This window comes from Meleagris gallopavo, chromosome 1, assembly GCF_905368555.1.
Source record: "Meleagris gallopavo chromosome 1, MGAL_WU_HG_1.1, whole genome shotgun sequence".
Lineage (NCBI taxonomy): Eukaryota > Metazoa > Chordata > Aves > Galliformes > Phasianidae > Meleagris > Meleagris gallopavo.
In genome coordinates this window covers 154,995,900-155,067,988 of record NC_139404.1, presented here as the reverse complement: position 1 = coordinate 155,067,988, position 72,089 = coordinate 154,995,900, and the positions used below count along the sequence as shown (strand labels likewise).

The 72,089-nt window shown below is 36.9% G+C and overlaps 1 long non-coding RNA gene across 1 annotated transcript; it reads left to right on the top strand.

Annotated features, from left to right (window-relative positions):
• The first annotated feature begins 29,001 nt into the window (after window positions 1-29,001).
• Window positions 29,002-68,148, top strand: LOC146545727 (uncharacterized). Its single transcript, XR_014880955.1, has 4 exons — window positions 29,002-29,125; window positions 62,607-62,889; window positions 65,285-65,462; window positions 67,693-68,148. It is a non-coding gene; the product is annotated as an uncharacterized LOC146545727 (long non-coding RNA).
• Window positions 68,149-72,089: the final 3,941 nt, after the last annotated feature.

The following is a 72,089-nucleotide window of genomic DNA, read 5'->3' as shown; positions in this document are numbered from 1 at the left end:
ACAGAGCAGCCTGGCAGCTCTCATGAGAGTGGCTGATATGAAGTGAGTGTTGCCAGGGCAACGTCTCTGCATCCATGTCCCCTGCCTAGAAAAAGCCTCAGGGACAGAGAGGAGGAGTCGGGGTGCATGAATCATATGGACCATTCAAACGCGGAGAAATGGTAAGCCACCCATTCACATGACTACATAGTGAGGAGGGTTGTTATCATTGCAAAAAGAGTGATAAATTCGAGTGCACCTGTTAAAGATCTAGTAACAAGGCGAGGCCAGTGCCAGGACTACCAGCAGCAGGACAGGGCTGATCAGTCACACTCCATTAAGGCTACCCAAAAAGCACTGGTGAGTCTGCTGGTTTGCCATAGCTGCCCCTCAGTGGAAGGCTACTGCCAGGAAAAATGTGGAGACTCAGACTGAGGTCCCACAACAAGATGCCAGTGCACAGGTCTCTGGCTGTGTCTCACTCTGTATCTGAGTGAGTTCCAGAGCCTGGCCTTTGCAGTGCTAAATGAGGGAGACAGCACTTGTGTAAGATGTGACCAGCTAAATGACTTACTCAGCCTTGTGGTTGACCTGAAGGAGGAGGTGGAGAGGCTGAGGAGCATAAAGGAATGTGAGAGGGAGATTGACTGGTAGAGCCAAACCCCATTGGCCCCGAGATCTTGGCTGCCAGCTGAGGCTCTACATGGAGCACGTTACCCCCTACCACCTTGCAAACAGGAGACAGAGGGGAACCAGCAGAGAGACAGTGTTCCTGCTGCAGTGAGCCCCCTATCCTTTATTCCTCCTAGCAACAACGGTGAAGAACTGGGGGGTGTGGGGTAGTGGGAAAGTTCTCTGCTCGGTGATGCAGTTGCATCCTCCCAGAGATTCCCCCGCCTCCCCAGCTGCCCTTGTGGAACAAGTACAGTGCTCTGCAGGGACAACCAGACAATGGAGGTGATGATGGTTCTTCCCACTTGGTGATGTCATCAAAGTCTAACCAGACCTCAGCATTAAAACCTTATCGGCAAAGAAAAAACGATGGGTCATTGTCATTGGTGACGCTCTGCTGAAGGGAGCAGAAGGGCCAATATGTAGACCATACTGTTGCCTCCTGAGAGCCCAGATTAAACATGTAAGGAAGAAACATCCTTCCCTAGTTTGGCCCACAGATTACTATCCCCTATTGTTGTTTCAGGTAGGCAGCGATGATACAGGAAGAAGTTCCCTTAGGACTGTGAAAAAGGACTTCAGAGCCGTGGGGTGACAGGTAGAGGGTTTGGTATCCCTCCAGTTATAGGGGATGATGAGGGACTAAATATAAATATGGTGGGCCAGTGGATTAATACCTGGCTCCAAGCCTGGTATGCACAGCAGAGTTTTGGGTTTTTTGACCTCTGCTCTATTTGCATGAGACCAGGCCTGCTGGCAACCAATAGGAATAGCTTCTCCCACAGATGGAAAGGGGTCTTACAATGGGAGTTGGGAAGGTTCATAGATAGAGCTTTATACTAGGTATGAAAGGAGTTGGGGTGTAACTGGGGTCATTAGAATGGAGCCTATAGGTAACGTGCCACTGCTTGTAGGAGAGGGATGTGCTAGTAAGATTCCACAGTCTTATGTCTTGGTGAAGGAGGAGAACGACTCACCCTTTTGTAGGAAGAACACAAGGGTTGGTGTGAAACACCTGAGTATGGTCATGAGGGTTTTAGGACTGCTGCCACTCAAAAGGAGGCCCAGCTCAGGTGCTTTTCCACTAATGCACGCAGCATGGATAATAAACAGGAGGAGCTGGAGGCCATTGTGTGGTCGGAAAGCTATGATATAGTCACCATCATGGAAACATGGTGGAATGACTCACACAGTTGGAGTGCTGTAATGGATGGATACCAACTTTTCAAAAGACATGGGCAAGGCAGGAAAGGTGGTGGTGTAGCCCTCTCTGATAAGAAAGACTGCATGTACAGAAATTAATGATGATGATGATAGGGTTGAGAGCTTATGGATTGTTTTTGTGGGGGACTTCAACTTCCCAGACATCTGCTGGATTTACAATACAGCAGATGGGGAACAGTCTTAGAGTGTGTGGGAGATAACTTCCTGACATAGCTGGTGAAGGAGCCAACGAGGGGAAGCAAAATCCTGGACCTGCTGTTTGTTAACAGAGAAGGTCTTGTGGGGGACGTAATGGTTGGAGGCCACCTGGGACATGGTGATCATGAGATGCTAGATTTCTCAGTGCTTGCTGAACCGTGGAGGGGAATCAGCACAACTGCCACTTTGGACTTCGGGAAGGCAGACTTTAACCTCTTTAGGACAATGGTTGAGAGGGTCACTTAGGAGGTAGTTTTGGAGAGCATGGGAGCCTAGGAAGGCTGGGAATACTTTAAGGAAGTAATTTTAAAGGTACAGCTGATGGGCAAGGAGGTCAGACTGGCTGAACAGAGACCTTTGGCTGGAACTCAAGAGCAAAAGGAAAGTTTATGTTCTTTGGAAGAGAGGGCAAGCTGCTTATGATGATTACAGGTATATAGTGAAGCTGTACAGGGAGAGCATTAGAAAAGCTAAAGCCCACCTAGAACTGAACTTGGCCACTACAGTAAAGGACGACAATAAATATTTCTATAAACTCATCAACAGTAAGAGGAGGGCTAGGGAGAATCTCCATCCCTTGTTGGACACTGAGGGCAACTTGGTGACTAAGGATCAGGATAAGGCTGAGGTACTTAATGCTTTTTTTGCCTCAGTCTTTAATAGTAAGACTTGTTACTTCCTGGGAACACAGCCCCCTGTGCTGTTAGATAGGGATGGGGAACAGAATAGGCCCTCCATAATCCATGATGAGATGGTTTTGGATCTGCTCTGAAAGCTGGATGGTCACAAGTCCATGGGGACGGATAGATAGCACCCTAGAGTGCTGAGGGAGTTGGCGGATGTGGTTGCCAAGCCACTCTCCATCATTCTTTGGCAGTCCTGGCTAACTGAAAATGTCCTGGCAAACTGGAGACTGGCAAATGTGATGCCCATCTTCAAAAAGGACTGGAAAGATGATCCTGGTAGCTACAGACCTATCAGTCTCACCTCGGTGTCAGGGAAGGTTATGGAATGGATAATCTCGGGAGCCATCATGGATCAATTAAAGGTCAACCAGGCGATCAGGCCCAGTCAGCATGGGTTCATGAATGGTAGATCCTGTTTGACAAACCTGATTTCATTCTATGACAAGATGACCCGCTTAGTGGATGAAGGTAAGGCTGTTGATGTGGTCTACCTGGACTTCAGTAAAGCCTTTGACACTGTCCCCCACAACATTTTTGTGGAGAAGCTGGCTGCCCACTGCTTGGATGGGTGTATGCTCCACTGGGTGAAACACTGGCTGGATGGCTGGGCCCGAAGAGCTTTGGTCAATGGAGTTAAATCCAGTTGGCAGCCGGTCAGAAGCAGTGTCCCCAAGGGCTTGTTACTGGGTCCACTTCTATTTAACATCTTTATTAATGAGCTTGATGAGGGGATTGAGTGCACCCTCAGTAAGTTTGCAGTCAACACCAAGTTGGGAGGGAGTGTTGATCTGCCTGAGGTGAGGGACCTGGATAAACTGGATCAATGGGCCAAATGTTGGGTCCTGCATTTTGATCACAAGAAAACCAGGCAACCCTACAGCCTTAGGGAGGAGTGGCTAGAAAGCTGCCTGATGGAAAGGGACTTTGGTGTACAGTCGGCTGAATATGAGGTAGTAGTGTGCCCAGGCGGCCAAGAAGGTCAATGGCTTGTATCAGGAAGAATGGTGTGGAATAGGTTCCCCAGGGAGGTGGTTGAGTCACGAAGGTGCTTAAAAACAGTTTGGATGTGGTGCTCAGGGACATGATTTAGTGGAGGGTTGTTAGAGTTAGGTAGTATGGTTAGTTTGTGGTTGTACTCGATGATCTTGAAGGTCTTTTGCAACCTAAACGATTTTTCAACTTGAAGGTAATTAGAACTGAAGATAATAAATCAAATAAAATGAGAGAGAGTGTGTCCAAAAAAATGAAAAGCCTTACTCTAATGCTGAAGACACCATGTCTAGCCATGATGAGCAGAAAGGGAAAAGAGTGAGAGTCTCATGATCTGCAAACAGTTTTATCTTCCCTCTGAACAGAAAATGGAAACACAAAGTTCCCTGATGTATGTAGTTCTTCTCTTCTCCGAACTCAGGTACCCAAAACTATTCACGATCCATGGAACTGGAGCATTAACTCTTTAACTCCCAGTACCACATGATGTTATGATGTGGAATACCAATAACAAAAAATCATAAAACCATGACAACAGGATACTAGGGGTTGAGCTAGCACAGCTGGCCTGAGAGTACACCATAACATGTGGCATCATGCGAAAGCTGTGGAGGTTTGTTGAGGGGTGGCCACTGCTCAGGAAATGGATGAGCATTGGTCAGCAGGTAACATGATGTTGTGTTGTCATCATTGCTTTTCTTTCTTTTCTTAGTAAGTAATTTTTATCTCAACTCACAGGTTCAATTTTGTTTTCAATTCTCTCCCTCATCTCATTTGGAGGAGGAGAATAAGTGAACCACACCATCCATCCCAATCACCAGGAAAAAAAGATCTTTTAAGGACATTGTTAAATAGGTGAGTCACATAGCTACCACAGTTGCACACCCTATGAACATACTTGATCTTAGCAACAGCTACAAGAATATTTTAGTTACCACATTTTACACTGAAATCTTGTACTTCAGAGAGTTGATTTCTATTACAGTGTTCCAGTGAGGATACTATTTTTTTGGTAACTGAAGAATAGAGTTCTGCTTTCAGTATGTTATTATAGAATCATAGAATCATAAAATGGCCTGGGTTGAAAGAGACCTCAAAGAGTATCTAGTTTCAACACCTCTGCCATGTACGAGGCCACCAACCACTAGACCAGGCTGCCCAGAGCCACATTCAGCCTGGCTTCCAGGGATGGGGTATCCACAGCCTCCTTGGGCAACCTGTTCCAGTGCATCACCACCCTCTGAGTGAAAAACTTCCTCCTAATATCTAACCTAAATCTCCCCTGTCTTAGTTTAAAACCATTTCCCCTCTTGTCCTATCACTGTCAACCCTTGTAAACAATCCTTTCCCTTTCTGTTTATAAGCTTTCTTCAAGTACTGGAAGACCACAATGAGGTCTCCCTGGAGCCTGCTCTTTTCCAGGCTAATTAAGCCCAGTTCCCTCAACCTTTCTTCACAGGAGATGTGCTCCAGCCCTCAGATCATCTTAGTGGCCCTCCTCTGGACCCGTTCCAAGAGCCCTGCATCCTTAATGGTATGGGGACCCCAGGCCTGGATGCAGTACTCCAGATGGGGCCTCACAAGAGCTGAGTAGAGGAGAACAATCACCTCCTTCTCTCTCCTGGCCACCCCTTTTCTAATGCAGCCTAGGATATATTTGGTCTTCTGGGCTGCAAGTGTGCACTGCTGGCTCATGTCCAGCTTCTTGTCCCCTAGGGTCTCGAAGTCCTTCTCCACAGGAGCTGGATAAATAAAAAAGTCTGTATAAATACCTGGGATTGCCCTGGCCCAAGTGCTACACCTCATTAAGTTCACATGGGCCCACTTCTTCAGCCTGTCCAGGTCCCTCAGGGTGGCTTCCATTCCCTCCAATGTATCAACCACACCACTCTGTATAATTACTTTCATCCTGAGTGTAAGCAGGACCTTGCTAGGTGCATTTTAAAAACTACCAACTGGCTTGATAGGGAACTAGATCTTCCTTGTTTTTATACATTTCTATCCATCATATAGGTAAAAATCGAAAACAGTGGAAATAAATCCCAGATATATGCATGTGTGTATATCTGTGTGTGTATCTGTGTGGATGTATATGCTTTAATAATTCAAAGTCCTTTATTCCATACGTAGATGATAAAGAATAAAAGCACAAAAGGCAAAAACAAAGCAAAACAAAACAAAACAAAAAAAACACTGTACCAAACTTTAATTTTATTAGAGCAGCAGCAATAATAATGCTGGAGTAAATTACAGCCACACGCCAGAACAGGCTGTCCAGTGATGCATCCAATCTGGTCTTGAATGCCTCCAGGGATGGAATGTACACAATTTCTCTGGGCCACTTGTTCTGGTGCTTCATCACCCTCCGAGTAAAAAAAAAATTCTTTCTAACATCTAACTTAAGTTTGCCTCTTCTATTTTGAAACTGTTCCCGCTTGTACTATCACTATCAGAACTATGTAAAAAGTTAATCCCTATCTTGTCTATGATATCCCTTTAAATACTGAAAATCTGCACTTACGTCTCCCTGGATCCTTCTCCAGACTGAACAAGACCAGCTCACAGACTTTATTTGTAGGAGAGGTGCTTCAGGCCTCTGGTCATCTTCATGGCTTTCCTCTGGACCCACTCCAACAGCTCCACATCTTTCTAGTGCTGGGAGCACCAGATCTGGACACAGTACTTCAGAGGGGGCCTCACAAGGGCAGAGTAGAGTGGGACAATCTTCCATCTTGCTCTGCTTTTTAAAAACATCACCCACTTAGAAACTGTTTCCTGTTTCTGGACTATGCTACTCTTGTGTATTCCGTTTCTTATTTTCTTGAGTATCTCATCAGTATCATCATTCTACCTTGAGTTTGAAAAGGATATGTCAGGAATTATAAGAATAATTCCCTCAGGAACTTCTCCCTACCTTATCTCACTTAGAGGGTTTTATCAGATCAGAAGATATTGTAGAACAGGTCTTCTTCTTCATTTTCTTTCTGTTTGCTGCCTGAATGATAATAATCATTTTCATAATTTCATTTTTAGCCCTTTTCCTTTTTCATCTTCCTGTTAACCACTGTGTGGCCAACATTTTGGCTTGCCTGGACTACATTAAGTGAAGAGGAATTGTCTTGGGCTGCACAAAAAATATATAATATAGTTAATGTATATAAGAAAATAAAACTTTTTATAATTTTTAATTAAAACATAAAAAAGAAAGAAACAAATCATAAAGCTGGTGGGATATCTGTCCTTGTTTTTGTGAAACTAATGCGTGCCCAAAGCTGGACTGGAAAGGGAAGATCCTCTGCCATGTCATGGGACAGAAGGAGGGCTTCAGTATGAGCTGTGCTGGGCTGCATGTGGCCTGCAGGCCACAGTTTGTATATATTTACTATTAACTATTTCCCACCACACCACTGCAACCAACACTCCCCTGAAGATGAATATAAATCTGAGATTTCCTAGAATATCATTCCTCATCAATAACTGCTGTTCCAAGACAGCATATTGGCCAGCCTCAAATGAAGAACTCAGTTATCTTTAGACTGTTTTCAATGATTATAAATTCATTTGCTTAGGCACCCACTCTTTACTCAAAAGCAGCCTTCCTCAAGGCTCCTGTTAATATTATCTTAAAAGTTTAACACAAACTTCTAAAAAAACTAGAAAAAAATTGATAAGTCTGAATGAAGGATACAGAATTTGGTCTGCCATTCTGCGTTACTCACAGAATAACTCTTATTTCAATGGAAATGTCTAGAGTTGTTGTGCTTGTATTCAATATCTTTAATTTCATCTTGATTTTCTCTCACACATACGCAACCCACCAGTGTAAGCATTCAGCCTTTTGATTTCCTTTCAGAATTCATGGAATACCTACTATCCCTGGCATGTGGCTTGCATCTTCAGAAGCAGTTCTTTTTTGAGATAAATGTGAGATAAATTTGAGATAAATTAAAAATAAAAATAAAAGTCTTAAATTTAAAGAATTAGATTAGAATTAAATTAGAATCAAATTCTTAAATTTTGAGATAAACTTGTCAAAAATGAAAAAGATGCTAGCTGCATGTATGTCATTTTACATTTACCAAATAATAATGGAAACAGCTATTTTTCTAACACAATAAAGATGTAAATTCAGAAGCTCCAGTTCCTTGGCTGACATTGGCATTCTTTAAGCTTTTATTACCCTATAGATGCTTTGAAACTTGTTCTCTCTCACAGCTGTAGGTATTGTTGTCCTATTTTTACCTTAACGTAGTTCTTGCTTTTGAATATATTCCCAGTTAGTACTCTTGTCTTATCAGTATACCTTTTTTTGCACCATAGTACTACGCAAATCCTTTTCAAGCTTCCTAAGTTAGACAGGAGTTAAATATCCTAATACTTTTTCATTAACCACTGTACTAGGTGTTCTTATGTACTCTAGCACATTCCATTAATGACTTATCAATTACTCACAACCAGTTTTTGTTTATTTTGCAAAATTTCTGGAAAATGCTATAACCACAGGCCTTTTCTGTAGAAGCAAGCCACAAGAAAGGGGTTATATGCTTCCTGTTAAAGCATTAGATTTCAGTTAATAGGACAAATCAGCTCCTATCAGTGTACCAAGTGTGAATTTTCCTCTTAATTGTTCATACAGCAAATTCAACCCTACAATAGAACCTACGAATAGGTAGCCTTAAATCTAAAGTTAAACACTGTGGATAATTTTGTGGATGTACTGTTGCAAACCCTACAATTAGCTACTTGCATAAGAAGATACTCAGATAAAGGTTGTTTTTGTTTTTTTTTTTGAGAAGAGCAGTTCATGTTATGGTTTCCAGATACCATTTTTCTTGCCTAAAAACTACAGACATCCCTGTAAGTAAGGATGTATTTTGCAAAAGCAGCACATTACTTTGGAGTAATGTGGATCACTATATAGGAAAGAGGGAAAAAAAGACTATGTGACTCCAAATGCTCAAATATAAAACAGTCTTATATAAATACTTTTATCTTTGTGACAGTAATCTTTTGTTTTCATTTTGTAACTGTGAAACTATCATTCAACAGTTTTCTCCTCTAATGTGAATAGAAATTGCTTTGAGGAGGCATCTGTGAGACTGAAAAGCAATAAGAAAATAGAAACAGTATTGTTGAAAAGGAAAGCTTTTTTAATATGATGTATTTTACAGGTTTTTGATTCCTTAGGGATATTTACTTATAGTTTTATATTGATGTATATTTCTGTCTGTGAAATATGATTATTTAGGTATTATAGTGAGTATGACTCTTGAAGTTTTGAAGCTGGGATGAAAGGAAGGAAGGAAAGAAAGGAAAGGAAGGGAGGAGGAGGAAGGGGAAGGGAAGGGAAGGGAAGGGAAGGAAGGGAAGGGAAGGAAGGGAAGGGAAGGGAAGGGAAGGGAAGGGAAGGGAAGGGAAGGAAGGGAAGGGAAGGGAAGGGAAGGAGGAAGGGAAGGGAAGGGAAGGGAAGGGAAGGGAAGGGAAGGGAAGGGAAGGGAAGGGAAGGGAAGGGAAGGGAAGGGAAGGGAAGGGAAGGGAAGGGAAGGGAAGGGAAGGGAAGGGAAGGGAAGGGAAGGAGGGAAGGGAAGGGAAGGGAAGGGAAGGGAAGGGAAGGGAAGGGAAGGAGGAAGGGAAGGGAAGGGAAGGGAAGGGAAGGGAAGGGAAGGGAAGGGGAAGGGAAGGGAAGGGAAGGGGAAGGGAAGGGAAGGGAAGGGAAGGGAAGGGAAGGGAAGGGAAGGGAAGGGAAGGGAAGGGAAGGGAAGGGAAGGGAAGGGAAGGAAGGGAAGGGAAGGGAAGGGAAGGGAAGGGAAGGGAAGGGAAGGAGGGAAGGGAAGGGGAAGGGAAGGGAAGGGAAGGGAAGGGAGGGAAGGGAAGGGAAGGGAGGGAAGGGAGGGAAGGGAAGGGAAGGGAAGGGAAGGGAAGGGAAGGGGAAGGGAAGGGAAGGGAGGAAGGGAAGGAAGGGAAGGGAAGGGAAGGAGGAAGGGAAGGGAAGGGAAGGGAAGGGAAGGGAAGGGAAGGGAAGGGAAGGGAAGGGAAGGGAAGGGAAGGGAAGGAAGGGAGGGGGGAAGGGAAGGGAGGGGAGGGGAAGGGTGGGGAGGGGAAGGGAAGGGAAGGGAGGAAGGGAGGGAAGGGAAGGGAAGGGAGGGAAGGGAAGGGAAGGGAAGGGAAGGGAAGGGAAGGGAAGGGAAAGGGAAGGGAAGGGAAGGGAAGGGAAGGGAAGGAAGGGAAGGGAAGGGAAGGGAGGAAGGGAAGGAAGGAAGGAAGGAAGGAAGGAAGGAAGGAAGGAAGGAAGGAAAGGGAAAAGAAAAAGAAAGAATGGAAGAGAAAAAGAAAAGGAAAGAAATAGAATGGAAAAGAAAAAGAAAGAAATAGAAAGAATGGAAAAGAAAAAAAAGAGGAAGAAAAAAAGAATCTCTTAGGTAGATTATGGCTCATATCTATATAGTATTCACTAACGTTCAACTGACTTTCTTTCCTTTGATGTTTCAGTGTTGTTAACATCCTTTATTTTTTATAACAGCTACTTTTTTTTTTTTTGGTCATAAATGTGTAAAATGTATGCCATAAGAAATCCCGAGATAAATCTTCTATTTAAATGAAAGTAGGAATGTTTGCCTACATGGAAGTGGAATGAAGAAATTTTATCTTCTGCAGTACCTCCTTTATTTTGAACACACCTAGATGCCTTCATAATGTCTTTGCAAGATATAATATTGTCATAGATATTTTCATAAAATTTCATGATACTAAAACATGTAACTGAGTGAAACATTTTCCAGGTTGGCTGCTCAAACAGGACCCTCATCTGAGTTAAGGATGAGGCTTAAGGATATCTCCACAGAACGGAAATATCAAGCTTCTGTTTTAGGTTTTAATTTAAAGATTCAATGGGTTTTACTAAGTTCACTTTTGTGCAATAGAATCATAGTCACCATTCAATTTTATTTTTGGGGCTCTGGTAAAATGGGGCATCCTAATGTAGCTGAAGAAACAAGTTCTGCAGAGAAAGTTAAGTAGTAGAAACATTGTGCTGATTACCCTGGAAATTCCAGATGCATTTTCTGTATTACTGACATCAACTCTCAAGATTTACAAGCAGTACAAAAACGATCATCCCAAGCTTTTTACTCTTCAAACTAGTCTGAACTGGTTAAAGGGATTTGACATTTCATATGTAATTTGGCCTGCTATCAGACAGTCCTCGAATGTCAGAGAACAGTGTGATTTGTACCATACGGGCTTGCAAACTGAAAGTTACTGCAGCATCTTAATGGATATGGAAAACTGACTTAACACAAACATTCCTCAATATTGTATCTTAAATGAAGATACAGTATTACACAAGTTAGCTGCATTTCTTAACACACACACACAAAAAAAAAAAAAAAAGAGAAAAATGTGTTAGAGTCAGTGAAATTCCATACATTTAGTGAAATTCATTAGTACTCTTTGAAAAAGACGGACTTATCTAAGACTAAGGAAAGGCCTTTCGAAACACTGCTAAAATGTCTCATGCTTGTATAGTCTTCATATGTCATGGCACACACACCCTGGAAAATGAATATTAGTTTGCAATTAAGATTAGACAGTGACCATTAGAAATTAATAAAGTAAGCTCAGGAAGATTTTATTGTGTTGTATTTTATGTTTTTACTATGTTTTCTTAGAATATAAATAAGCAGCAAGAATGTTAATTGAAAGAATTTGAGGATGCTAAATTATGTGGGAGACAGGACATTATCACTCATCTATTCACTGTTTCTAAATTACATAGAATTTTGATATTCCTGTTGCTGAGATTAGCTGGTTTCACTGGCAGAATTTTGGGTTTTTCAATCATGTGATGGTTGACACAATAGTTGACCTGATAGTGTTTGATGGGATGCGCCTTTATGAGAGGGTTATAGGAGATACTAGGGCTGATTGATAGAACTTTAAACTAAATTTGAAGTGGGAAAGAAATAAAACCAGACTTGCCAGTGATAAACTATGGAGTGGCACACCAAAATTTGAGGGGCTGTGTGTTAGTAATATTCTGCAGTCTGCTCCATGAGGTGCCAGGTACAATGAAGCAAATTTAAAATGTTTCTATGCCAATGCACACAGCATGGGGTATAAGCAAGATGAGCCAGAACCCTTGGCTTAGTCCCAGAGCTGTAACGTCATTGGCATAAATGAAACTTGGTGGGAAAAGTGTTGTGACTGATGTGTTTGTGTTACAGTGGACAGTTATAGGCTCTTCAGAAGAGATACACAGGGCAGAAAAGGTAGGGACATGGCATTCCATATAATGGAGGGACTGGACTGTGTGGAATTTGCAGTCAGTTTTTACTGATTGAAAATATCTGGTTTGATTTTGGGGTAGTCCTGTGTGGAGAATATTCTATGCTCCTAACTGCAAAAGCCTCTAGAGAAAGTAGTTTGTTGCATATTAATCATGAGCTAGCATTTGATTTATCTGGAGTTACCAATGTTATGAAACACTTCCATATTTAGAAAAAAAAAGGGACAAAATAGTTCAAATAATATTTTTTTTTCTTCCCCAAACTTCATTTGTATAATTTACATGTATTTATGTAGGTATGAATTAACATATTTGTACATGAGTAATTCTCACTACTATGAAAGAGATATTTCATAGGAGAGATAATCTTGGGAAAAATCACCACTGAAGTTGAAGTTGCTAACCTGGATTTTTGTTTGATATTTGTTCAGATTTTATCCTGGTCATTCATTTCTGTAGATTCTGTAGGTCTATCTGACTAAGAAGATATTTACATTTATATATATAATAATAAACAAGTCTGTCTATAACAACATAAAAAATATATAATTTTCAAATATTTTTATAATGGAGAACAGAGTAATCATCTACACATGATTCAGGCATCAGAAATGTAATCTACTTGCATTACATCTTAAATCAACCTTTGACAAATAGAATTTTCTGTGTGTGCAAGCTGAATATTTTATTTTTAAAACTAGTTATAGTTATATTTTATTTAAACTTACACATAGCTATGTGAATGAGAAAACAAGAATGATTTTCCACTGTATTAAAATGAACTATGTATTAGAAATCAAAGTACATTAGTTGTAAGTTATTCAAGGATACAAGAGCCTGTCATGATCTCTTAGCAGAGTAACTACATTTCTATTTGTTAAATATCTTAGTTATTTTTAAATGCATAAAGATATTGTTTATACTAAAAAGCAATTAAAGAAATAGCAATTATAGAAAACAATGACTCAGTCTTTCTTGAGAAAAATTGCTAAATAGCAGAAAGAAAAAAAAGTTGTTTTTAAATCAAGACTTTTGGCTTGCTGATTCAAATAATGAATAAAACTTTTCATTTAAATCAGTGAATTTAAATCAAACTAATCTATTCTACTTTAAAGTAATTATCAGATGAAAGATTCTTTGTACCAATTACATTAAATAGTATTAGATAAAAGGCAAGTTGTTCTATGAATGTCTTCCCAAACTATTTATCAAAAAGTCTTCTAGACAGAAATGATGTAAGTTTCTATGAACGAAGGCTTTTGTTGTTACTCTCTTAGGAATTGTCTATAAATTACATTAAAAGCTGATTTTATTTCTTTACACCTTTATTTATTTATTTACCATAAACTTCATTTGACTTTTATCAGCATTATGTTATTATTGTCTTTTATTGTACCTCTTAAACTAAACGTCAGGAGACCTATGATCTCAGAATGCACTCAGCAGAAGTTAAAGACCCTAAAAAGAATTTAAGAATTTTAACAATGCATACTAAGCGAATAATCAATAGCTCATTAGATTTTTTCCTAATTCAAGTAAAATTAATTAATGCAATGCTCTTCTTCCTCCTTCACTGTAGGGATGCTATTAACTCGCAGCCAAGAGAATCGACTGATAAAGGCTTGAAACAAGAGGGGGGAAGTTGTGGCTCCAGAACTAGAATCAGGCTTTTCCTAGGTATATAGAGAAACTAAGAGGGAAGAAAGGACTCAGACTTTTACCCCATCTAGAGACCATAGGGTCCATGGAAATGACTGACTAATAAATCTTTGAAGAGATGTGATTAATTTCAGAAGTCACACGAAGACCCTGTAGGTTTCCCATAGCTTTTTGCTTAGAGTATGTTAGGGATAGAATTTATGAAGCAAAATTCAGCCAAAATCATGGGACACTCAAGAATTTGAATACAACATAAAATCTAGTGACCTACCCTTTGACTTTAAGATTCTTGCTAAAATTCTGCAAATTAGGGTGGTATTAATTGGAAAAGAAAATAAATTTTCTTCCTAGACTACTTTTCTATGAATAGCATTATGGAATTCTCTATAGAAAACAAAGATCTGATTAGATACCCATATCTGCATAGCAACTGGTCAAATACCTGTGTGGAACAAGATTTAAAAGATAAGCTTTGCAGAAGCTCAGAAATAACTGATTTACCGAACAACTAATTTCACACACACCCCTACTTTAATTTAGTGGTAAGTAACATATAATTATTGTATCTTTGAAGTGGATTTAATTTAGACATGCTTTAGGAAAGGGTTATAAAACGTGAAGAAGGTCATCAAGGATGTTCTAACATGAAAGGAGAAGAAATTAATATCTGTTAAGTCAACTTAAAAACTGTACCATGTAGTTAGGGACAGTGTTTTCTTTTACATAAAACAGACATTTGTGGGTACAAGAAAAAAAAGTTTTGAGAGTCAAAGTTGTATAGGAAATGAGACGTAGGAAATTGCTTTACTAATGCTGAAGGCAGAAACTGGAATGGAAGATGGCTGAATTTTTTTTCTTTTTTCTTTCTTTTTTTATCAGTAATGTAACTCAGATATTCACGTTGTGCAAATATCTTTCAGCTGGTAAAGACTTGATACAATAAATATTCAGAGTGAGCAAACAATCTGTACTTGAACAAAACGAACTATTCACAGCAAAAGCTATAACATCAAAAATTCTGGGGAAATATAGGAACAAATTCATCAAATTTGTAACAAAAATGTGTATTTCATTAAATACATTGTTTTGTAAATGTAATCTAAACTGTTATAAAACAAGATTGAGCCAATTTAAATAAATGATTGGATACAACTTTTGTGTGACCAATATTATTTCTATGGATTAGAAAAATATTTATCTTTTATTTTTAGAATACAAAGAGGGTGATAAAGGTATGAAAATCATCTTACTTTTCCTTGTTGTCTGGAATATGCATTAAAAGATGGAATGCAAAAAAAAGTTAGATGCAAAGAAAATAAACCCATTCCTTGACTCAGTGAGATACTTTAATTCAGGAAAAAAAAAAAAAATGAACTAGTACAATTCTAAGGGAATGGGAATGTGGAAAGGAGGGAAGGAAAAGAGAAGAGATTATGTCACAAGTAAATTGTAAGAAGACTAATAGCTTGAAGTTATTCCAGATTAAGAGTTTGAGAGAGATTTACAGTCAGGTCACTGAAAGCTAATTCTTGCTGGAATTCATCAGGAATTGCCTAGTACAGTGTTCATCACTGGAAATGTGTTTTTTTTTTCCTAAAACATTTCAAGTATATCCTTGGGAGTACCTCTACCGAAGGCAATTAAGTTACAACAGTGACATAATGGTGTAAAACAGATAAGACCTGAAGGTTGCATACTCCAAATCCAAGGTGAATCACTGCATTTACGAGTTCTACCCTAGCAAAAATATCAAGAAATCCATTGAGCAAAGAGCACAGTGTTTCATCACTTTACTATTGATTGCAAGTAATTTAAAACATGCTGGGTTAAAGAATTATAAGCCTTGTTAGTAACAGAAGTTCAAACATCTCTCAGATTAAAAGACTTACCTAGAAAATAAAAGTGAACTTAATTCAAACAGTATGTCTGAACTGGGAGAAAACAAATTGATGATTGCGAGAGAAGAGAGTTTCATATAAAGGAGGGGGAAAAAGTAGTATCTGTTTTGAGAATTCAAGCACATTGATCAGGTAGAAATCCGAAAAGCTTTAGCAGCTTTCAGACATTAAATTATTTGTACAACTGTAGACAATGTTTCCGGTTCTTAATTTCATTATTCCTGTGAATGAGTTGCAGATAGACAGTACTTATCAAGAGGGCTCAGTTCATCTCTTTTTCAAAATGTTTGCTATCAAAAGCATTAAAAATAGAGTATGTGGTTGTGCAATTTTGGAAATAAGAACAGTTCAGAAGCATGAATTCAATGTGATAGATCATAAGAAATTCCCTAGATTTGGCACATTATTAATATGCAGAAAATGCAGAAGTGAATCAAAAATAATATGTACAGAAATAATAATGTTAGAAGAGAGATGAAGAGAATGATTTATTTTAGATCACTTCTGAAGCCATTTGTCATCCACTCATTTAAGGAGTTATTTTGTCAAACAGTAAACTCTTCTAGTGTATTTAATTTTTTTTTTTTTTTTCCTGTGGGAAAGGATTCAGCTCCATAGATTCTATAGGTATTATTAAAATGATAAAATTGAATTGCATAGCATAAAAACAAGAAGTATTGAGAGGAAATATTTATCAAGAGGAAACATATCTGAAACAAAGACTGAATAAACTGTATCAGTGAGATGTTCATACCGTTTAGTGAAAATGTAGCAAACTATTTTGTCCTGATCAACACTACTGTTATCATTCCATTCCTAGTGTTCAAATGATATAGTACTTCTTGCTTAAGTGATGGCACAGAACAATAGCTAAATCAGAAATAAAATAAAAATATCTGTTCAGCTACAACGGTCATCTCTATATGTATCTTAGCCTAGATCTATGAACAATATTTATAATACCAATGGATAACTCATATGTACATTAGACATAAATCTCTGACCTCAAAGGAAAACAGAGCTCAATTTATTTACTGAACATATATACCATCGTATTGCATAAATGAGAAAAATAATGTGTTGTTTTTTTTTCTGCATACACATGAAATACCGTCTAAAGATCGAATCCAGAAGCATACTTTCATTGTACACCGTATTTCTTTGTTAACTCATGCTCTTCTAAACTTTTCTCTAGATTTCTCTTACTAAAAAATGAAAGTATTTCAAAGCTACAAAGCTTCTGGGTTCTTTCAGTGATTGATAGTAAAATAACAGTCCTGAGTCTGTTCCACTTACTCACATGGAATAGTAATCTATTCAGGCAGTAATTTCAGCAATAACAACATATTAGTCAGCAAGCAAGCCTACTTCATTTGTAGAAGGTTAGCGCAGATTTAGGTACTGATGAAATCTTTCTTACTTTCAGCATAAAGCATAGACATACAGCCCTTATACGAATCTTTTCCTGATCTTTCAAAAATACTGCAAAAAAAGTGTGAATACTAGAAAGCAAGACTTGAACTCTGAACTCTGATTTTATTTTCTTTCCTATATCCACTAGTACGCCACATCTTGAGGAAGCTGAGTTTGAATTGAGAGTAGCTGCCCTAAGAACCCGCTCCTGCTCACATACTTCTTTATCCTCACCTGTAACTTGGCCTTATGGCTTTTTAACTCATAAAACAGATCTTTGTGTGGAAAATAAGAATACTCACAGATATAAACACAAAATTCATGTAATTTATCTGACTTATTGGCTTAGCAAGTTCAACTAAATGCAACTATTTTTTGATAGTTCTCTTGGTATTTAGTTTCTTCAACCAAAACACTAAATTTTATTCTTAAGGAGAGCCTGAAAACATCTGTTTCAAAATGTTTTAGAAAAAATTCCACCAATGTCACTGTTTTTTTGTTGATGGTGTTTTTCTTAATGAGCTATTTATAAGAGAATCAACTTGGTACCATTGTGTAAATATACTGGAGCTGAGGTGATGCTGCTTAAGCCTCCCCCTGGGATTTTTACGTTGAAGTCTTTGAATCGTTATTACTGCTCATGAGAGACATTGAGGATGGAGATTTGCAGGGGACAACTAAGCAGATAGTCTTGTAGATCCATTATTTATGACACTGACTAGAATAACGTGAGCAGCTCCCATCCTTTCACTGTTGTATCTCTTTGGCATCCCTTGTCTCCTGGAGCCCAGGAAAGGTAGCATCGGCTGAACAACAGAGGCACCTAACAAAGGCAGGCTCTTTTCCATTTAACAGCTATGAAAAGTACAAAAAAATACATTAACAAGTAAGAGCACTGACACTGTTTCTTTTCTTTATTGCTATTCTTTGGTGCGTTGAATGGTTTGGCTAGATTTTTATCTGACTCAGAGTTATTTTATATCAAAACTCTTAGTTGTTCTATTTCTCATCACTTAGGAATGGTTAACAGGTAGCAACAAATGAAGATCTCCTCAACCCACACAATTTATCCATTACATATTAGTCACTTCCTTTCTTATATGGGGAAGTATAGGAAGGACAGAGAAGACAGTAAATCCCAGGGAAATCATGAATATTTGTGGAATGCTTATAGGGCCTTGTAGAATATGGACATTGAGCAGACAAAAAGAAGGAAAGAATAGTGACCAAAATCTCTTCCTCGGTCCTGATTTTATCTTGTTTAAGATGAAAAAGCTAGTCAGCATTGTGAACACTGTCAATCATAGCACTTTTGGGTTAAGGAGAAATTTTCATATACAGCACAAAACTAGAAATATGGTTAAAGCTTCCACATTTCCAAGCTCCTGAAATTTCAAAAACTATCCCTCAGAAATAGATAGGAATAGTGAAGCTCTACTGTTTATGTAATAGTGTAATATTTTCCAATTCTTGCAATCCTTACTCTGGTAAGTTGGAGAGGGATTGGTCTCTTCTCACTGGTGACAGGAGACAGGACAAGGGGAAATGGCCTCAGGTAACAACCCTTCAGAAAGGGTTGTTAAGCACTGGAATAGGCTCCCCAGGGAGGTGGTTGAGTTACCATCCCTGGGTGTGTTTAAAAACCGTTTGGATACGGTGCTCAGAGACATGCTTTAGCAGAGGGATGCTAGAGTTGGGGTAGTTTGGTTCGGTTGCAGTTGGATTTGATGATCTTTAAGGTCCTTTCCAACCTAAGCAATTTTATGATTCTATGATTCTATTATTTCCATATTTCATTTTGGTTCTGAAACTAAAGATAAAAATAATTTTATAGTGGAAAAATTATTCCTCTCTAAGAAATAGCAAGTATGAAAGTGGGAGCTGACAGTGGATTAAAATGTGTGAAGATACAAAATGAGACACATATACCCCATTTAATAGAACAACTTTTCAAATCTTCATAAACCTTTTTTTTTCTTTTTTCTTTCTTTTTTATCATAATGCAGTTCACAGTATTATTGTTTAACAACTTGCAATTTACACAACAAAACAATTGTTAGCAACCATGTCAGTATCCCATAATCACGTTTTCACATGAAGTGAGATTATACAGATGTGTGGTTTGAATAATTAAATATATTTTCTTAAACAAACATAAAATAGTTTTTTGAGGGATGAAAAGGACAGCTGTAATGTCAGTGTATCAAAATAAAATGAGATCATTACCACCATATTCAGTAGGAGAAGAGGAGGATGAAAACCAACTGTTCATCCATAATGATTTCATTAGGATATATACGTAGAAAGATGAAAGGAAGAGATCACTAACAGATTGCTAGTGAAACAGAAAGAGTGTGAAAGCAGCTGAATGTGGTAATACATAGAGAAATGAAAGTAGAAAAGCTTCAGAAAATAAACTAAATCTTTTTCTCTCTCTAAGACAGGTCACAAGCAAAAATAAAAGACATTGTTTGTCGATTCTCCTCAGAGTCACTGATCTCTTAAGCATTGAGCCTAATGAGGCAAGTAGGAGAAATTATAATGAGTCTTGCATCTGTTTATTGTTGGGCTTGAATTATAGTTCGAAACTAAAATCATATCCTTTAAGTTATGTCAAGATTGTATCACAAATAAAATTACAAATATTATTTTGTAATGAAGAATTCCCAAACTTCACTGTATCATCTTCCCCCCAAGCACACACAGCTTTTGAGGGTGCCAGATATTTTGTTTGAGTATCAGTTCAGATGGGTCACTTTTTTCTAGCCATGTGTTAAATAGATAATAAAATTAAACCATAGACTTTTCTGTCTTGTAAGTAACTGCTTTCTGCTTACTTCAGTGTTCTGAATATCTTTGTGAGATCTATTTTAATGGTGGCTAAAATATTTACATATGGACTTATAATTTCATACCATGAGTCTTTACAAGGCACTTGGAAATCATCTGTAATGTAACTGTCACATGTAAAGTGATTTGTGTTTGTAATATGTTTTTTAATTTCAAATTCCAAACTTTGCAGCTTTTGCGTGCATTTGTGGACAAATCGTTAGATTATACAAATTGAGCAATGGTGTTCTTCATGGTGTGCTTAAGATGTCTCTTAAAAAGCAAACCAGAAAGCACATTACTATGTGGATGTCACCAATAGAGTATTGCCAAGGTGCTTAAGTATAGAAATGTTTCTGAGCTGTCTGATTTCTGAAGATTGTGCTGTTTTTTTTTCTGTTAGAGACAATTTTTTCCTTAAACAGGAAATAGTCTAACTGTCCAGTATTTACTATCTGCATCTAAGCTGTTAGATAGAAGAAGACTGATGTTAGTCACTGGCCTACAGACTGGGTGTTAAGGTCTGGCTTAGATCCCTGACATAGCTATCTGCTTCTGTATAAGTTTCATCTTGGGGACAGCTGCGACTGCATGTTCTTCCCTCTTTCATTAGCACTGTGGATGCATTTGTTGGTTGTTCATTTACCAAACTCTCATAAAATCATTCATGCTTTTTGACTGCTAGTATTCTTCCCAGAATACTTGTACTCAAACTTTTGCCCAGTTACTAACAAGGACGTAATAGGAGTTGGCATTATTTCCAGAAGAAAGTATGAACTGGGCCATCATTTTAAGAAGGCAGAGAATTGAACTATGTGAACAAAAAGCTTGAAGAACTACGCAAAGGACAACATCTTTCACGGCCTCATACCAGTTTCAAAACACAGTATGTACAAATAAATATGTAAATCAAGTATTGCTGGTAAAAGTTTCTTTTTGTGTAGTCCCATATCTTATTCTTTTCAGGATATATTAACTGGGATTATTAGTTAGAGCTTGAAAATATCTCAGGGAACTTTTAAAGGCTTTTGTGCATATGTAGCTGTAGCTGCATGAATATTCATGTCCAGGATGCCATGATAGTACTGTACTGTGTGAACACTGCTAACAATCTCAGTTCCCTTGATATTTCAGTAGCCTATTGTTTCATTTTCTTCAGTTATACTTCTCCAACTATAGCTTAGTGCCAATAAAAATTATTCAGATGCCTTTAGTGTTAACCTTGACAGACCTTTCTTTGGAAGTAGAAAATTAGAAAGTTTTTGTTTATCAGACTTACCTCATACCCAGAAGACTTTTTTTTTTTTTTTTTTTTTAAAGCAGTACAATGGTAATGCAGTTAGTCATGCCACTGGGTACATGCAGAATCTCCAAACTGCTTTTTTTGCACATCTTGTTTGTTCAAATCCCTTTTTTTCCACCTACATTTTCCCTGGCCACTTTGTCATTATGTCAATTACTAACTGACAGAGTGATACATGTGAGATAAATCTAGAACTATGTGCACTTCATCGGCTATATTATTTTAATGTCAAAATACATGTATAAGAAAAACAGCAGAATAAAAGGTAGATTTTTATTCCCCCATAGTTAAAAGGTAAAAAATACATAAGCAACTGCAAAAATTACTTATCTTTTCAGATTATTTTTCCAATATGCATAGATAATTTCATTCAATTGCAAAGAAAATGTGTTTGACATATTTCTGGTGTGACTCTGTAGTGTCTGTAATTCCTTTATAATTTTACAGTTAATTAAGAGGGAAACAGACACAACAGACTTCCTGTTGAAGACTTTTATTATATTAATTGCACTGCTTTGTCTGATTGCTCAGAACTTTTGCCTTATGTACACATTCTATAAAAAGCAACTGACTTTAGATGTGCTAGATGTGCATGGGTTTACAATCTACACTGATTAGGTAACAAATGTGCAGCTACCCTTACAAATGAATGGAAAAAAGTCAATAATTCTATAATTCAGTGGCTATTGAAATATACTAGCTTCAGTGAATAGTAGATTAGTAACATCAGATATCATCAAAATTGATTTGAATATATTGATAAAACTAATCTTTTCACTTGCTTTTGTCCAATACAAAGCTCCGTTTCAGTCTGGAAGTGCTTTCAGGAATTAGTATGTGTGAAATTAAGAGAATTCTTGCTTTCTTTGTATAGTTTAGTGGTCAAAAGAGCAAAATAAAGGTGTTCTGGCATTGCCTACTTAACAAAAGAAATAAAGAGAGCCACATAGTTCAGCATATAGAAGCAATCTGAATAACGGAATACACAGCCCAAGGATCCAGAATTTCAGCCGGCAGTAGATGTTAGGACTTGAGCACAGTGACTGAAACGATATTATCAGGTTGAGAAAACAGGGATTTACTAAATATGCTACAATTGTCTTCATTTTCCTACATCAATGTACATTATAACGTGGTGTGAAAAGTGTCTAGTAAGGTTTGAAGTACTCTAAATTAACAAAGATCCCTATCCAAATTGGGAGATGCATCCAGAATTGTGGCAATATCTAAAGAAAACCAATAGAAGCCCACAGAGTTTCAGTTCAGAATCCAGCTAATCCAGGAAAATTTACATATGTCACAAACCAAAGATTATGTCAATATAGATGTTAGAATTATAGTTTTACTCTGTTAATAACCTGTGGACAGGTCCCTCTTTCAGCAACAAGTATAGAAATATGGAGCTGGAAAGACAGAATTAAAATGAAGAGTTAAGAACTCTTCTGGCACAAATCACTAAGGCATATTCCTGCATTGGAAAATTTAGTATTTCTGTCTATAATATACAGTGCATCTATGCATTACTACTCTAAGTTATGATAGTAACAATAATTCTTAGATGTGACTACCATTTGCCTCTTCTCAATAAGAAGACAGTCCCCTGCAGCACCCTTGACTAATTGTAATTTGCACATCTTATTGCTTTGGAGGCAGGGAAAACTCCCCACTGTTCTAAATAAAAACAAACAGAAAAAGAAAAAAAAAAAAAAAAGAAAAGAAAATGTCATGGTTTCATGATTTTTCATTATCGGTATTCCACATCATAACATCATGCAATGCACTGGGGGTTTGACTGCTGATGCTCAAGTTCCGGGTGCCTGTCCAGAGGAGAAGAGCAGCTACGTTTCCCCAGGGGGCTTTGCGGTCAGCGAGGAGATATAACTCCCGGCAAGGTCACCTGATGCTCTCTTCTTTGCCTGCACTGCTTCGCTTGCGCTTCTCTGCCTGCGCTTCTCTGCCTGCGCTTCTCGCCTGCGCTCCTCTGCCTGCGCTTCTCATCTCAGCGTTGTGGTAAGGCCGATCCACCATCAATTTCACATTCTCTCTCCTTATAAAATTCTGTTGATACCATATTTAGTAAATTACTTTGTTTTACCTCAGATTGTTGCCACTGTTTTCAATTATTTCGGGGTCCCTTATTTTCTTTTTTTTTTCCGGGGGCGCGGATCCGCGGATCCCTCCGCCCTTCTAGTCACGGAACCGGGCCGAACCAGCCCGTAAACCGTTGACAGAAAAGAAAAAAGAAAAAGCAGTAACTGGGACTATTGTTCTTCAGTATAGAATCTTGGAGATCATGTTCAGATTTTCTACACTATATTACCGTAATATGCCCTGCCATCAGCTGTAAATCAATTTTGAAGAAATTTTTCTATGGAAAACAAAAAGGAGAAAAGAAAAAACAGAGAGTTCAATATTAATGTATGTAACATTTTTAAGGGCATGTAACAAAACTGGTTTTCAGTTTCTTTCCTGGAGATCCTAATGATACTGCTCGTGAATTCTAAAGCTACAAATGGCTTTAAGCAAGAGTCAAGAATTCCAGATCCCATAACAAGACAAAAGAGGATGCTGAAATCTCATTTTCCTTAATGCTCTTGTAGTTCTCTCCCTTCTTGCTCAACAATAATCCTTTTTTTTTTTTTGCCCTTCTCAAGAGAAAGTAGAATCTTGTTTAGGATGGGATTTCTTCTGGGGACCTGAAAGGACTGACAGTTTCAATTTGCAATAGATGTTTGGGGATTTATTGTTATACTCCAACTTAATTTTTTTGTTCTATGGTTAGGAATTACAGTTTCCTATTACCTGATGGCAGAATATTAGTTATCTTATATATACTTTGAAAGATCATTTCTGCCCTGTAAGTATAGAAATAATGCCTGCTCCTCACACTTGAGCTCTGAACGAGTGCTTATACCAAAGGGTAGAAAATTCACACGTGAACTGCGACTAAAAGAGATCATTAAATTAAAGGCTCCCATGGCCCTGATATAACATTCCAAGTCACTTCCATGATGTTCTCGTGTTATAATTCTTAGGTAAATTAATTGTAAGGGAGGTGCTCCCTGCAGACTACTGAAACTTCAAATTTAGGATCTTAGTCAGGAAAATGTCCTATGGATCTCCAAGGGAATTTTTCCAAGTAATTTTTTACAAAGATTCTTCTTTGTATATGCTGACATATTTTTACATTACGGTTTGTTCATTGTGAGGTGAAATAGCTGATCTCTCAGTATATAGGTGCAATTCTGCTTACAATACTCATCTTAATTTGATTAGTTGATGTTTTTTTCTGTTGACATCCAGAGGTTCAAACTTGTTCTATATAGTAAAAAAATTGTTTTTATGACCTTTTTTTATATCACATGTCAAGGCCAAATCAAATGTTTATTGAAAGGTCTGTTGATCATGATTACAACTGATATTTTTATTTTTTTTTACTGGAACCACCAACAATTCAGATAGAAACATGAAACTCTAGCCATCAACTTTAAATACAAACAAAACCAGAAAAAAGCTTATAGACTCAGTAAGTACTTCACATGATAAAGGAAAAATAGGAAAGAAAAAAACAGATGGAAGGAGTAGAAAATAATATTGCAGGGACATAGGAGTTGCTATATTAATTGGATTAGGCCTGTATCCATTCACTGACCCTTTCCAGTGTACAACACTTCTGGTTTGACCTTCAATAAGTAAAGGTCATTTCAAATAATGGAGCTATAATTTATTTTTTCAAATTTCTAGCTCTTAACTCTGTCATTAACTCTGGATATTTGTCCACATCACCTCTGAAGCTTACTAAAATCTTTACTCTGTGGGATACTGAACGATTTATACATCAATTTACAGGCATGTCAAAATAGTACTCTAATTTAAAATCCCAGAAGAATGAGTATGGATAGGTGGAGATGGATCACAGTCTCCATATTCTGCTCCTTTTTTTTTTGTTTTGTTTTGTTTCTGTGTGTGTGATGTATATTTTCCACAATTGTGTGTAAACAGAAATTTCTACAGAGAGAAAATAATATCTAGTGAAATACAAAATGAATGCTTATTAGTATAAGTGTAATATCAGATTTTGTTTTCCATTTATGTATTTTTTACATATATGTTACTACACATACATGAAAAATGTGTTTTTGAATTTCGGAGATTTTATCTTCTGCAAGCTGCATTTTTTTTTAATTTATTTTCCCTTTTTGCTTTAAAGAAACAACAAAAAAAATTACTAATTTTCTAAGGGATTTAAAGAAGTCAAAAAAATTATATTAAAATTTACTGTTTTTTTTTTTTTTTCATCACATTCCTCTTACTGCTCCTCTATATATGATTTGGTAATGTAAAAATACAATGACCTTACTAAGTGACTTTTCTGAACAGTGGAAATACAGATTTCATGGGATGACTAAGTTCAAAATTCTATCTCCTTGAAATTTATTTCCAGCATGTTAACTGCAAAGCAAGTTATATATAGCAGTAAATGCATGCTTAATTTGTGCAGAAATCATGGTGTGATGAATACAATTAAGAGCCTCGGAGGGAATAATTATATTACTGCATAAAGCTGGTGAATCTCAAATTGCTTGGTGCCTGGACTTTAAATTGGCCTGTGTGCCTGTTGTGAAAGTCATTCATAGTAGTAACAAAACTGCAGTCAGAAATGAGCTACTTTCAAAGTCATATAAGTAAGTGTATTTACTTGTCTGCTGCAAATGACAGAGAATAGAAAATGGAAACAGCATTTAGAAGTAAATGAACAAAAATTTAATTCTATTAAAAATGAATGCAATCAATTATGAAAATAAAATCTAATAAAGAGTGTACATCAGATCATTGTTTCATGCATTAACATATCTTATAGAAATTATAAAATCTTAGTAATTGCATTTTCTTTCACACATACACAAATAGCATGGGATAGTGTAAGATATTATTCTGTTAACATCAGTGTCTCAAAGCTTGCTGGGGACACAGATGGACTTGTCCGAGTCCAGGCAAATCCTGGGCAAAGGTTGTGAAATCCTTTGTCTGAAGGACATAGATGAACAAGTCCAGGCAAGTCCTGGGCAAAGGTTGTGAAATCCTTTGTCTGGAGAACTTTGATGGACAAGGCCAGGGGCAAGGAGAGAGAGATGAGCTGCAGCTCAATAGCTGTGAAGCGGTCTTTTGTGTGGACTTATGTCAGGATGATGGCCATCTCGGGGGATACTCACATGACTCTTGCTCAAGCGCCCAGGGATGTCACGTAGGCAGGAGGAAAAGGAGGATAACAGAGGAACCGAAAACCATGAGGGTAGGTGTCTGCCAGCAGATTCCTCACCACGGAATTCCTGCGTGCTGGCGGACTCTCCTGGGCCTGCTACCTGAGTCCTGCTGCTTCCTCCTGGATCGACTCCGCGACTTCCTCCTGCCACCTGCTTGCTGCCCAAGGCCGGCCACGCTGCTGCTCTCTCCTCCCCCCCCACTGCTTCCACCTCGGACCATCGAAACGTCGTGCAAAGGGACGCTGCTGGATCCTGGTGGTGACTATCCCCGCTTTACGCAATTCTTGCTTCTTTCCTATCTTTTCTATCGCACTCCTTCCCTTCCCCGCCTCCCTGATTAGGATTATAATTAACTGGTTGGACTAACATATGAACCGTTGTTTCTTAATCTCACGCCGGGTATATAATATTAAAAGAACCTCATCTCACTCCTATAAATCGGAGCAAGACAAATAGTTACCACTTTGTTTTTACAGTTCGTTATAGGTAAAAGACTTTAATGAAGATCTATAATTGAATTAAAAGACACAAACCTAGTATAAGTCTAAAATTTGACTAGTAGATGATTGCCCCATATCAGAGAGTTATATTACTCTCTGATATTCAATATTCAGATGTATGAGAAATATGGGACTGCATATTGTCATCTTAATATCCAAGTACAATTCAGTGGACTCTCATTCAGTCATAATGGCATACATATATTTTTAATAATAAAGACCATTTTGTAGCTCTGCAGTGCATGCTGTTGAACACTTTTTCTTATCCAATACTGATCATCTAGTGGTAGCCTTACAAGAGGTTCATTTTACTCTCTGATCCTAAACAGAATAACCTGAGTATAGGATACATCAGCTGCTTCAGCCGATGTAAGGTTTGAGGGGTTCTAAATTTATTCAGCTTTCAGCTTTTGGGAACCATTTTCTTATTCTTCTGCTTTTACTTAGGCTTGTCAAACACACAACAGGAAACATGAAATTGCATATATTGCACTAGAAAAAAAAAAAAACAGTAAATAAATAGTGTCTGGTTTTAAGGTCAATGTCTGTAAAACATAACCCAAGGGAAAAAATATACATTACTCAGATATGAAAATGTGATTATGATGGGAAAATAAAGACTATGAGTATTGTTTTTGAACTATGGTAAATCTTCTTTCCCCTGGGTAGTATTTTAAAAAACTCTTACTAGGCATTATTTGCTCTTGATACATTTCTATTTGTTTGAAAAGAGGTACTCTAACAGTGTCTGCTTTAACAGGCACTCTCCTTACTCTCCTTATATAAAAAGATATAAGTATAATTTTATCAAATTTGATGGATAATTATATAGAACACAAATCTAGTCATTTCTAATTGTTAAGCGATAAAATAATACGACTCAAGGTGTGTAAATCCTAAAACATCACGGTAATGCTGGTGACATCATAAAAACAATGAGAAAGAGTGTGACATTTATAATGATATACATCTTCATTACTCTGAGTGTCTCCCACCAAACATTGACTGAGAAGTGATTGAGAAGTTAGTTATGAACTATATGTTAGAACTTTATCAGGTCAAATTTGTGGCTTGTTTGGATTTTATGGCTGTTGGTTTTTGTTGTTGTTTTAATATTTTAGTAGAAGTTTTATTCAAAGCATATATTTCGGTAATAGAAAGCCTGTCTCAATTTTTCCAAAAGATCTGCTGTGGATTAACCCAGCAAGCAGCTAAACATCACTCAGCTTCTCTCTCATTCCCCCCATTCTCAATGGGATAGGGGAAATAATTGGAAAAAAAAAGATAGAACTTGTGGGTTGAAACAAAAACCAGTTACTACGACTGAACAGAGAATAACAGTAATTATATATATATATAAAATAATTATATATACGTGTACATATATATATATATACAAACAAATTATGCACAAAGCAATTACTGACCGTCCACCAACCAATGTCCAGTCAATCTGCAAGCTTACTTGGCAGCTCCCCTCAGTTTTATGGATTTTCTTCACATGATGTCATATGGTATGGAATATCCCTTTGGCCAGTTCAGATCAGCTGTCCTGGTTCTGTGCTCTCTTAGTTCCATGTGCCTCCTGCCTCAACTACCTTGTTTAAGAGATTATTCTTTTGCACCGTTGTTTCAAAGTTTGCTGAGAAACACTGATGGACAAGTCCTGGGCAAGGGTTAAGAAATCCTTTGTCTGAGGGACACACATGGACAAGTCCAGACAAGTCTTGGTCAAAGTTGGCAAAATCTTTTGTCTGAAGATTGCAAGGCCAGGGGAAATGAGAGAGAGAAACTGCAGATTAATGGCCGGGAAGAAGTCTTTTGTGTGGGCTTATCTCAAGGAAGATGGCCATCTCAGAGGGTACTGCACATGCCTCTTACCCAAGTGCCCAGGAATGCCATGTTGGCAGAAGGAGGATAAAAAAGGCACCAACAACCTTGAGGATACGTTTTCTTACATCAGATTTCTCACGACGTGATGCCTGCATGCTGAAGAAGAAGAAGAGGTTTCTGATATCAGAAGCCTCATGAGGTGATGTCTGCCTGCTGATGGACTCTCCTGGGCCTGATACCTGAATCCTGCTGCTTCCTCCTGGACTTACCCTGACGCTTCTTCCTGGTACCTGCTTGCTGCCTAAGGCCGACCATGCTGCTGCTGCTATCCCCCTGCGCTTTTGCCTCAGGCTTTTGGAACAGTGTGCAATGGGATGCTGCTGGATCTTGGTGGTGAGTAATTCTTGCTTCTTGCCTATTCCTATTGCCTGCTTTCCGTTCTTCATCACCCTAATTCATAATAGTCACCTGCCTCTCCTTCCCCACCTCCTTGATTAAGATTTGTAATAAACTGGTTGGGCCAACATTTGAACTGTTGTTTCTTAATCTCACATCAGGTATACATATATCGAAGAACAAAGAATAAATTGGAGCAAGATATCTTGCTGACAGAACAGTAGGAGAAGCTGAAAAACTGAAATTTCCTTGGTTCTGTACAGCACTACTGAGCAACAACTAAAACATTGCTGTGTTAGCAATACTGTTTTTCTCCTAAAACCAAAAGATAACATTATACTGGACACTATAAAGATGAACTCTCTCCCAGGTGAAAGGAAAAGGAAAAAGGGAGAGAAAAAAGGAAAAAGGGAGAAGAAAAAGGAATAGGAAAAAGGGAGAGGAAAAAGGAAAAGGAAAAAGGGAGAGGAAAAAGGAAAAAGGGGAGGAAAAAGGGAGAGGAAAAAGGAAAAGCGGAAAGAGAGGAAAAAGGAAAAGGAAAAAGGGAGAGGAAAAGGGAAAAGGAAAAAGGGAGAGGAAAAAGGAAAAAGGGAGAGGAAAAAGGAAAAGGATAAAGGGAGAGGGAAAAGGAAAAAGGGAGAGGGAAAAGGAAAAAGGGAGAGGGAAAAGGGAGGAGAGGGAGAGGGAAAGGAAAAGGGAAATAGAAAGGGAAATAGAAAGGGAAAGGCTAAGCAAGGCAGGGCAGAAAGCCTTATTCAGATTATTTATGTAATAAAGTGTGATTTTTTTTTTTCTGGGTGACTATATTTTACTATTTTGGGAAGAGAAATAGGAATGACTACACACAATATGCTTCTGACATTGTCGTTAACAATATCGGTGCTCAAATATAACCATGCTTACAAGTAAAACTTAAGTTCATAGAATCGTAGAAACATAAAATCATTAAGATTGAAAAGGACCACTAAGATCATCTAGTCCAGCTGTCAACCCATCATCGCCATGTCCACTAAATCATGTCCCCAAGACTCATATCTACATGTTTCTTGAACTTCTCCAGGGATGGTGGCTCTACTACCTCCCTTGGCAGCCTGTTCCAATTCATTACAGTTCTGAAAATAAATTTTTCCTAATATCCAACCTGAACTTGCCCTGACACAACTTAAGGCCATCCTATCGTTACTCATTTGGGAGAGGAGGTTGACCCCACCTCTCTACAACCTTCTTTTAGGTACTTGAGTTACATATATTCAAATGATCTCCATACATTAGCTGTCATATTGATTGCAATACTCTTACCAACAGTTTCATGCAAAATCAGTGTAAAGCCTGCTTTAAAATGAATTCCAGAGGATACTTTCTATTTTCCTTCTCTTTTTAAACAAATTCATCTGCATGTAAACATCTTCTAATACCATTTTTCTGTTTTTTTTTTTTAAGTGGCAAGTATCGATTAGTGATCTTAATAAATGCTTTCTGCAACTTAGTATAGGACAGTTCTTTATCTCATTTCAAAAAGATATTCACAGCATCCAGCTGCTAAGTCATAGAAATTTCGGACAGTAGCATCTGGTTCATTGACAGTCTCTCCTTGTTCTTTCATTGGCTTCACTACAGTCGTTTTTACGCCATGAAATGAATAGGATTTTGATGTGATGTTTAATCACTAGAATCTCATTTCTTTTAGCTAACTTAGTTTCTGCTCCAGAGGTTTTCCCCCCCACAAAATAACAGTATTTCTTCCAAAGATCTTTGAATGACCTGAAAGCAGTGGGAAAAAATCCAAATGATTTCTCCAAGGATAAAGCAAAATGAGTACTTTTCATAACAATCTGGGAGAAGAATGACATTTTGTTTTTGATTCAGATTTCCAGCATATTACATTTCTTTTTGAAGAACTGTAAATAAATTTCCATATTCTCTCTTCAAATACGATTCACTGCATGTATGAGGTGAAAGTGGAGCTTTTTTTTATATCTCATGTCTAGAAATGTGTCATATAATATTCTAGAACAGAAAGCCTAACATCCGGCATTGTGTAATCAAAATAGGAGATATATCAAATTTATGAACTGTATGCAACAGATTTTGAGGAGAGAAACATAAATGGACAAAAATATTTTCTAAATTTTAAAGTAAATTACTGAGTACTTAGGTATATTGATATAGATGCAGTTTTAGTCTCATCTTTCTTTTGTATGCACTTTCTTTTATGTTCTTACATTTGAGGCTGAACTTCAATATGTAGTCTCTTAGAAGAAACAAAAAAAAAATAGAAAATCTAGTCTCAAGACTGTATTCTTGATCTAACTTGTAATCTAGCTATGTATCTATTATATATGTATATATATAAATTATATATGTGTGTGTAATATAGCTAAGTCCTAGCTATGTATATATTATATATAATTTATAATTGTTGTATCATAGAATCATAGGATGGCTTAGATTGGAGGGGACATTAAGGATCGTGAAGCTCGAAACCCCTGCCTCAGGATAGGTTGCCACCCGCTTGATCAGCTTGCCTGGCTGAGTTCAGAGAGTTGTGATCAGTGGCGCAGAGTCCAGTTAGAGGCCTGTATTTAGCAGTGTTCTCCAGGGGTTGGTGCTGGGTTTGTTCTTGTTCAACATCTTCATCAATGACCTTGATGAGGTGATACAGTGTCCACCCTCAGCAAGTTTACTGATGTCCAGCGGAGGGCCACAAGCATCTCCCTGGAGCATCTCCCCTATGAGGAAAGGCTACGTGAACTGGGTCTGTTTAGCCTTGAGAAAAGAAGACTGAGAGGGGACCTGATCCAGGTCTATAAATATATAAGGTGTGGGGGGCAGAGTGGTGAGGCCAGACTCTTTTCAGCAGTGTGTGGAGACAGGACAAGGGGAAATGGCCAGAAACTGCAGCATAGGAAGTTCTGCACAAATGTGTGCAAGAACTTCTTTACGGTGAGGGTGACGGAGCACTGGAACAGGCTGCCTAGGGAGGTTGTGGAGTTTCCTTCTCTGGAGATATTCAGGACCCACCTGGACACCTACTTGTGTGACTTGGTGTAGGAAACCTGCTTTGGCAGGTTGTGCTGCCATTCAGCAAGTCCTGGACAGGCTGGAGAGTAGGGCAAAAACGAACCAGATGAGGTTTAACAAGAGTAAGTGTAGAGTCTTGCACCTAGGGAGGAATAACCTCATGCACCTGTACAGGATCTGCTGGAGAGGATGTCTGCAGAGAGGGACCTGGGTGTCCTTGTGGATAGCAGGCTGTCCATGAGCCAGCAGTGTGCCCCAGTTGCCAAGAAGGCCAGTGGCATCCTGCGGTGCATTAAAAAGAGCATGGCCAGCAATTTAAGGAAGGTGATCCTCCCCCTCTACTCTGCCTTGGTCAGGCATCACTTGGAGTAGTGTGTCCAGTTCTGGGCTCCTCAGTACAAAAAAGGCAGGGATCTCCTGGAAAGAGTCCAGCAGAGTGCCATGAAGACGATAATAGGCCTAGAGCATCTCTCTTATGAGGAAAGGCTGAGCAACCTGGATCTGTTCAGCCTTGAGAAAAGAAGACTGAGTGGAGATCTGATCTATAAATATCTGAGAAGCAGGAGGCAAAGGGATGAGGCCAGACTCTTTTCAGTGATGTGTGGTGATAGGACAAGGGGAAATGGCCACAAACTGAAGCATAGGAAGGTCTGCACAAATGTGTGTGAGAACTTCTTCATGTTAAGGGTGATAGAGCACGGGAACAGGCTGCCCAGGGTGGTTGTAAACTTTCCTTCTCTGGAGAGGTTCAAGGCCTGTCTGGATGCCTGCCTGTGCAACCTGGTCTAGGAAGCCTGCTTTGGTAGTGAGGTAGGACTAGATGATCTCTAGAGGCCCCTTCCAGCCCCTTCAATTCCATGATTCTGTGATGTTAAAGATTACCAATCCCAAGACAGGCTATTGGTGACTGGCCCACTCATGACTGGCCTCCAACTAGACATAGAGCTGTTGTCAAAAACCCTCTGTAAAACAGTAGAAAAGATGAAGCTAATGAAGTAAATTTTAAGAAGTACCTTCTGAACAAACAGTATAAGTGGGACTGAACGGCCTGTCAATGGTTTACAGGCTGGTCCGGCCCAATTCTCTGGCTTGCGGGGCGGAGGGATTTCGCAAAATCCACGCCTCCGGAAAAGGGAAACAGGGGACCCAAAAATAATTAAAAACAGTGGCAACAATCTGAAGAGAAACAAACTAATTTACTAAATATAGTATCGGAATGCAAGATAACACACTATAATGCAATATAATTAGAATTGAAGCTAATAAGTCAAATATAATGAGAAAGAGTGTGTCCAAAAGGTGAAAAGGCCTCACCATAATGCTGAGGTGAGATGTGCAGTCTGGTTGAGCAGCAGGGAGATGAAGAAGAGCCGATGAAGAAGAACGCATCAGGTGACCTTGCCAGGGGTTTTATCTTCTCTCTGAACGCAAAGCCCCCTGGGGTATGTAGTTCTTCTCTTTTGGACAGGTGCCCGGAACTGGAGCATTAACACCTTTACTCCCCATGCACTACATGATGTTATGATGTGGAATATCAATAACCAAAAATCATAAAATCATGACAGTAGGTCAATCCATCTGTAATAGATAATCATCACTGTATACATCAATTGTATTTGATGTTACTGTACGCCATTCAGTAGCTAGGAGCTACATATCTTTCTGTGAAAGCTTTAACATAATATTAAGGGGAAAAATATTTGTTTTACATTTTTGAATTGAGTTTGTACGTCACCCTCCTCAAGAAATTAATGTAACTGGAGTTATTTTATCATAAATTAAACATGCATCTCTTAATAATACAAAAGTGTAACTTGATATATATATAATTAGTCTTCTCCTTTATAAAATAATAATGATATTGCATTATTATTATAAAGTTAATCAAGACTTTAATGGGACAGCTACATTATACTAAGTACTTTTCTTAGTATAAAAAAAATACACACTATAATGTGTATCTTCAGTGAGCTAATTGTGTAATGTAACAAAGAATTTGGAAATTAGAAAGTTGTTTTATCTACAATATTAGCAATTGTTGCTTTGTAAGTTGCATCTGAAGATGTAAGATAGAAGTAATAAAGAAAATACACATCAACAGTTACAGCAGGATGCTTATTTTATGATAACTTGGTGTGTTTCATTCTACAGGATTTTTTTTCAACTAACTGTGTATATTTTTAATTTTACTTTATTTAATTTTAATAAATTTTACTTAATTTAACTTTGCTCCAGATTGTTTGATTTACATAGAATCATAGAACAGTTTGGGTTGGAAGAGACCCATCTAGTTCCAATCCCATTGCTATAGGCAGGGACACCTCCCACTAGACCAGGTTGCTCAAAGCGTCATCCAGCCTGTTCTTGAATGCTTTCAGGGAGGGGGCATTCAGAACCTCACTGGGCAGCCTGTTCCTGTGTCTCACCACCCTCAAAGTAAAAAATAGCTTTCTAACATTAAATATACCCTCTCCCAGTTTAAAACCATTTCCCCTTGTCCTTCACTACCTCCCCTTATAAAAAGTCCCTTTCCAACTTCCCTGTAGACCACCTTCAGGTACTGGAAGGCCACTGTATGGTCTCCTCATAGCCTTCTCTTTTCCAGCTCTCTCAGGCTGTCCTTGTAGGGGAGATGCTCTATCCCTCTAATCATCCTCATGGCCTTCCTCTGGACCCACTCTCTGTCCTTCTTGTGTTGGGGGCTCCAGAACTGGACACAGTACTTTAGGTGGTGTCTCACAAGAGCAGCATAGATGGGCAGAATCACCTCCTCCAACCTGCTGGTAACACTTCTCTTGCAATCCAGAATATGGTTGGTCCTCTGGGCTGCAAGTGCACATTGTCAGCTCATATTGAGTCTTTCATCAACCAACAACTCCCAAATCCTTCTCAGGACTGCTCCCAATACCTTCCCCTCTCAACCTGTATCTGTGCTTCAGATTGCTCCAACCCAGATGCAGGACCTTGCACTTGCCCTTGTTGATATGAGGAATGAAGTTACATTGTATCTGCAAGGGCAGAAAATACTGCTTGATTAAGAAAAAAATATATATTTAATGTTAGTAAATCTAAATGTTGGCAATATTTGAAGTGATTGTTGTTTGGCTTTGCCTTTAATTTCAATTATAGTTGAATCCTGCTTATCAACAAATAATATTTTCTTCAAGTTTAATAAAAAATGTCTTCAACCAGCAGGTGAACCTACATTATGTACTACTTTAATCTAGAGTTTCTAGTACCAAAACTATTCATAAAACTCACTCCTTCATTTGACTGTATATCAAACCTCAAGTTTTCCTACTAACATTTTAAGCACAAGGTGACAAATAGATTTAAAATTGAACTCTACATTAGACTTGAGATCTAGACAGCAAACTTTAAAATTCCTAACTTTCTCCCAGCTCTAGCATCACTAATCATTATGACACTTACAATTCCTTAGCATTTGCAATACCTGAAAAGTTAATTGCTTTACACAGTGCTACAGCACTGTGAACTTGAAGCTGTCTGTCTCGGATCCAGCCTGAAGATCACTGATCTGACATCCGGACTGCACTATTTCTTGTGCGTGGAATGTACTGTGTGAATATCCCACCCATGTTCACACTGTTCATTAATATGTCTTCAGATCATTAGAGGCTTAATTCTACTCTCAGATTCTCTACTTCTGAAATAAGCCAAAAACAATTTGAAGATATGTACAGTAGGCATGGCCTCTGACCAAAACATTACACAGAATCGTACTGTGGAATATTCCATGTTCTTACAAGAAGTATGAGCTCACTGTAGGGTGAAGGATCTTTTGGTATCAGTGATGGCCAGTTAATCATTCTTTTAATTACTGAGTGTAATTCAAACAAGATAGGAGGTCAGCTTTTAGATCTACATATCTCTAAATTCCATTAAGAATACGATAATGTTCTTAGATCTTTCTTTGGTTAAATGTCCTGTATGCTTATTTCCTTTATGTGCGCTGTGTGAATTATAATTTTGGTTAAATATTTTAATACTTAGGCATAATTACTAGGAATTACACATTACTGGTTATATATGTACTTCTGATTTGTTGAAGCAATCACTAATACTTAAACAGTTTGAAAGATCTTGCAAATTCTCAAATAATAGTGGAAAAAGAATCAGTGGGTTTTAAGATCTAATTTTGAACTTGATATAATATCAAATAAGAACTGCCATTAGTATACGCTCTGAAAAAGGAAGCATACTTAAAGGAAAACAAAACATGAATCCTAGTTTCATTTCTAATCTCAATACAGAAATAGTTGGAAATCCTGAACGATGTTACTCTAATTCCCCTGAATGAATCTGGCAAGCACAGCAAAAACAGACAAGTTCAGAGAGATGTTACTGCATCTTTTGGCACTGATACAGACAGTGATTTAAGATTTACAGAATAGAATAATTTGAATCCGTGGTCCCAGCCATCTCCCTTTTACTTGAACAGTATGTTTGAGTTTCCTATGGTACAAAGAAGGGCTGTTCTCAATAGTTCAATCTATTGCTAACATAATAGAACAGAGTCCAGTCTGTTCTTGTGCCTGCTTTCAGGAACCTGCTATTTATCCCAGGATTCAATTCTGTTACATCTTCACATAAATAAAGAATATATTAGAGAAAAATGTGTTTTTATATATGACGCTTCTGATAATTTTTAAGTAAGATTTTTTTTTTTCACGTTTTAAACTATAATTACATTCTTATTTTGCTCTTGCATTGTAACTTTGCTAAATGCAAACTCTGTATCAGGATTCCTCTGAAAAATAAAGTCTCCATGTGTGTTTTTGTTAGCAAGTTAATACCATCAACTCTGGAATTCTTCTTATTTTCAAATTCGATATCATTAAGAATCATCATTATGTAGACCTCACATATGTTTCCAGTCTGATCACCTGCAAAATACATCATGCAGATGTTGCCCAAAGAGAGAAAATACTTCAGTTGCCTCTCTAGGGAAGAGTTTCCAAGACATAAGAGTTGTAAACTTTCTTATTTTCTTCCTTTTCTCCTATTTCTTATATAAGAGACAAGCACTGCTAGTGTGTATCAAACCACAGAAGTTGTAAACAAGTCAAAAGCATATTCTCAAAAGTGAATTGTAATACAAAGAGCAGTTAATAAATGCACTTAGTGCTTTCACAGATTTCAGTTCCCGTACATAATTCACATACATCTTTAGCTTTGTCTTTTTATACAGCAGTAAAACTGCACCTAAAATTTCATAATCATGTAAAACAGATCCTTCTAATAGTATGTATGCTAGAAAAGTATTATATGCAACTGAAATCTATCCTCTTCAAGTTTGATGATTTGCTGCTAAGATTACACATTGTCAAGGGTTTTTCTCTTTCTTGCTCTGACCTGCTAGAGGGCTGTAGGATCACAAGAATCCTGGGGGGGACACAGGCAGAAAATATGGCTGCAACTGCTCATAGGAATATCCCATACCAGATGATATTCTGCTCAGCTATAAAAGCTGAGATAAAGAAAGAAGAGGAAGGAGGTGGCAAGTGAGGTAGGATGGACATTCAGAGTGATGGTGTTTGTCTTCTCAAGTAATTGATACATGTGATGAACCCAGTTTTCCCAGAAATGACTGGCCATCTGCCTGCAGCTGGGAAGTAGTGAAAGAATTCCTTGTTTTGTTGTGTTTTCATGCATAAATTTGATTTACCTATCTATTAAACTGTCTTTATTTCAACCTATAAGTTTTATCACTTTTGTACTTCCAACTCTATTCCACACCTCACTGAAGGACAAGTGAGGGAGCAGCTGTGGTGCTGCAGAGATGCCTACTGGAGTTAACCTACAACAAAAGGTGCTTACGGAGTGTGGGAGAACATGAGAAAGCTTAGCAGGCAGTGGTATTAAACAGTAGCTGACACCTGTTATTGAGTATAGAAATAAGTACCTAAAAGGACTAGATTTTCCTGCTTGTCTGTTTTTTAAGGCTGTATTACACAAGTGTTTTATTAGTGTTAAACTTTCTATCACCTTCTGTTACTCAGCAGCTGGTACAATTCTCTACTCCCAAGAGTAGAGATATAAAAGAGGAGGTCACCTGGAATGCATTTCCCTGAACCACAACATTTTATCTCCAGGATTAATTTTAATGAAATATTGTATCTTTTATCAAAAATGATAAAAGAAAAATCATTGTTCTATACACTAGAAGGAAATTAATCAAGTTGCTCGCAAAGAAGATGACAAAGTTTCATGATCATACTTCATGCAGTTAACTGCTGAGGATCAACGTGCAGAGTTTCTGAGGCTTCATTTTCTTCTTAGACATTTAGGCAATTCAGACAGACTAAACAAATTTTTCTGGAATTTGACTGGATTTAAACTCTAACTGGACTAAGGACTAAGAGGAGGCATTCACATCAGGCACAGGTATTTGTCCTGCTCTAAAACTGACACTAGTAGATCATAAGCATGCCTGCGATAGAAAAGGTTTTGTTGAAAAGTGTTCAAAGAATATTATGTTTTCCCCTTGAGGAAGAATGGTTTCTCTAAAATATTCAATAGCCTCCACTAAAACATCAGAGGAACCAATCTGGGAAACTAAACTACAGCAAGTTTAAACTCAATACCTAGTAAACTCATAGAATCATAGAATTGTTTGAGTTAGAAGGGACACTTAAAGGTTATCTACTTCAACTCCCCTGCAATGAGTAGGGACACCTACAGCTACATCATGTTTCTCAGAGCCCCGTCCAGCCTGACCTTGAATGTCTCCAGGGTCGGGAAATCTACCGTATCTCTGAGCAACCTGCTAAAGTGCCTCTCCACCCTTATAAAAAAAACTTCTTCCTTATATCCAATATAAATCTCTCCTCTTAGAGTTTGAAACCATTTCACCTTGTCCTGTCACATTGATAGAACATTTATTAAAGCAAGCAGTGTGTAAGCACATAGAGAAAAGCAAGGTGATAAAAGGTAGGCACCATATAGCAGTCACGGAGAAATCATGCCTAACAATGTCATATTTTTATAAGGCTTAGTAAATTATGAAAATGTTAGCAGCACACAGTAGATCTCAAGCTTCATGAGACGTCTGATAAAATTTTACCTGGACTTGAGCAAGGTCTTCAACATGGTCCCCCACCACACCCTTATCTCCAAATTGGAGGAATGTGGATTTGATGGGTGGACCACTCGATGGATAAGAAACTGGTTGAAAGGCTGCAGACAGAGAGTGGTCATCAATGGTTCGATGTCCAGGTGGAGGCCAGTAATGAGCGACATCCTCCAGTGATCTATCTTGGGACCAGTGCTCTTTAACATCTTTATCAATGACATCAATGATGGAATTGATGCACCCTCAGCAAGTTTGCTGACAACACCAAGCTGAGTGGTGTGGTTAACACAGTGGAAGGAAGGGATGCCATTCAGAGGGACCTCAGCAGGCTTGAAAGGTGGGCCCGGGTGAACCTAATGAGGTTTAACACAGAAGTGCAAGGTTTTGCACTTGGGCCGGAGGAATCTCAGGCATCTATACAGACTGGAAGGAGCAGTCCTTGAGAGCAGCCCTGCACAGAAGGACCTGGGAGTCTTGATGGATGAAAAGCTTAACATGAGCCAGCAATGTGCTTTTGCAGCTCGAAAAGCAAATGGGATCCTGGGCTCCATCAGAAGATGTGTGGCTAGTCGGGTCAGGGAGGTGATTGTTCCCCTCTACTCTGCTCTTGTGAGGTCCTATCTGGAGTACTGTGTCCAGGTGTGGAGTCCGCAGTACAAGACAGAGAGCTGTTGGAGGGGGTCCAAAGGAGAGCAACAAAGATGATCAGGGGACTGGAGCACCTCCCATGAAGACAGGCTGAGGGAGTTGGGCTTGTTCAGCCTGGAGAAAAGAAGGCTGTGGTGTGACTTCATTGCAGCCTTTCAGTACCTAAAGGGAGCCTACAAACAAGACGGGAATCAACTCTTTGAAAGGGTAGATAACAGCAGGACAAGGGGAAATGGTATGAAGTTGAGGGAGGGAAGATTGCACTTGGATGTTAGGGGGAAGTTCTTTATAGAGAGAGTGATGAGGTGCTGGAACAGGCTGTCCAGAGAGGTTGTGAATGCCCCATCCCTACAGGTATTCAAGGCCAGGTTGGATGGGGCCCTGGACAGCCGGGTCTAGTATTAAATGGGGAGGTTGGTGGCCCTGCCTATGGCAGGGGGGTTGGAAATTCATGATCCTTGAGGTCCCTTCCTACCCTGGCCATTCTGTGATTCTGTGATTCTGAAAATCTCATGTAGTATTCTCATATGACAATTAAAATACAAGGAAGTTGAAATATTGCATTGTGAATACGCAATTAACATGGATTGACATTAAAAAAAGGACTAGACTTCATTCTTAGATGGAAAGGCTGACGATGGAGTCTTGTGCTTTTTGATATTGTATCTCATCTTTTCAAAAGTTTTCCTCATTATTTATTAATATTTTGAAAAGCATTTGTATTTTTATTCAACAGGAAATTCAGAAGTATTTTTGTTTTTCTTAGCTAAAAGAATTTAAAAAAAAAAAGATTTAATTTTAATCTACACTTTCACTTCCTTTAGAAGAGAAATTACTATCATTCATATTTATAGAAAAAGAAGCAATATCAACTTACACTACTGTGACACTGCTAGCACAGGGCCAGTACACCTCCCCAGCTCCCCGTCGCTCCAATGTCAAGCTCAGGAGACTGTTTTCATATGGAATTAAATGAGGGTTTAGAAATAAACATTTTCTAGACTTGTTGTTTGTCTATGATTTTGAAAGACTTTTATAATCTTAATAGTGAAATATAATAGTAGTACGGCTCTTCAGCATTGTGGGACAGATAAAATATGCAATTTTGTGGTGTAGCTGATCTCCATTCTGCTTTCCAACATTGGCACCACATTTCTAGAAACAAGAGCTTAGTGAAGAGTCAATCTAAATTTTTAAACAGACTTTATAGTTTTTGTTACTTCTGCATATATCAGCTCTGATTTGAGCCATTTATTCCATATCTGTTCCCATACACTTAAATTCTGAGCATTTTATTCAGTTGAGAAGGCTTAGAACTCAATCCTAGCCTTCTGCCAGCCTAATAAACTATCCCATCAAATTACTCAAGAATGTGGAGACAAACATTGTACAAGATAAAACCTAGCACAGAACTGAGAAAATCAGTCTCAAGATGAATGTAATAAAGCTAACTAGCAGGTATCTTTCTCTTCATTGACTTCTCTATAACACAGGTTCTTTATGTGCATGTTTTCACATAGTTTCAAGCCTTAGCTATCTCTGTGTGTCAAACTCAAACTACACTGAAGTTAATTTCCAGGCACTACATCTCTGCAGGATGTAGTCATCAGTAGGAAGTCAACAACATGTACTTCATTTATGCGATTTAACTCGAGGCTGTGGAGTAGAACATCTTTCCAAACTGTAAATAAATATATATTGGTACATCAGTGGTGTTGACTATGTGTAGAATATGTCTGTCTGTGGTCAATGGACATCTAGTCAGAGAAGATACAGTCCGTGCATTCAGTGGAGCCTGCAGAGCTCTTCCCATAGTAGTTAAGTATCTCTCCTGATTCAACTAAGTGTATGTCACGGCTTGAAAAGGTAATTGCATTCCATATCTTCCCCCTCCTCTTGGGGAAGGGAGGGAAATAGAAAATGACTCGATTGAGATAAGGAAGGAACTGATTTACTAAAAATGGTAGAAAAATGTGAGATAATATAGTATATGAGGAATTAGGAGTAATAAATCAAATAAACAGGAAAAGAAAAAGTATTAGAATTGTTTTGTGTTATTCAGATGACTAGAGCAGAAGAGGAAGATCTCAAGTTGCAGAATCACTTTTATATTTTCCTCCCAGACTAGAAATCATACAGGAAGTACTGAAGCCTTTTGGTAACTGCAGTTTGCCCCTCCTCCAGTGTTGTCTCTGAAAAGCAGAACCCACATAGGAGCAACTGGGATCTGGGAACCAGGAACAGTGACCTTTCATTTTTTCCCACTTACACTGTGGAACTCTATTTATTTTCATAACAGATGCCAAAAGTGCTACTTGAAATTTCTATCTAGCCTATCAGAATATAACTGCTGCTTCTAGGTTGTGAATTATATCTGTAAATTTCATGCTAACATCTCAGGTATTATAGAGTATCTCAAAAAGGCACTAGAATCCTTCTTGCTTGCAAGTGAATCAAGCCACATATATCTTCATATTAGTTCACCTATAATTCAAGGAAATAAATAGGCACTCTAGGGTACAATTCATATATTGTCTCATTTAGACATTTAAATATATCTAACAAATTGTACTTCAGTATTTCTTATTTATTTCTACTTAAAACTTAGTGGAAAGAAACTTTTATAACATTCCTCAGTGCTTTATAGTAGCATTTTTAATGCAGTACTCCCTACTCACCTTTGCCTCAGAACATACAAAGTTTGCTACAGGGTATAATAAATTTGGTTTCTGAACTGACATTATAGAAACGCTAGCTTTCCAGACCTGGTTTGGGCATCTATCCAGCAGTTCATCACATAGTATAGATGTATCTGACCTGCAGAAGGTATTTTGTATTCAGATCATTTAATCACATTTTGTTTTAAGTAAATTAGCCCACTGGTCCCTCACATGTTATATCCATTACCTAGATTCATTTGTGATGTTAGTGCTGTTAAATTGCCAGTAGCTGCTCTTATTCTCTTTGAGGTTATTAGGACATAGACAGCAATTAAGCAACATGTCGACTGTGCTAGTTTTTCAACATATAATATAAGAGTTTATAACAAGATTGAGTGAAGCTCCTGCCTAATGGTTAGAGTATTTTGCTACATATTTCATTGTAGATATCAGTTATAAAATAACTTTTTCAGGACAATGTTAGAAATGTTGAAAAAAATTAAGAGAATGTGCAGTAAGCATTCCATTCTTAATTTTACAAAAAACAAACAAACAATAACCAGTTCACTAAGCAGTCAGGACTGAAACCAGTAGCGTGTATCTCTTTAGGTAAGCCTCACTCTCTTTCACAGGAGATCTAAGGAAGGAAAATCTCTTATATTTCTCAACATTGGCAGTTCTGTGCAGCTTTCCTTCTCACTTTCATTCTTCCCCAACTGAAGAGTGAAGACAAGCGGTTCATAATTTATTACATAGTCTCTGTCTTTACAGCAATATGCAGAATTCTCATTTGATTTCTCTGTCGAGTCTGAGAATTCACAATGAATGTATCCATGATCATGATTATCTTAGTGTTACACAGATGAACAAATTTACCTTTGAAAAAATTGTTTGCTTTCTCTGATGTTAAAAATAGGTGATATAATTATTTCATCAAAAGCAGGATTCTGCATTAGGAGAAGCAATAATTCCATAAGCTTATTTCATACAAAGAAAAGGGCATAGAGAAGCTGAGTAATGAGGAGACTGCAAGGAAAACTTGAATAGATGATAGGAAATGTTTGCAAAGAAGCTGACAGCTAAATTTTGGGGGATATCTGCTAGGCTGAATACCTGATTAGATTTTGGAATAATTGGAGGTCAGCTACATTTTAGAGATAATAGGATAAAAGTGTAATCTGAGAGAGAATCTGAGAATTGCTGTATTTGTGAGGGAAGTTTCAGGAGGTACTGGAATGAGCAAGAGGGTCTATGGCAACTGAATGGAAGATGAGAAGAAGTAAAAGACATCTGCGTGAGTGCTCTATAGATGTGTATCTATCATGTTACTCTGTAATTTATAATGTAAATTTGTAAATGCACTAAAGCCCATTGTAAAGAAAAATTTGGCCAGTGATTTTTAGTGTGGAGTTCCTTTATTGCTTGCATTTCCTTAACAATTTGCATAAAGTGATAGAAAATTTGGATTGCATTTGATAATCTGTGCTCTAATCTTGTTGGTCTGTTGAGGTTCATTATTGCTATAGAGATAAACCAAACACTGTTGCTGTTTAACTTCTAATGACAGGGAAATAATAATTGAACATTCAAAGAGAGTGAAAAATTAAGCCTAGACTGTGCAAGTAAAACACACTCATTTGATATCTTCAGAAAATGTTCTGAAGTTCCATCAGATCTTCCAAAAAAATCTAGTCATGTTACTATTTAAAAATGCATGACTTGGTTGCCTACTCTTTGGCAACATCCTATATCCCTACAGCATCCTACCTAATATTAGTTGCCATTTTGGAATGGTATGGATTCTCTGCAGATAGAGAGACCCACATGGATTTTTAATTGGAAAAAACAGTTACTCTGATTAGCATAGCCTTAGTATAGATTTTAAAGCAAGAGAAGAGGAATAAATCCACTCATAAAAATATTAACATAGATATAGGTTGCTATTAAGCTTTCTAGTTCACTGTTAACTACCTGGTATCTAGTCACATCTTGAAAGAAAATAAACCTTACAATATCAACCAACACTAAAAGAGTAAAACACTGTGGAATTGAAAAAGTTTTCTCAGATGAACAAAATAGTTACCAGTAAAACTAATTATTATGCAGAATTTCTCTCTATTTCAAGTTTTCTATCATGTTTATCCCATAGTATAAGAGACTAAGACTGATTCTGTTAATGTTGTATCTGTCTTTCTAAATGGGATGTTTGGGATTGTTGTGTACCTAAGGCAGAAACATAAATTAGTGCATGAATCTTTGAGCAAGACATGGATTGATATCTAATGAAAGTATAGAAGGAAATTGATTCTTAGATACATAATTACAAAAGATATCTGCAGCCCCTCCTCACAAATAAAGATGACTACTTTACCCATGTTGTCCTCATATTCTTAGAAAAATATGAGGAGGAGTTCTCTATCTATTATTTTCTCTGCTGAATTCATTGTTAAGTGTGTGGCTTTTCACTTTGAAGTTATTAAATGCTTGCTATTTACCTTTTTTTTTTTTTTTTTTTCGTAGTTGGTTTCTCTGTGCCTACTTGAGCAAAGTTTGGGCTGACATGATACATCCCAAGCATGACCATAAATTATTTGACAAATCTGAAAAAGTTCTCATTTTTAAATATCTTTAAGATACAAGCTGTATACTTCATAATATAAAAAGAAATCAATAGGTCACTAATCATTTTCTCAGTGTCCATTTCTAAAACATATGCCTAAGTAATAAAATGAAAGCTTTGATTATTCAGTTGGAAAAATTAACTGGAAAAAAATAAGGAATGAAGAGAGGAAATAAGTTATATTTCTTTCTCTACTTTTTGTATTTTATGTGAATCAAGTTTATGGAATACCATACATCTAGTGCTAGATAGACTCGTATTTGTTCTACTGAGACTGTGGAAAAAACATCTCTTCATATTTAATCTTTGTTCAGAGCCAAAGAAACTTAACGTGCTTGATGGTAGTACCTAGAAATATAGCCTTGCTAGTTTGTGGCAATGTCCTCTTAAGCTTGATTTACCAGCTAAGTGCTCTTAAAGAAGCTGACTTTGTAAGATGTAGAGAACAGATTTTCCTCTCACTATTAGATACTCAATGCTCAAATGTGTGAGGAAATACCTTCAGGCTTCCCTCTCAGAAATCTGACACACTAACCCATTCTTTGTAATAGAACAATTCCATAAAATCAGATTTGCTGAAAATGCAAAGATAGTTATCTAAATACAGACATTCCTTTTACACTCAGAAACAAAAGTGAACAAGCCAGAAAGCACGAGGCTTCATATCTGTTCCTACAGTATTAAGAAATAAATGTAGAATACATCACCAAGTAATTTCTTATTTCTTCCTGTATAATACAATCCATAGAACATAGGCATTTATTTTGCTGTTAAGCTTCATCTTTATAACTTTTTTCTCAAAATGTCTGGATTCTTTATAGTTACAAATGAAACATCTGTTAGTTTGTATATAGCAAAAGCAAAATAAAGTGTATGCTTTTTTCTCTAAGTTAGATGCAATAGAGTGTTAGATATTTGTTAACAAGTGCCATCTGGTGCTTACCTCTGACGTTCGCCTTTCAATTATACAAGTTCATTTTGTAAAATGAACATATTCGTAACATCTTTTCAAAGCACTAGGCATGGAGTTATCTGCCTGTCATGCTTGTTGTAGAAATTGCAACCCTAAGATAGAAACACACCTCTGTACACTGGTACACAAATAATACATAAGATTATTTGAGATTCTGTGGTATAAGCAAGCTGTAACACCCAGTAATTATTGACATTCTTAAGACTCTACTCCACATATACACCAAAAGAAAAAAATTATCTGGACATGGAAAGTAAAGCCAAATTCACATCTTTCAGTACTGGTGCTGTGCTTGTTTATATAGAAGGAAAAGGAATTTTAACACTCTGCCTTAGAAGAACATTCTCATTTAACATCTCAGTAGACAAGTGAAGTGCCTATACTGAGAGACTGGAACTGTATATTGTCATTAGCAATATAAGTGATGAGGAAAAGGTGACAGTTCTATTGAGTGCAGTAGGGACTAAACCTATAAATTGCTGCATATCTTCTGCTGCTGCACAAAATCACATTCTTAAGCAAATGCTGAAAATGTAGACATTCTAGAAATTTACCTTACTTAGAAGCTATTGGGGATTTTACAATGTTTATAAACTGGCCGAAGAAAACAACACCAAAACAAATCAAAATGAAACCAAAGAATCTGAACATAAATAATTGTCTGAATTAAGTTAGTGCATGGCCAGTGGGCAGATGATTTTAATAAAGAGTAAAAGGACAGTTCTGGATTTTAAATATACGTGCTGTGTAGTAAGCAAAATTAAAACAACAAATATCAACTAATGACTGTGGTTGCTTTCATCACAAAATTTTCATTAGATATCACTATTTTAATATGGATTAATACTGAAGATGCCAAGGAGTCACAAGAGCACCAGAAAATCTGTTTATCAACAAATACACCAGAAGAGCAGGAAGGGTAGCACAGGGAACACTTACAGACTCTAATTTCTTATTATGAAACAAAGTCTCACAGCAACAATGGTTGATTCAAGGACAAACTGTGGAAAGAAACTGGGACATGCACAGAAATGATGTACAGGTCAGTGCAAAAAAAACCTCATGGGGACAATACCTGAGAATTCCAGAACTGTCAGCTTGCAGATGACAGCACAGAATCCATAGAGATCACCTTAACATCTCTACAGCTGTTTAATTTAGAAGTTACTATTTGAGTTACTTTGCAATTGAAAGCAATACACTTCAAAAATGGATCTTGATCCAGTCCTCTATTTCTCTAATCTCACAGTACATTTGTCAGAGACTACTTATGGAAGGTGAAATTGCAGAAAGTTTCCATGTTTCTAAAACATATACAATGAAAATCCTCACTGCCCTGAGTGCTGTAATGCAAAGGTAACACACAACAATAAACAACATATGTTAAATCCTTATGCTGTGAAAAGTGGAGGTCATGCATTATTTGGTAGAAAATGACTGAGAAAGATTCAGTTGGACTGGCAAACTCTAATGCATCTACAGTCTTGAAAATAATTATGGTCTCAAGCCCAAAACAGAATTTGTTTCTACAATGAAACTGTCTGTAGAATGGTTTCAGAACTGTAAGCATAACTATGAGCTATCATCATAATGTAGCTGTGGAAAAAGGCAAATGCCATTGACTAGAGTTTACCAGGAAAAGCACTAGCAGCAATAATAATTTAAAAAAAAGTTTGTGTTATCATTAAAAACACTCTTGAGGTCTCCTCATACTATAAAAATGTGCATGGATTTACTTTTACTTTTCCTGATTGAAAAATTAAATAAATAAATCAGTTGTTCCTGTGCATTAATCCATCTATCTTTCCTTAAATGACAAACATTTTAGTTATCAGAATGAACGTACATTGCAAGCTTAATGTACATTAATACTGTCAAAACTATTGATGATCAGGCAATCAGAGAATGTCATTTATGTCTTTCTGATTAAGTATTTCCACTTCGTAAGAAAAAAGCTGCAGTTATCTAGTTTTCCATCATATGTAACATATTTTTTATAGCATAGTAAGAGAATTTTCCATTTAGAGTGAGTTCGCGTGATCTAAGAAATTTAAGCTCCTCAGAAACAAGCTGCCACACTTTTATCTAAGTGTAAGAACTGATCCTATGAATATTCTTAGCCTATTTCAGGGTGAAGCTAAGCACAGTAGCTTAAATCACCACCAAAGGTAAGACCATAGCATGCAATATCACTTTGTCAATGACTAATGATAGCTCAATAAATCTCATATCTTTGTTTCTACATAAAGCTACTCTGGCATATGAAAGTACCATGGCTTTGCTGATGTATTCACATTAGGAAGAGGAAAGCAATATTTTTGACACCTTGAAATTACATTATTTTGGTGCAGTCAGTTTATAGAAGAAATTTTAGTCTCAGGGAAAGGTGCCTAATCACATTTGCACTAATTAACAACAAACTTAAATTCTGTTTACCTATTTTTGATCAATGTTTGTGTTTGAAGAGCTAACACTCTTTCTGACTAAGAGTATCCAGAGTGAAACTACATTCCCCATGAGAGTACATCATCTTCCACTACAATGGAAATTATTCAAAATTGGTATTTGAGCTACTGATGGGACAAAAGGTGCTCTAGAGAAGAGATATAAACCTGCTTAATTCTGTACCATGATAGAAATGCTAGCAGTAATGGATTTGTAAGTTTTGTATGATATTTTACAGAATATTATGACAGAAATAAGAGAATTTGATGTCTAAGAATTAGATTGTTTTAGCTGAAGGCTTTCCTCAAACTCACACATTTTTTATTATCATAGCCATCTCTATGGCTAGGGACCCTACTATATCAATAGCATATGATATCTATAATTCTAATCTGTGACTAAATACAACTAATGGGAATACAGCAGTCTTCTTGTGACTAGTCTTTATGTTGTGAAAAGGGCAAAAAAGTCTTGAAAGTTAATCTACAAGGTTACCAAGGTCACAGAGATTACATCTAGTCTCATTCTTACACCTAGTGTCCCATATTGTTAATTGTTCAGGTATGTTTTGGATTAGGACATGGATATCTTCCTATCACTGCCTGAGCATTTATTCTTTGTGGAACCTGGTTTAAAACATTAAACAGACTAACAGGTACAACAAAGAAAACAATGCAACACACTTTGATGTCACCTGACATACATTTAGGATGCAGCCAATATATGGTCATGGAATGCAAGAAATACATTCAAGTTCCTTTACCTAGACTTAGCTATAAAAAATAAGACAGGGATAAGACTGTGTTGCCTAGAGAAAAGAGCTGCTTGTCTGAATTACATCACTGTCTTTCAAGTCTGTCTTCTAAACACAATTTTTACAAATGTCTATAATGTTCTTACTGATGTAAACTTAGAATAAGTTGCACAGACTAATTTATTCATTGTATGGGAGAAGTGCCTGTATGTGTATATACAGGAAGATAGAATTTGCTTAATCATAGCATAAAGTTCTGTGAAAGTTCCAAAGCTAAGGTGACAGTCTTTGGGAGTCTGCTTTTCTACTAAACAAAACCTGTATTACTTAGTTTACTATTAATTATGTGATAAATATTTTAACATTTATAGTATAACTGTCATATGATTCTAACAGTAATAGCTGCAAAATGTCTTGGTTTTTTTGAACTAAGATAAAGAAGCATGTGATTTTCTTGTAATTATGCTGTTTATACTATGCAATTACATAATAAATAAGATGTGAACCAAAAATAATTATATAGCTCTTTGCAGTCCAAATCTAAGGCTTAAAAGAATGGCAGAGCTCAAAGCACCTCAAGGACTATCATATGTCAGCTGCTTTTCTGAACTTCAGTAAGAGCAGGAAATAATTGAGCTCTCAATATAAAGTTGTTACATATTAAAATTATTGTAATAGTACTTAACAGAAATGGTAAACAAAGAAGACCAAATATTTCTGAAATACTGGTATTGACATTTTATGTGAAAGTATATTATTAATTTTTTACAATCAAATCACATGTCAATTGAGGATAATTGCCCCTCAAGCTTTAAGAGGTAAAGGATCCTCTTTTTAATAACACAAGTTAGAAAAGTTACATGCTTCTAGTTCATGATCAAACTGTTCTGCATAGCTTTTTAAAAAACAGAAAACAGACAAAATGCAGAAATCTAAATGGATACTTATCTTTAACCAAGAAGTGATACAATAAAGTTGAAGGAAAGCATTCAAAGATAAACTCAAAAGAATTTTTCTTACAGTTTGAATGGAACATAACATTCTTCAAATCTTATTTTGCTTAGCTCAAGATTTCTTCTGAAGGAGAGTTTTGTTGACTGGTGTCAAACAAATGTGGTAACTATCATGGGGAAACTGCCTGGTGGATATACAGCAGGCTCCAGTGATAACTTCCAACTTAGATCCTGGTCAACCTTAATTTCCTTGAGTTCTAACAGAAACCAGACAGTTTCACTTACTTGGGTGTTTGTAAGTACTTTCAGAATACCTGAGATTCATTTCACCAAATGCCAAATATTTAATGTATGAGGCTAAAGCAATCATTTTGGTTTCCTCTTCCAGCCAGTGGAAAGAAATAGGGAGTTCAGCAGTATGTTTCACTTCACCTATTTTGCAAACCCATTTAAAAATTAGATGAACTGTCTTTTGGATGCTTTTTTCCCATTTATTATATGTGGATGAATAGACTAAACTTAGAAAACAAGCAGCTACATTACAAGTAGTGAACTTAACGTGAAATGAATACCTACTTTTCTCTTCAGCACATTTACCCTACAGCTGAGGTGTTGCAGACTAACTTGTCCAGCCAATACTGGTTTTCCAGATGCACACACAGTAAGACTGATTTATAAACCTCCTAAATGCTTTCCAAGCTGATTTCTTCACTATGGCAGAGCATTTCTTTTATTCAAATCACTCTACTGTGCTGTCTAGGATTCTTTGCAATACAAAGCATTTCTTCTGAAATACAGAATTCCTCTTCTGTGTCTTAAATTCCTTACACACATCTCAACTACTTCTACTGTACTCCAGTCATTTCTTTTGATTTGGTTTTGTTTCTGTATTAAAGATATTCACCTCCTCTAGAAAGTTTTGATTTCCCTTCCTCCCATCCATTTTTCCTGCTTGTTTTCAGACAGAATATGGACCATGACTCAGCAAGGTCATAGGACTAGTCACACAGCAGTTTAACACAGTGAAACTGTAAGTAATCATCCCATGGCAAGACACTTTGCTCTGGAGCCAGTCAGTCTGGCAGCTGAACAGTGGATCACAGCCTACAGCCTACAGGGTGATTTTTCTGAGCCAGGTAAACTGTAGAGTAGTGGAGAGGCCTTTCAGGAGCTGGTAGCCGCCATGAGGCTAGGTTGGCCCAGCAATATTCAGTAGTAGCTGCCTAGAGAGCATAATGGACACTCATCTTAAGGGCTGCAGCTCCAGAGAGGGAGTCTCCTCTATCAATCCCAGAGCTGTCTGGCACTTCCACACAGAGCTGCTGAAAGGAGTGGCTGCAGGGCACACCTCAGGCTGCAGGAAGTGCATGTGCCTTTGTCATGTAGCAGAGACAGTCAGGAAACCTGCCTGCTCAAGGTAGATCCAAGTGGAAGACTTCCTACAGCAAGTGGCTGATCTAAAGAAGGCAGTGAGAAGGCTGCACAGTATTAGGAAAGCTGAGGGGGTGTAAAGCAGGGGGTTCCATGAGCAGTCTTCAGTGTACCAACAGCCAGAAACCGAAGACCACGCATAAGGGAATGGTACTGAAAACACAGAAGACTGGACACATCTTAAGGCAATGTGGTGCCGTAAGCCACTTCAGCCTGTTCCTTGTCTAACAATCAGTCAAGCCATGAAAAAGCAATTGGTGATGGTAGTAGGAGAAGCTTCTCTGGGAAATCAAAGACCTATTTACTGGTCTGAGCTACTCTCAAGAGAGCTTTGCTGCCTATCAGAGGATCATATTATGGACATTGCCAAGAGACTGCTGAGCCTTGTACAACTCCCACTGCTGTTATTTCATGTGGTGTCGGTGGCACTATCAAGAGCAGTCCAAGACATACTATGAAGAACTACAAAGCTCTTGAAATAGGCTTTGGAACACAAGTGCAATGGAAGGTTGTTTGACAGCTGTTATAGCCAGATTTTGCTTTCTATACTATGAGACTCTCTTTGAGAAACATGATCTACTTGGATGAGAGGAACAGGAGAACAACACAGAAGAATTCCACCCAGTTAATCTATTCAGATATTTTTATTAAGGATCCCAGCTTCTGTGACTCTATTGAAATTTATGTTGCATATGAAGTAAAGAGAATTGGAAGTTTTATTTAAGTCCAGGAGGGCTGGACCTTCATGAAGTATGAAATAGTAAAGGCACAGGAGTAGGCTGTCACATGTGAAGTTGAACCAGAAGAAGAGAACAACCTGGCTGAGCAGAGAGCTTCTGAAAGTCGGGAAGAAGAGAAGAACTTGTGAAATCTGGAGGAAGGGATAGGCAGCTCAGGAGGACTATAAAACTCTTCTCAGCCTGTGGAAGGAGAAAATTAGAAGGGCCAAAGACCAACTTGAACTAAATTTGGATAGTGACAGTTATGTGAAAGACAGTAAAAGAATTACTTCATAAATACATCTAAAGTGAAAGGAGGATTAGGAAGAATCCACATCCTTTTACTGAATGTGAGGGGAATACATTCAAAAGAAACTGGTATGCCTGTCACCAGCTGGCTGAGCCAGCAGTATGGCAAGATGGTCAAGAAGATATTGTAGTTTAACCTAGCAGGCAGCTAAGTACCACACAGTTGATTGTTCACTCCTCTCTCCCAGTGGGATGGGAGAGAATTTTGGAAAAAAGAAAAAACTAAGCAGAATTCATGCATTGAAATAATAAATGATTACTAGAAAGAAAAGGAAAATAATAATAGTAATTATAAAAATATAATATATATATTTTTTTCAAATCAAGTGATACACAATGCAGTTTTGCTCATCACTCACCAGTTTATGCCCAGCCAGTCACTGAACAGTGGCTGCCCCCTGGTCAACTTCCCACAGTTTTTAAAGTCTTTCTCCATTATGTCATATTGTCTGGAATATCCTTTTGGTCAGGTTTAGGTCAGCTGTCCTGGCTCTGTCCCCTTCCAGCTCCTTATGTCCCCTCAGCCCCCTTCACTGGCAGGACAGCACAAGAAGTTGGAATGTCCTTGGCTCTAAGCCACTGCTTAGGAACAACTAAAACATCAGAGTGTTATCAATATTGTTTGTTGTTTGTTTTCCCATAGACAAAACATAGTATCATACCAGGTTCCATGAAGAAAAAAATCAGCACTGTCCCAGACAAAACCAAGACAGTTGCTTCTGGGCCCCCATCAGAAATAGCATGGCCAGCAGGACTAGAAAAGTTATTTTCCTCTACACTCAGCACTGCAGAGATTGCACCTTGAATATTGTGTTCAGTTTTGGATCCTTTACTAGAAGAAGAATATTGAGTTACTTAAGATTTTACAGAGAAGAACAATGGAGTTACTGAAGAGAACAGAAGCTAGAGGTATGAAGAGTAGCTGAGGGAACTGAGGTTGTTTGGTCTTGAGAAATGAAAGTTGAGATCTAATTGCTCTCTACCTGAAATGAGGTTTTATTGAGATAGATGTCATTCTCTTTTTGCAAGTGACAAATGATAGCATGTTAGGAAATTATCCCAAGTTCCACCAGGGGAAGTTTAGATCACACATTGAGAAGAATTTCTTATAAAGAGAGGGTGATCAAGCATTGGAACAGGCTGCCTAAGGAAGTAGTAGAGTTCTCATCCATGGAAGTATTTTAGAGATGTGTGATACTGCACTAAAAGTTCAGTGATGGAACTCTGTAGGTCAGGCTGATGTTTGGACTAGATGATCTTTTCTTTATTCTCTCTCTTTATTTTAAGATTCTATGATCCTTGGGCCTGACCTAAAGCCCACCGAAGCTTTGGCTTTTACAGTTTGACTTTTGCTTTTTATTTTATAGTTTTTATAGTTAGTTTTTATAATTATGAACTGCTGAAAAAAATTACCATGAGTAAGAGTAGCAGATTCTGTCCTTCCGTAAAATTTCTCCAAGGTATTCACTAGCATTTTAAAAACTAAGTATGGAACATAATATATTATAATGTAAATTCTATCAAACACTGTGTCGTTAACATTTAGCAATCTTGTTTGTTCAAGTCAATCCATCTATATATACAAATCTGATATTTGCCTTTTTAAAAATTTAACATGCGTAAGTGCCCATAAATCAGTTATGACAATCATTGTTAAAACAATCAATAGTAAGGAATATGCATTAATTCAAATAATATTGATAGCTACATGAACCTGCATCAGTCTTCTGTGAAATCAGAAAAATGAGGCATCTTCTTAAAAATCAATATTTTCCTTTTTGTGTCATCTATTTGAAGAGTATCAATAATACATTACTTTATACCTTATGTGTCAGTGGCCCTACTTGTAAATGTAGAGACATCTTGAAAAAAAACATTGAAGTGATGCAAAAGAAAAAAGTGATCAAAGCAATGACCTGCTAAAAAGCTTGCATTCATCCATTGTACTGTGGATATTCATCTGAACTAAAATATGTATGGGCAGCATTACATGTTGGATATATTATTTATAACTCAGACCTCAATAGCAGTTGCTTGTACAGTACATTTGTCCTGGATTTAAAGAGCAAGAGGAGCAGCAAGAGAACTGAGTATTGCCTTTATCTATCCTCAGAATTAAGAATGAGGAAGTTTTGCAGGTGTGCAGACAGAAGTGGAAATACGAGATGTAGAATTACAGCATCCATTCATCACAAAGGAAACATTTTAATTGGTTATATGTGGAAAATATCTACTTGACAGTCAGTTTCTCACTTTTCACATAAGTGCTTTGCTGCTTGGATGCCTAATCTTGTTTAGTATAGGGAAAGTAATTTGACATGAAAGTACCTAGATGGCTGCTGAAAATTAATTGCCAATTAAAAAAGAAAAATGTTTGTGCTACTCTATAAACAAGCCAACATATAAACCTTTCAGTCTTGTTGCTTTATTTATGTCTTTGTAGATCTGTTTTCAAGCCATTTGCATACAATTTACAAATTCATATTATAATTCTCCAGTATATTTATGATTTTATAGTTGTATATATTTTACCTCTATGAAAAATATTTATTTCTTTATGCTTCTGTTGCTTATTATTTAACAAAAACATTTCATTGCATTTGATAGTTTATGACGCTTCCTTGGAAGGAGGAATTTTTATTTGTAGGGCTCAAAGAGAAAGGTTTATTTCTCCCCCACATTAAAAAAAAATAACCAAGCTTCAAAAAGATGAACTCCTGTCTCTAACTTTCCATAGCTTTCACGCTCTGCTTTCAAGTGGAGATGAATACCCCAATGATTCAAAGTATAAAGGTTAATCTGAGTGGAAAATGAAGGCTTTAACAGGATTGTAAAGCTTAAGGACTCCTTTCAGCTTTAAAGAGACTTCTGAAAGACCTGAGACATAGAAGTTTCATGAGTACCATGGAATGGCCCACTTAGATCCAAAATACAATTCAAATGGCACAGCTGGCTGAATCTATCAGTAGAGACGAATATTGACTTCCATTTTCCTCTTTCTCCTCCCCAGATGAACTTTCTACACATTGGGTAGGTAATGTGGATCAATTGTATGTTTGCATAAACATTAAAATCTATGTGTAGGATGGATTATTGAATACCATAAATTTAAGGCAATAATCAAAAAGTATTGAGATTTTGAAGACTTTATGTTGTGGTTTGTTTTGTTGTTTTTTTTTTTTTTAACAACAGCATAAGTATTTCTGTTTTACCTTTTAAAAGATTTTTGATTTTGCATGTTAATGAAATATGTTCTCAGTGTGTGAAATTCAGTCATTGCATCTTCCATTAACAAGGGACTGGGAATATCTGTAGTTGTTCAGAGCTCCTACTTTTTATATTACTTATTCAGTCTTCAAGCATAAATGACAGAGGCAGGTAAGGGCTCATTGGCTAAAGCCAATCCAACATCCAGGTTTCAGTGACAAAAAAATAAATATTAGGGGAAAAAAATGCATAACACAAGGCTTTCAGGAGCAAGTTATGATTACTGTGAATCTTGGCAAAATATGAGTGCAAGACACCTAATGCACTAATTAAACTATAGGAAACACTGTCTTCAAATCACTCAATAAGAATATTTTTTAAGTTAAAGCTGTTCTGTAATAAAATTCTGTGCGCACATTTACACACTCCTTAGTTTTCTCACAAAGCCCACAGTCCCATGCAAAACATCAGATGTGTGGAGTTAATGTCAGGGTCACTTATTCTAGCTGTGCAAAACAGCTCTGGCATGCTCAAAGGACAAACATGTCATGTACAATGGCTTCCATTCAAGGGCTGAATGAACAAACACCTAGTGACCTAGAATATATTCCTTTTTGTTTTTAATTAGAATGATATGAATAAAGATAATGAGAAATTATATGTAAATTTTATTGAATACAGCTTATTACTTGAGAAAAAAAAAGTTAATAAAAGAATATAACTAACATTATCTTTTGAATCCTAGTGAAAAATAATATATAGCTTTTTTTTGTATTTAAGATTGTCAAGTTTTAGTTATTATCATCCTTATATTCAATTCCTCTTTACATCATATTAAAAGACGAAGACTAACAAATCAAATTAAATATATCAAAAATAACGTGAAAAAAATAAGTGCAGCGCCTACAAAATTGTTACAAACCCTAAGTAAAATTATATCTGATTAAACTCTCTAGAACTTAAGTAATACTCATCTTGGATTCTACTTTCTACTATTGTAGATTCAATGAAACCTCATTTCAAATGAAACACTTTATGAATCTTTAGTTGCTGATCATGTTTGGTTTTCTTTTAAACTTGTAATAAAAAATGTTCCTAAAACAAATTTTGAATGATGATTCTCCTTTAAAAGTATTGGTTTATATTTAGTAAAGTAAGCTCACACTAGGACTACATGTATCACTTAGTTTGCAGTTGTACTGCTTATATCTTTTCACTGGCATTAAGTGTAAATATAAATCATTTCTCGTTAATTTGAAATTGACCACAAATCTGCATTTTTCAGTCCGTATGCATCTGAAACATCTTTCTTAGTGGAAAGTTCATCTTCAGCAGACAGTTCTGCAAAAATGCAAAAATCTGATTGTATGAAAAGTACAAGAGTGGATTTCTTTTGGATTACATTATGCCTTCTGATGAACAAGGGGGCATCCTGTAATTCTAACATTATTTTTACCACTGTTAATATTGTATATATCTGAGAAAATTGAAAAATATTGGGGAAATTTCTCAATTATTTTATTTTATTTTATTTTTTAATGGTGAAAGACTCCACAAATGGCCATTAAATTGACTTTTATTTTAAGGTGGAGTAATTATTTAATATGATATTGTACCTGGTCTTCCCTCTCTAATATGTGATACTGGTGAAACAAGAAATAACAAGCTATCTGCCAAAATGTTGAATCAATGACATGTGTGGTAATAATTAAAGAAATACAAATGTACACAATATACAGTAGATGGCTACATTTGTCTGTGATAAGCACAGTTATATTTCTGTGTAGTATTCTATTACATTTGATATTTTGCATGCAATGGATTATGTGATATAAATTACATATTGATGGGTATGGGCTGCTATTTTTTACTGTATCAAAAGTATCCTAAGAACCTCACATTATTAGTCACGTGTAACATACTGAAAGTTCGTGGGACATCGAGAGGTGAAAATGAAATTCCATTTCCTACACATTTTCAAATACATACTGCAGCTTTGTCATAACTCCATCAGATCAACTGGATAATCACTTATATACTGCTACAAAAAATAACTGTTTGAAATTGATTATCTTCTCTATAATAAAACCTACTGCTGAGGACATTAATAAGTTGCTTTACAATCTTGTGGGCTTTTTTGGTTTCTGTAGTGCTTGGAGGAGTCGCACCAATAATTGTAATAAAAATAAACACAAAATATCTATTCATTACCTTCTTAAGAAATTGTTGTGGTCTATGCTTGTGGACAGAAATGTAGACAGAAGATTTACACTCCAATTACTTGCAAATAAACACCAGAATTCTATTAGCTCAGTAAGTCATGACAAACCCACCACTTTCTCTTAACTAGCAGTAGGGAACGATTCAAAGCCGTCTGTGACCTGTCTTCCTATGGCCCACAACACTTTCTTAGGCTGTTTTCAATTGCAACAATAGAACAATATTTTGCAAAGAAATCTTGTGAGAGTGGGGAATCTTTCAGTGAAGAGGAATTTAATGATAAACTTCACCTATAAATTCATTTTCCCGTTAATAAGGAATTTGCTATTTTCATCTAAAAACTATTTAATTATACTTTCTAAATTTGTTAAACATACAATTTCAGAATCTATCAGTCCTCAGCTATGCCTAAACAAAAAACAAAGGGAAAAAGAAAAAAAAAAGAACAAATAATTATTTCTTTTCAACATGGTGAAACAAGCCCCTTATTAAAATGGAAAAGTAATAAGAGAAAAACAGGTTTTTTGTCACACATGTATTTAATATTTTAATATGCCACTTTAGTAGAAAGATCAAATAAACATAAATTATGTAAATTATTCACAAAATCACTGGCAAAACCCACTTTTACACCAGACAAATATAGCTCTTGTGAAGTGCTCGTTGTGCTACATTTCATAAACATAGGAATATGGTGTCAGTTGATGAAAAACTTAGCATGAGCCAGCAGTGTGCAACTGCAGTCCAGAAGGCCAACCGCATCCTGTCTTGCATTCAAAGAAGTGTGACCAGCAGGTAGAGGGAGGTGATTCTGCCCCTCTTCTCTACATTCTCATGAGACACCATCTGGAGTACTGTGTCCAATTCTGGAGCCCCCTAACGTAAGGACATCAAGCTGTTGGAGCAGGTCCAGAGGAAGGTCACAAAAATTATCAGAAGGCTGGAGCAGCTCCCCTGTGGGGACAGGGTGAGAGAACTGGGACACTTCAGACTACTAAAGAAGAGAAGGGTTCAGTGGGACCTTACAGCAGCCTTCCAATACTTGAAGGGGGCCTACAGGAAAGCTGGGGAGAGACTTTTTATAAGGAGAGGTAGCGACAGGACTAGGGGAAATGGTTTTAAGTTTAAGGCTTTAAGAGGGTAATTTAGACTAGGTATTAGGAAGTAATTCTTTGCTGTGATACTGTGATACTGATGAGGCACAGGAGTAGGTTACCCAGTGAGGTTGTGAGTGCCCCCTCCCTGGAAACATTCAAGGTCAGACTGGATGGGGCTTTCAGCTACCTGGTGTAGAATGTGGTGTTCCTGCCTATAGCAGGAGGGTTGGAATCTGAAAGGTCCCTTCCAACACAAACCATTCTGATTCTATGATTCTGATTCTATTATTCTTTTTCTTTTTAAAATAAATTCTTCGTACATCTTTTTCATATAGTGGAGAATACTCTGCAGAGAAAGGCATGTTCGCAAACGGTGAAAATCTGTAAATCTATTCAGGAAGAAAAGGAGACTAACCCAGGTTTCTCATAGTCTAGAGGGAAAAAATATCAAAGAACTACTGGATAAAAAGCAAAAACTTATCTTACTTGCTTTAAAAAATAAAATATCTCTTCTCTTAATTCTCATAAGAGAAATGAGGAAAATGAATCCTACCTTCAATTGCTTAAGTTCTGGAGAAGGCAACATTTCACTTTCTCTCCAGTATCTTTTACCCAAAAATAACATTACTCCATCTATCAGTTTTTCAGCATGTGCTTCTTGTCAGCACATAATTATTCTTAAAAATTGTATAAAATTTATTTAGTTACTGTAACTAGGCATTGAAAAGTTTATACTTTTCATACATGGGTATACCTCCACATATCACTGTAAATGTATTTTTATATACCAGCTGATTTTAGTCACTACAAATGATAATTTCTCATCAGCACCTGTAAGTAATACATGTATACTGAGTGCTATGTCCTAAACATGCAAAATATAGTTGTTCACCCAAATATTCTTCATAGAATTTCACAATTGTATTTCCAACAGTACGCTGCTTTTCAAAGGTGTAAAGATCATTATGGATTAGAATGTTAGAATGGATTTTGGTTTTCTGTAACATCACCTAAAGTCTGCAGGGTTTATATGATGTGCAGCCATGAAATGTTATGCTGTGATCTTGTCAGCTTGACAGCATGAAAGCTGGTCAGTATCTGTATGGTAGACTTCCAAGAGAAAAACAAAGTCTGTTGTAGGAATCAGAGTTGATCAACTTATGGAATAAAGCTTCCCTTTGAGTCAGCTCTCAACCAACTATGCAGCATTCTGTTAGAATGTCTGGTATAAGCCATATTGCCCCAAGCTAAGCGAAAATGAAAGAAGTGATAATAAATTTAGACCTTTGTCTTTACAGTTGAGTAAGTGATATGTTTAATTTTCAAAATGCCTTTTTCAAAACCCTCCTATAGGGGTTGATTAGAGTGAATACCCTTTCTGTTATGTTTTTGAAAAGAATCATTCCCCTTTAGATATCTAGATACAGAAGTTGATATTTAGATAGAGAGGTATGAAAGTGTTCCTGCCCATAAAAGTCTGTCTCAAAGCTTTTTAGGCAGGATTTTCAAGACAGTTTACACCTTCCTAACTGCAGGGCACTGATTAAAAATTTTTTTACCAATCTTCCTTCACCCTTGCCACTTTCATGTACATTCCTTATCGTCCTTGTATGTATTCTAGGAATTGAGCTGAAATGACTCAGATAATGCATAGATACAGGTAGTAAATGGAAAAAAAGCAACAAACAAATATGCATATACTGGACAATGCAGAAAAAACAGCAGAGCTTCCCTTTTACACACCTTTTTTTTTGGTAGTAGCACAGACTAACAGCTTAAACCAATTTTGGAAATTCATGTTAAGTCCCTTGGATGTTACAGAAAACAAAGGTCATTGTTATCATCATGAAGAGGCAAAACTTATTCATTTTTCTTAAGGTAGTGTACAAACCTTTTTGTCCTAAATACATAATAATTGTTTAATGTATATATGACTGGATTTGAGAATATAAAAGTTTGGCTTTATTAGATCAGAATTGATTGAATGTGACATTACATAATAATCTGAACAGGCTGTTTTCAGAGAACAGTTTAGTCCTTTTTGGCCTAATTGAGTGGAGAAAATGTAGGAACTGATATGCTTTTGAGGACAACTACATGATGAAGCCAAATTTCTGTCTCACTGAGCAAGACGAAGGTCAAATAGCAGGAAAAGCTCTTTTTTCTTAGATTCAAGCTCTCTTAACTGTCACTCGGAGCTTTCCATATTATCAAGCAATATCAGACAAACTTCTCACTTTTCCTTCATGTGCTAATTCTGCTGAGTCCTTTTTTTTTTTTCTCTTCTGTACAAAATCTGACACCATTTATATTTTGAAACTTACTAGTATCCCTCAACTTCAGGTCAAATAAAGGGTTGCTTTAGCCTAATCATAGTCAAGTGATCTTGACTATTTTTCAAATGGTTTTCCTGAAGTGAAAGATTTTTCATAACCTACTGTCTAATACTTAAAAGTATTATTTATATATACACCTTTGGTTTTTACTTTAAACAATCAGTTTAAAACTGCTAATGAAATAAATTAGAATTTAATGATTAATAGAGCTGATTGATAATTATTCTTTTCCAGGAAATCTATAAGAATGCATTTGTGTTCATCAGAGTTGCCTAGATCTTTATTTTGCTTGTTCAATGTCATCTTATGACACTAAATTTCGTTAGATTTATTTGCTAGTAATATGAATAACATTAAGCATATGCTGTAGAAAAAATGAAATTGTGGTTTTTAGTATACAGGCAAGATAGAGAAGGGGAAAAAATTGATACCTTCAATTCACATCTAGCATCATTAATCTAAGCTACACATGAAACTCAGAATTCAGGACAACTTTGAGACTAAGAAGAAAAAAAGTTAATCACTGATAACAAGGGCGTTTGCCCTTGCAAGATATATACAGTTTCAAACTTATCTATGCAAAGGTATCAAATGGTAGAAACTTAGAGTCCAGATAAGGATTTAACTAGAAAAGAATTTTGCAGCTTTTATGTTGATATGCATTACACACAGGACTTCCAGGAAGAGCTTAGTTCTATTATTTATATGAGTTAATCTGTAAAATTAAAATTTACTTCCTGGGAAGTAAACCATAAACCATGGTAACAATGTTTCTCTGACCTCAAAAGCTCTCTAAATTCATTATTAAAATAATATTTTTATTTTCTGCAGATAATTTTTTGTGGCATAGTGTTATAATGTGGTGAACTGCTTACACAAAAACTAAAGAGATTGTTATTTCTTAGTTTGGGGCTTTTCTTTTTGTGAGTTATAACTCTACACTTTTTTTTTTTTCCTCCATTTTACTGATAGAAATCTCTTTTTTGAAGGCATTTCCTTGGCCTCTGCCATATTGATTGCTGCTGCTGAGAGAGAACGAGTCTTCTGATTACACTCTACTTGAGAGTCTGTTAAGGGAGAACAAACCTGGCGATGCTAAACAGGTCACTGGACAGTCCTTCATAAATATTCAGAAGAAACAAACATTGTGAAAGACACTAATGCTGATAGAATTCATAGATATGCTAAGTAAGAATAAAGTATTTCCTGCAGAGAGCTCCTGTTGGGATTACACGGCCTTCTGCTTTAATGAAGTTACACTTCTGACTAATGGTAAATGATGTTAACATTTTCCCTTCAATACAAGGACTACTTTTTATTGTTTAGTCAGAAAGAAAAACAAAACAAAACAAAATAAAACCAAAACAAGCAACAACAACAACAAAAAAAAAACAGACATGGAGAAATAGAACCCACAGTAATGGAATTCTAATTTAGATTATAAGCATTTTTAGGAAGATTTCCACGTAGAAAGTCAGTTTCCATACAAATTTTGGGAGCATGTACATGCTAGTGATAAGCAATATTTATAATAAAAAAGTGTAGAACTGATAACTACTTCCAGTGCTTCTTCAATGGAACCAAAAACATATGTAAATATAAGAATAAATTTTCCCCTGTAGGATTTCATAGACGTAGTAGAAATTCTGTAGGTTTTCCATTGGATTATTTGTTTAACAGTACAGATAATATCAAGGATTTTAATCTCTATCTTATTATCTAGAGTAGTTTAAAAAAAAATCTAAAGAAAGAATGTTTTCCTTTCTACAGCTCTGCATGCTTATTGTAAAATTTTGCTTCTGGCCACCAAGTCTCATTGCTAATACACACTTTCAGTCAAAGGAGACCTCTTAGCCACAGTTCTGGCACCAAACTGTGAGAAACTTCCTCGGACTTTACTGAAACGTAGAATCACTTACTGGATCGAACAAATTCCTGATTTTGTACCATACTTAAATTGAATACCTGTAATAGTTTCAGTGACCTGATGACTCATCAGTTATCAATAATACAAACAATGAACACAGAGAAGTGTCTTCTAAAATGACCCTCTATCTATCTGCTTAAAATATTTTCCTTTTTTTAAATTTCCACATATCTAACTGTGACTAATTAACAGTGGAAAGTAGTTTTCTTTATTTCATTAGACAATCTTTCTACAAAGGGTGTTCTGATCAGACATATAAAGAATGTTATACTAAATAAGTAAGAATTTTCCTGGAAGAGAAAAAAAATGAGAATTTATGAATGTGCACACAAGCACATGAATTAACCAGTCTAATAACAATGCATCCGACAAAGAAAAAAGGGTGTTAGATTCTGTCAACCACCAGAAAGTGTCCACTCAAGTGTGTAAATGTGTTATACGTGTTAGCATGACATATTGTAGAAGCTATAGTTTTCAGGAATTAACTCTTGCTTATGTCTGCTTTTTTTCTCTACAGAGGATATCTTAAAAGCAGCCTTGTTCAATAGAAAGTCAAATTTTGGCCCAAATGTAATAAATAACAATTGTACAATAAAGGAGAACCTCTTTTTTCTTTTTTTCCCCTTTATTTTTTTCCCTATCACTTTATTTAGTCAGTTACACAGAAGAGTAGTAAGGAAAGTTATTTTCAGATACTGTGTTATAAGTTTATCCTTAATAAGGTTATTATTCAGAAAAAAAAAAAGTTATTTTCAGATAGTGTGTTATAAAATATATCCTTGTTGCTGCAAATAGCAGCACTAGAGAGAAATTAAATAAATAAATAAATAATCCACAAGCAGCATTTGAGTGTGATCTAAACCATGGATTTCAAGAATGAGACAAAGAGAAATCACGATTCCCTTGAATTATCCCACACACCACAATAAGTTAGAAGAGCTCTGAAAATTAGTTTCTAACAGAACGGTAAACGCAAAGCAACTTTGCTGCTCCTTTCAGTTTTTACTAGGGAATTAGACAAGCCTGTGACTTTAAGTCTATCTAAACCTGCAAGTTTCAAAACCCTGTGTATCAATAACTGTAGGTAGGAATTTTCTTGCTCAGTTGCCTTAGAAATCTAAAAGAAAAAGTTACGTAAATCCAAGCTGATCATGTACATTCAGCATAGAGAAACTGATTAGCTGATACAGACTGGATTAAACGTTTCTGAGAACATCTCTTTACTTAATGGAAAGTCTCAACTTTTAAATATCAGTTAGGTAAGATAAATTCTACTCTTACGTGTCTGAGTGATTGTCCTGCTTAAAGTCTTGGATAATTTGTTCCTGTTTGTTAACTAGAAGAATGTGCCTTGTCTATTCAAATTTATTCCAGCAGGCATATTGCCCAGTGAAGATTTATTCAGCCTTCTAATTTACATTTTTTAAACATATATGCTAGGAAATATTGAAATAATTACTTAAGAAATACAGATGCTGAATTTGGTTGGAAATAACAATAAATTAAAAATGCTTAGAATACTATATGGGAAGGTTTTTGTTACTGAAGTAAAGCTGTTCAGTGTGCTCAAGAATGAATAAAAAATATTTGATAAATTTATCTTTGAAAATTAGTTGATTTATTAGGCAAAAAGAAGCATTATCTGTGGTTGAGGGGCTGACGAATTTCCTCCAATAACTATGTAATACTTCTCATTCTACACAAATTGCTCTTCTTTATTGTTTTTTTTTTTTCTCACAGATTAGAAGAAGAAAAAATATTCCTGCCACTTTAACTCAAATTAGTTTCTCAAGAAACTTGCAAAGAATATGTTTTCAGCACTTGAGGAAACAGATCTGCTCTTAAATCTTTGTTAAAAACACCTACATGTTGTTTCATCATACCTAGCCAGTATTTTTCATCATCTTAGGAAACAAGAGTAAGTACTTTTTAAAAAAATTCAAATTATTTTGATGGCTTATTTCACAATTAAGCAATAAAGTAGTTCTTGTCATAATTTCTGATTTAATTTTGCTTTAATTTGAATTTAATTTATATTTGTAGTTTTACTAATACACATGAAAATCATTGCAAACATTTGCGAGTCTGCCTTAGTACAGGAGCTTTTCTCAATCACACTTTCCAATGATTTTATTCACAAAATACTTTGTAGTATATTTTTTAAAATTTTGTGTGCATGTATATATATAATTATATTATGTACAACATAATATTATCTATTTATATTTCATACAAAATAATTATAAAAATACATCTCTATACCATTTGTAAACATAAAAATAACTTTACCCAATTTTCATCTCAAATTGTCTTTGATCCTTTTCATTACTGATGTCTAAATACAGAGCTTGAAAAAAAAAATACCTTTGAGGTGAGCAGTGAAACCTTCAATGGGTCATTACAACCTCTATTTCTGTTAATTAGACAGCAGGTGTCTTGTAGACTTCTGACATTCATGCAAATATCATTAGCCAGTTATGTTTTTCTGTGACAGTCACATCACTGACTCAGTCACAGATAGGATATTTGCATCAATTTTTTTTTTTTCACTCCCTGCTCTATTCCGAAGTAAAAATCCAAAGGAGTAAGATATCTTCATTCTAAAACAGTCTGTAAAGTTGGTTCTTACCTTGCATGTCTCTGAAATTTTCATTAGATTTTCATAAACATCATGCTGTTGCAGAGCCCTTAAGCACCAACTAGCGATAATGGCTACATCACATTAAATGTACAAGTTAAACCTAGTCTCAGAAACCTGTAGTCCCAGCAAAAAGCAAGTAAAGAAAATAAACATTAAATCAACTAAGCAGCAGTATATATGGGTGACTGAAATCATTATGAATATACATGAGTAGCTGATGATAAACAAGATGGTTCAAGTTCGAATTTTGAGGGCTTGTAGGAGCTAAAAACTGGAAACTTCATTACGTCTTAAGAACAGTGTTTTATTTGTATCTGGACTATGTGAACAAATATTTGACTTGAAATTTTTTAATCAAACTCCAAAATTAAAAAGATATATATTTCTAAAGATAGATAATCAATTTAGAACCACAAGTAATTCCCCAAGGTCATTTGATTTAACCAGCCTTGCACAATGCATAAGAATATTCACCTGGTAAGCAGGGTTTTGTGGTACTGATTTCATTCCAGCCAGTAGATATTAAAGCAGTGTGAAATATTTCCAGTCTTCTCAACACATATGAAGTAATGCCATTTAGAAATTTTTAAATATGTGGACAACTTGTAGTCGAGAAATGTAAGAAAATACAAGGAAAATAGTTTTCCTAGCACTTTGCAAAAAGATTCTCGCTTTGTTAAGTCTGAAATGGTTCTGACCTATTTTTTATAATACCACTGCCACATGTATACTGCTAAAGTAGCAGAAAAAAAATTACCATGTTCCCTTGGACTCAGAGTGCATGTAAAAGCTTTTATGTGTTTAAAATGCTTTCTTTTTACGTGATGTTTAATAAATGCAGAATACAGGAAAGGCAGAATTCCCTTCTTCCCCACTCCCCTTCACAGTCAAGATAATAAAAAGTTTTCCTATAGAAATGAGCTACAGTAGCTTTCAGGAGTTCAATGACTTTGTAGACAAATGTACTGTCATAACACACAATAGTTCCCATTCAACACTGGACGGAATAATTATTTTAATGAGAAAGTTAGTAAGGACACTGAAGCTAGTCCCTTACTATATTAAATAAATGTATTGTGAGTTTAAAATTTATTATAGGCAGCTCCCCTTACATTGAAGGTAAGAGCTTACACTCAGTGACCCATCAGTTACCATATGCATTTACAGAGCACAATGGGCACTGAGCATTGTCCCGTGAGTCAAGTAAAGAACTTTGAATCAGAGCATTCCAATGGAATATTAGTTCTTCAAATTAATGCTGTTTTCTAACATTTCTGCAGAAACTGTGCCAAACTAAAAAGATTAATTCAGGTGTCATCCAAAAAATAGGTAGAGAAATTCACCCTATTTGGCTACACAGGCTACATTACACTTACCAATTTAGTGAATGATCTTAAAAATTTATTTGCGGCATACCTTACACTGTGATTTCTTACTATTTAAAAAAAAACAAACAAACATAAAAATGCTACAAGCTCAACATACTTTTTTTTAATTTATTTTGCAGATGGCTAAATGACTACAGCAAGGAAAAGCAATGGACATTGAGAACAAAATTCTAGTTTTACTGTTTGTTTGTTTGTTTGTTAATTTTCTTTCTCAATGCTAGTGGGCTGAAAAGAAGAAAAAAAAAATCACTACTTTTGCTTAGGAAAATGTATCATGACAGATCCAACGACTCCAAGGAGGCAAAACTGCTACTGTTCCCAGATAACTCTGGAGAAGTATTCCCACCATACTCCCAAACATTGCACACGTAAACACTGCATAAACACATACGCAGTAGCTGACAACTTGGATGCATGATACCTACAATCCATGACCAGTTCTAGAAGGATCTGCTCCATGATCTTACCTGGCTTACCAGGCTGACAGAGATCAGACTGAATAGCCTGTAATTCCCTGAGTCTTCTTTTTTTTCCCTTTTTGAAAATAAAGGGTTATGTTTCACCTTTTCCAGTCACAGGGACCTTCAATGGGCTGCCTCAAAATGTCTTATAAATGATATATGTAAGCAACATATACTGGCTCAGCAACTTAATCTGCCTGTTTCCTGAGAGCCCTCACATGAATCTAATCAGGTTCCATGAACTTGTGTACATTCAGGTTCCTTAGATGATCTTGCACTTGGTAGTCTCTTACTGCAAGCAGGTCTTCATTTTCCCAGTTCCTGTCTTTACCTTCTGTGACTTGGGTGTCACAGAAGGTGCATTTGCTGACAAAGACAATGGCAGAACAGCCATTGAGTTCCTAAGCCTGTTTCATAACCCTGGATAACTATGTCTTCTGTTTCATTCAGGAGCGTGCTATTTTTTTCCCTGCTCTTCCTTTTATCACTAAAGTATCTGCAGAAGCCATTCTTGTTGCCTTTGACATCCCTGGCCAGATTTAATTCTGTCAGTGTTTTATCTTTTCTTGAGCAGGAGTCTGCTCTCCTGAAGTCCAGGTTTGTGAGCTTACTGTGTAGGACCTCACTGCCCTAAGGATTTTGAACCCTACTACTTCATGTTCACTGCAGCCAAGGCCACTTTTAACCTTTGCATTCTCCACCAGCCCCTCCCTTTTAGTTAGAACAAGGTCCAGTACAGCACCTTACCTGTTGATTTCTGTATCATTTCGAGAAGGAAGTTATCAGTGCATTCCAGGAATCTCCTGGATTGATGTTGAGGTTGTTGAAGGACCAAGGTCTATGAATGTGAAACTGCTCTTATCTGTTTATAGAGGGTATCATTTACTTGATTTTCCTGGTCATATGACCAGGCCTCAGCCTCTCCCTATTCTCCCTTCATTCCTGACTCATAAACTCTGTCAGCTGCTCATCGATCTCCAGACACCTCCAGCTGATCACTGACACAAGGGGCAGCTCCTCCTCGTTCTCTCCGATGCCTGCTCTTCTTAAAGAACATGTATCCTTCCATTCTAACATTTCAATCACAGAAGCCATCTCACCACATCACTGTAATGCCAATAAGTTCACAGCCCTGCAGATGTGTGCACGTCTCTAACTCCTCTTTATAATTTCCCATATTATGTGTGTTTGCAAAGAAGCAATTAAGGTGGGCCCCTTACAAAGCTGACTTACAGACTGGAGTAGATGGAATTCATTTGTACTGTTCTCCTGCTGATGTGCTATTTTTCATGTACAAGTGAAAAGTGAACAGCAAGTAATGTGCCACATGGATAAGCACAATGGAAACCTGACTGTGCAAACAAATTTCTACAAAAAATTGATGGACGCAGATTAATTATTACTGCACTTAGGGAATAGATTTTGACACCCCATTTGTATAGATCACAGAAACAAAGAATTTTAGGGGCTTGAAGGGACCTCCAGAGATCATCGAGTCCAACCCCCCTGCCAAAGCAGGCCTCCTACAGCAGGCTACACAGGTAGTCATCTGGACAGGTCTTGAATATCTCCAGAAAAGGAGAATCCAATCTGAGTGGTGAAGTTGATACACTGGAGTGAAGGGAAGCCATCCAGAGGGACCTGGATGGGCTGGAGAAGTGAGCCCCTGTGAACCTAATGAGGTTCATTAAGGCCAAGTGCAAGGTGCTGCACTTGGGCCAGGGGAATCCCAGGTGTTTATACAAACTGGAAGAAGAAACCCTTGAGAGCAGCCCTGCAGAGAAGGACTTGGGGGTCCGGGTGGATGAGATGCTGGACATGAGTCAGCAGTGTGTGCTTGCAGCCCAGAAGGCCAACTATATCCTAGGCTGCATTAAAAGAGGAGTGTCCAGCAGGGAGAGGGAGGTGATTGTCCCCCTCTACTCGGCTCCTGTGAGGCCTCATCTGGATTTCTGTGTACAGGACAGGGAACCCCAGTACAAGAAGGACACAAAGCTCTTGGAAGTGGGGGACCACTAAGATGATCAGAGGGCTGGAGCACCTCTCCTACAAAGAGAGGTTGAGGGAATAGGGCTTGTTTAGCTTGGAGAAGAGAAGGCTCTGGGGAGACCTCATTGTGGCCTTCCAGTATTTGAAAGGAGTGTATGAACAGGAGCGGGAATGTCTGTTTACAAGGGTGGAGAGTGATAGGACAAGGGGGAATGGTTTTAAACTAAGACAAGGGAGGTTTAGGTTAGGTATTAGGAGGAATTTTTTCACTCTGAAGGTGGTGTCCCTTTGGAACACATTGGCCAAGGAGGTTGTGGATGCCCCATCCCTGGAGGCATTCAAGGCCAGGATGGATGTGGCTCTGGGCAGCCTGGTCTAGTGGCTGGTGACCCTGCACATAGCAGGGGGGTTAAAACTAGATGCTCTTTGAGGTTCTTTTCAACCCAGGACATTCTATGATTCTGTGAATCCACAACCTCTCTGGGCAGCCTGTTGCAGTACTCCATCACCCTCACTGTGAAGAAGTTCCTTCATATATTAATGCGGAACTTCCTACATTCCCTTTTATGGCCATTTCCCCTTTTCCTGTTCCCACAGACTGCTGAAAAGAGGTTAGCCAAGTCCCTTTGCCTCCCACACTTAAAATATTTATAAACATTAATAAGATACCCTCTGAGACTTCTTTTCTCAAGGCTGAACAGACCCAGTTCACTCAGCCTTTTCTCATAGTGGAGATCCTCCAGGGCCTTTATGATACCTGCTGTTCCATTAACATGATGAAAACAGAATTTTAGTAACTATGAGGAAAAAAAAGTACAAATCAAAATAGAAAGTAACACCATGCAACAGTAAAAATGCATTTTGCATATTTCTCTTGACTAATCCATACTTTTCATACTATCGTGATTTGAAAAAAACATAGTGACACACAGAATGGGATGCATCTGTGTAATCAGTTGATTTTGACCCCTTCTATATTACAGCATACAGAAATCTTTGTCTTCCACATTGTACGTGCATTACTTTATTATTGGGCTCTCGTTTTTATAACAAATCAGCTTGCTCCTTCCAGAGTAAACTTGACTAGTATCCTGAGAGCTCTTTAGGAAAAACTACTGGCAGTCTGTCAAAAAATGTATAAGGATTGATTCTCAGAATCTGTATCAGTCTTCCAGTGCTATCTGCATGGATCCTGAATTTTTGCAGACATGCCTTAGATTGTGACTCCTAAAGACATGGTATAAAGCCATCTCTCTGACTAGTTACATATCTACTTCTGACATAGCATAGTTAATAAGTGAGTTAACAAGTGTGTCGTTAAGTATGAACCACTGGGTGAATGGGAAGCAAAAAGTAGAGTTACTTCAGAAAGAAACTGGGCAAAATCATAGGGATTACACCATTTGTAGTTTTGAGTCATTGTTCAGGGAGTTTATTCCTGACAGTTGACAAAAGCTAGAAAAATCACTGAGCGGTTTCTTTCCCATACTCTTTCACTAAGAAGCATGTGCAGCATATCACTTTCTGAAACATGATCTTATTTGGATGGGCATCGGTTCTGATACATTATATCAGTTGTATTTATGACAATTATTAAAGATTATTTAAAAGATAATATTGGAAAAACAGGAGACTTCCATTCCTTTTTTGGAATGGAAAACATGTTTATATACAATCTATGTGTGGCAAGGAGGATATTCAACTGGATTGTCTACATCAAGTCTGTGACAAGATGTTGGGAATGAAAAGTATGCTTTTTCCCCTTGTAACTTCTATGATTCTTTCAATCCTTAACTGATCAGAATGTGACACTCCCACAAGTATACTTTCACGTACTGAAAGAGGTCACATTAGAGTAACTTCACATTACTGCATATTTAGTGATATTTTAGTGATATCTTTATGTGATAACAGACAATAGGTATTCCAAAAACATTTTTTTTCTGTGAAATACGCAAAATAAAGAAGCCATTGAAAAAGCACTCATAAAACTAAACCATTCTAACTCCTAACTTCCTATTTAATCTTCAAATTTCCAGCACATAAGAAGAAATCATCACACTCCT